This window comes from Zootoca vivipara, chromosome 3 (assembly GCF_963506605.1).
Source record: "Zootoca vivipara chromosome 3, rZooViv1.1, whole genome shotgun sequence".
Taxonomy (NCBI): Eukaryota; Metazoa; Chordata; class Lepidosauria; order Squamata; family Lacertidae; genus Zootoca; species Zootoca vivipara.
Window position 1 is genome coordinate 72,275,793 of NC_083278.1, and position 61,387 is coordinate 72,337,179.

General features: G+C 42.6%; 1 protein-coding gene and 1 non-coding gene across 11 annotated transcripts; both read right to left on the reverse strand.

Moving 5' to 3' along the window:
- Nucleotides 1-3,123: 3,123 nt before the first annotated feature.
- Nucleotides 3,124-3,192, reverse strand: TRNAA-UGC (transfer RNA alanine (anticodon UGC)). Its single transcript has one exon. It is a non-coding gene; the product is annotated as a tRNA-Ala (tRNA).
- A 5,556-nt stretch (nt 3,193-8,748) lies between these two features.
- On the reverse strand, nt 8,749-40,816 carry TRIM67 (tripartite motif containing 67). 10 transcript variants are annotated; one of them, XM_035108490.2, is made up of 11 exons: nt 40,698-40,816; nt 39,869-40,586; nt 32,902-32,997; nt 31,302-31,424; nt 30,448-30,558; nt 29,580-29,739; nt 22,616-22,761; nt 21,797-21,935; nt 18,158-18,461; nt 9,807-9,969; nt 8,749-9,491 (listed from the first exon to the last, which is right to left on the reverse strand). In XM_035108490.2, exons 1-11 carry the CDS (start codon nt 40,814-40,816, stop codon nt 9,426-9,428), a joined length of 2,145 nt encoding a protein of 714 aa, XP_034964381.1. In that variant the 3' UTR covers nt 8,749-9,425. The 10 variants fall into 10 exon arrangements, with proteins under 10 accessions (XP_034964381.1, XP_060128821.1, XP_060128822.1 ...); XM_060272838.1 differs by having other exon boundaries at nt 29,586-29,739; nt 39,869-40,055; nt 40,104-40,816; XM_060272839.1 differs by having other exon boundaries at nt 18,212-18,461; nt 22,616-22,773; nt 29,586-29,739; nt 39,869-40,055; nt 40,104-40,816.
- Between the last annotated feature and the right edge of the window lie 20,571 nt (nt 40,817-61,387).

The window sequence follows — 61,387 nt, forward strand, 5'->3', positions numbered from 1 at the left end:
TGCTCTGCTTTCTAGAAAAAAGAGGTGCCGGAACTCACCATGAATACTTCCCTTGTTCTCTTACAATGGCAATGGTGCCCACCTGAGAGGTGCTGGAACTGAGTTTCGGTGAATTCCGGTCGAAATAAAGCTCTGATTGTAACTGTTCTATAACCCTTTCTTTAAGGAAAAGTATGACTGTGTTTGTTACTCTGGGCTCCTTTGGGAGCCAGGGCAAAATATAAATTAAATAAATAAAGCTAGGGCCACATTTAAAATCTGTTGCCACTTGCTACATGCAAAATAAGATTCTCCCCCCAACCCCGCAGGGCAGGGCAGATTTTCAAGTACCCACAATTTCCCACAACGGGGAATATGTGCTGCGGGCATAGGTGTCATGGTCTATGGGTTCCCCCCCCCCCAAAAAAAGGAGTCCAGTACTGTATACGGAATGGAAGCTGGCCCATAGTCCTTAGTCTGGCTGAGAGAGTTCATTCAAGTGTTACCCATGCAGATGGAGACCAACAAAAGTACCTTCTTTAGACCCCTATGCAGAAGGTAACATTTGAAATGCAGTTGCCACATGGATGGCTTGGCTTGTGCAGAGAGCCTCTCTGCCAGAGTACTTAGCGTGCTGGAAGGAACAATTTGAGCCATACATGTAGATTGAGGGGTCTGATCGCGTTGGGTTTTTTCCCCTCATCAAATTGCCACTCTCTTTTCTGACAAGGGTGTGTGAATGGAACTGCTGGGGGTGGGTGGGGTTGTTGCTTTTAGAGAAATCTCCTGAATACGGTAGATTTATCCAGCCCTAGGTTACAAACCCACTGAAATCATTTAATTAGACTGTGTGAGGATGTAGATGTCACGGTGAATGTGGAATTCTAGAGAAGCCTGGCTATGCGCATTTCATTTTTAAATCAATTTGTGCTTGGTTTTGCTGCCCTGTTTGATTCTGAAATAAATATTGTCAATAAAAATAGGTAACTGCTCATTAAAAAGGAAAAAAGAAAGAGGTTAAACATTAGCAATAACAAGCCACCTCCACTATATTCTTGTATTGATTTGGTTTGATAATTTAAACTGTGGAAGGACTCGCTGAGGTTAAGAGGTGACTTTATGACTACACTCTACTGCACTTCCTACAATTAATGTTTCAATTTTTCTATTCAAGGATGCTGTAAAGGTAGTTCAAAACCCAGGGTTAGACTTTACAGAACTCCACCTTATCATCCTTGCATGCAAGCTGTGGGTAGGGGGGAAAATACAGAAGAATCCAACCGAGATTTCTTGTGCATTTTTGCCCGGTGTGAAGTCTAAGGGCCAGGCTAGAGCTGACATTAATTGTGTGAATGTAATTAATATCTGTTTCTGCTATGTAAATAGCAGCTGCAGGGAAGCCTGAGCAGCTTCAGTATTGCAGAAGTTGGGAAGGGAGAGTTCATCAAACATTGTCTCTCCAAAGCTGCTGCTTGCGTTTCAAGGGAAGCTTCCATGTACACCAATGGAGGCCTCCTTTAAGATTTCCATGTCTGTCTGTATGTATATGGAAGGACCATGACAGGAGCGAAAGAGAATCTTCTCCTGAGCTCACATGAACCCAAGGCTACACAGGCTTCCCAGCCCTCCCTGGGCTGCTAGTTGCACAGCAAACAACGTACACGCTGATTACATTCATGCAATACCGGGTATATAGTTTGGTCCCCGGTTTCAATGTACACCTCTCCCCTAAAACAAACCCATAACCTAAGAATCCCACACTCCTTGTGGAGGCTCAAGTTTTGTGATTCCAGCCACCTAAAAAGGGTGTGTGGGTGTGAAACAGGCTTCCATGCACATGGGACTCAGTCTGGAACACCTACCTCACATATTATGCTTCAAGTGTGGTGGAGGAGCGAGACATATCTCCACCACACAGAGAGGATTGCCGATCTGGTAGATGTATGGATCAGGCTTGAGCTGCAGGCAAAGCAGAGCTGGGGTTGTGTACATCTAGAATATGGATTGCACCGGATAGCAAACTGCAGTGCTTTGCATTGTGGTGGGTGGCGGAGCCATAATATCTTAAAAATTATTGTCCGTATTAAAAGAGGAGGATAAAAGTCAAAACAACACACTTTGTCTTTCTCTAAAACACCTAAAAAAAACTTGGAAACCAAGTGCCTCCCCCCCCTTTCATTTTGCGGAACAAGTCTTTTAAAAAATCTACAGCACTACAATGGAATGTGACCACGAATCAATACCTGACTACGCCAGTACATTACAATGCATTATATACACTAAGATGGATTGGTATGTATACATAATACATTACATTACATATTAATATCTCCTCTTAAAACTCTGATATAGCTTATTTCACCTTCCCCCCCCCTCCCCTCAGTCCAATATATTTTGGCTATAATCCAATGTAAATTAGACACTTTTAAGCCCATGGTAGGGACCCAGGTGGCGCTGTGGTTAAACCACTGAGCCTAGAGCTTGCTGATCAGAAGGTCGGCGGTTCGAATCCCTGTGACGGGGTGAGCTCCCGTTGCTTGGTCCCAGCTCCTGCCAACCTAGCAGTTCGAAAGCAAGTCAAAATGCAAGTAGATAAATAGGAACCGCTACAGCGGGAAGGTAAACGGCGTTTCCATGTGCTGCTCTGGTTTGCCAGAAGCGGCTTTGTCATGCTGGCCACATGACCAGGAAGCTATACGCCGGCTCCCTCAGCCAATAATGTGAGATGAGCGCGCAACCCCAGAGTCGGTCACGACTGGACCTAATGGTCAGGGGTCCCTTTACCTTTACGCCCATGGTGGCTTTAGGTACACCTCACTGTCGAACTGTGGCCTTTCTCTTTATACAGTACTTTGTTTTTTTCATTAATACAGTCAGGACTCAGGAGGGACATGCTCTCTGGCCTGCCTTCGAAATCTGAAAAAATCCAATATGCAAGTTGGACCTGGATAGGTCCACTCTACCCACTTACCTCGAAGTAAGCCTCACTGAACTCAATGGAACTTACTTCTGAGTAAACACCACTGTCCTTTCTGCAGTACATGGGAAGCTGCCTTAAACTGAGTGCATTCTCCAGCTCAGTATTGTCTACACCAAGTGACAGTGACTTTCCAGGGGAGATGGGGAATTATTCCCAGCCCTACCTGGAGATGCCAGCATTTGAACCTGGGACCTTCTGCATGCAAAGCAGATGCTCTACCACTGAGCTACGGCCCTTCAGCCAATGATTTCTTTTTCCTAAAGGGAAAACAATTTCCCACAAGGCGGGGAGATGGAATGAATGACATATAGAATGAAATCAGCAAAAGTAGGGTTTTTTATTTTAAAAATCTGTCAGTAGGAAGGAAACCATTGAGCAACTGCAGATCATTTTTTCTTCTGATTAGTTGCAGCACTATAAAATGGGGCCGTTTTGTCAGGGAAAGTAGCGAGGCGGAAGAATGGCTGGATAAGTCTCTACACTGCACAGTAAGAAAAAGGCTTTTCATCATTCCTAAAACATCTCTCTCTCTCTTCCTCCTCACCCCCACAATTGATAAAGACAACTGAATAATGTGGATTCATCATTTGAGGTCTTCAAAGGGGGTGGAGGTAAATTTGGGGGGGGGCACTTCTTCAAAGATTCAAAGTTATTACATAAAAAGAAACAGCTAGAGAAGCAGAAAGCTAATGGTGGCTCTGCAACGTCATAAAGTAGGGTTGCTAATTTTTGAAAAACACACACACTGTAGCCAGTTGCAAAAGCTTTGTAGCGGTTGTCTGAAATAATTCTATGAATAAAAGTCAGCAACAGCATTTTCCTTTAATGTAAATGCATGAATTCTGTAGTCCATGCTTGTATAATCAGATAGGTGGGCTGGGTTATTAGTGTATGTTTTCGTGCAGGGACCCTCTGTTGCAATTCATTCTAGATTATATGATTTATCATTGCCTTTTTTGTCCTTCTGTTGTTCTTGCTCCCACAGCTGCATAGCTGGGAAGAGGGCGAGGGAAGCCCAATTGTGCAAGCAGAAGTCCTTGTACATGGCTTCCACTGACAGTGCTTCTTGGGTAAATCCAGCCTAACATATTTTTAACAGCTCTTTTTAGTACTTCCTATGTTACATGCTTTTAGTGTGCACCAGAGGTATTTAAAGTGTACACCTAAAAATGCAAAAGCTGAAAACTCACTCCTATGAAATGGCCCTTAGTTTTGATAAAAGGGAGGTGGAGATTCTGTCTAGTTTATTTTTCCCGTTAGAATCTGAGAAAGAACAGAAATGGAGAGGACTATTCACTTCTCCACAGCAAGGAAGAATCCCCCTTCTAATTGCATGCATTGCCTTCAGTCTTCTAAGCTTGTGCTACACCTTTTTTTTTAGTCACAATCTACAAGAAAAGTCTAGTGCAAGTGCACCACACCAATATATGGTGCCATATCTATATATACACACAGAGAAAGAAATTATAAAAAAGAACTCTGCAACAGGTGTATAAAAATGATTTCAAGTCCCTTTAAAAATTGGATTGCAAGAATTTAAATTGCAAGGGCAGGGCCGTCTTAAGCATATCTGGTGCCCTGGTGCGAAGATCGCTCCGCCCCCCCCCCCGCCCCGTTTCCCACTGCGGCTGTCTGGTGGGCGCAGCGTGTAGGCACAGCTGCGTGGCACCCCCCCGGCGGCCCGGCACCCTGGCGCCTTGCGCCACCCAGCCTTGCCTTAGAGCCGGCCCTATGCAAGGGATCATTGAAAGTGAAGATAGAAGCTCATTCTAACACTTTAAACAAGCAGTGCTGCTTTACTGCTAATAAGAAAAAGCCCAATGTTTTTGGTATCAAGGTTGTATAACAAGGAATATATAACTGAAATGTGGCACTAACATTCAACTGCGATTCTGAAATATTTTACTAAATGGGACTAATACCAATGGGATTACTGGGTTTCTTGGGCCTAGCTGTTGGCTTTAGGCTGGATCAGAAACAGAACCCTCTTAGTCTTTTGCATCACCTTATTCCCAGCGCTCACCTCTGGCCCATAAAGCTGTTGTGATTCACAGGAGCAAAATGGTTGCCCAGCCATTTGGGAATCACGGCCGTATGATGTATTTCCAAAGAAGTACTGTGTATAATATGTCATTATTATCTGTACAAGTTCTAAATTCATACAAGGCTTAGATCACAGTGAGCAGGGTCCATAAGATGTTAGGTGAGGTAGGCTTGATGCTGACCCTGCTAAATTAAAAACAACAACACAACCCTGGACAAAATTTGATAACTTTTAAACAAGAAATTCAGTAAATAGAACAGCATTTGTTGCTACTTTCAGTATATCACAGTCATATAGAAGTATCTTAAAATTAAAGTAGTATAATAAAAAGAGCTACATCTTATCAGAAAGCACCTTTGCTTGCAGGCTTGAGAGGGGAAATTACACATTTTCACGGGGTTGGTTGGATCCAAATGCTTCCTTTCTCCAATGGAAAGAGCTTCCTGTAATGGAATGAGTTTTCCCCCCATCAGTGGAAGGAATCTTTCCAGACTATTCTGCCGGAGAAAGGGAACCTTTCTGTCCAACCCACTGGTATTCTTTCCTTGCCAGTCTTAGTGTCTGTTTGCTACTTGCATGACTGGAGGAAACAGGGATTGAAAGAAAAAAGTTGGAATTGTATGGAAATGTTTAACTGGTGGTGCCCTTAATTTCTTCACCATGAGATTCCCAATTCTCCCACTTCTGAATCCTTCCCCAATAACTCTCCACAGTTATAGCGCACTCTGCATATATGCATGGAAAGCTCATTTGAGTTGCACATGAAGTTCCACATTGAATCACAGAACCTATGATAGGGATGCATTTGGATCAATGCACATGAAATGCTTTTGTGTAGTAGTTCTAGGAATTGTGTGAAGCCCAGTCACTGAATCCTTGCAGCAGTATAAGCATGATAATCACAAATTCAGTTGCTGCATTAAATTCAGTTTCCATCTCAAACGCACACCCCTGTGCACCACAGATTTCCATGTAATATGAATAATGAATAATGACTAGAACTCCACATGTACGATGAGTGAAGGATGCCTACCATGAGTTTCTGAACAGTGAATATCTGCATGCAATGACATGCCTAGTCTCCATGGTTCTGAGGTGCGATCTGCAGGGCCACATTTGATTTCAGCAGAAGTGTCACAGCAATGTATTTTTACAATGCAATGAATGAGCTAGAATGTCATAGGCAACTCCCATTATCTCTGATGTTCAGAAATGTATGCTGGAGATAATGTGTTTTGCTAATTATTATATCCATGGACTCACATACTGCAGATGCAGATGCCGGAAAGATTCCTGGCCCAATTTAACATCTGAACTAGACAAGGTTTTCTTTAAAAAAACACAAATAAACCACATGCTACATATCAGTATGTCCCATATTTGAGGTGTCATACAAGGCAGAAAGCTGGATTTGGAATGTATAAAATTCTTATACAGTCGTACCTTGGAAGTCGAATGGAATCCATTCCAGAAGTCCGTTCAACTTCCAAAACATTCGAAAACCGAAGCGCGGCTTCTGATTGGAAGCTGTGGAAGCCCCATCGGACATTCAGCTTCCAAAATTAGTTCACAAACCGGAACATGTTTGCAACGTTCAGGAGCTAAAACGTTCGGGAACTAAGCTGTTCGACTTCCAAGGTACAACTGTATTAACTAAGGGCACACAAGTATATAGGTGTTAAAGCAGATGAGCAGAATCTTCTTGTGATATATCCATTTATGATGTCCATAATTTCAGACTGCCGGTCAGGGACTGGATGTGTTTCCTGCTTCCCGGCAAAACATATTCCCCAGGCATATAAAACTAGCATATCAGGGAGATGGTTCTAGGCAAGAGGTGGGGAAGGTGTGGTTCACCAGACATTGCTCAACTACATCCCCCATCATCCCTGACCATTGGCCATAGTAGCTAAGGCTAATGGGAGTTGGAGTCCAACAGCATTTAGAAGGTTACAGTTTCCCCACCCCTGTTCTAGGCTAGCATTTTACCTGGCTCTTTCTGTGGAAGACCATTTCAGCATTCCTCCCCAACTCCTGCAGCAACACCTGCATCACCTGGGACTTCTGTTGGCGTGTGTTGCTTTTTAACAGAAGGAGAGCATGCGTATTGGCCTAGATGCACATCTAAATGCACAAAGGGTGATAGCATCATTGGAAAGGTAAATAATTAGTAAAATAATACTATGAAAGAGCATATGGTGAAGTTACGTAAGAACTTGATTGAGCAAGGCCTCGTCTTCATCCAAGCTACAGTAATGGCTGCATGATGTTGATAATACTATATACTATCCATTTCATTACAGACTGGAACATTTGCTACCCTATAGCAGGATTTGAACAATATTTCCTTGCATCATAGATCATGGTTCATGAAGCATGGAACAAGCATCAGGACTGAGTGCTCCTTCCTCCACCTCTTGAAATCTGGCTTCAGTGCTTAGTTCATAGCTGCCAAGTTTTCCCTTTTCTCACGAGGAAGCCTATTCAGCATAAGGGATCCCTTAAAAAAAGGGATAACTTGGCAGCTATGGCTTAGTTCCTGGCTTGTATTAAACCAGAGTCCTCTACTATGTCTGGTCAGAGGAACTGTGACTTAGGACTCAGCTACATTAGTACAAAAAAAGGAGGGGGGGAGGAAAAGGGGGGGAAAGCATTATAAATGTGTTATAACACTGAGACACCAGATGGTGCTGTAGAGTTCGATTCTTTGGCAATGTGATTTTCCACTATGAGCTTTACAACACATTTTCCAGAAACGTTTTTTTGATGTGTCTAGATCCAGCCTTAACTAACCAGGTTTAGTATCCTAGTTAATTGAGAATAACCCAGATCTCCCTGGTCTGGACATAATGGGGAACTCTGGTTTAATGTCAAACCAATAATTAAGTGCTGAAGCTGGCATAAGGAGAGGAGGGGTAAAGAAAGAAGGAGTAGTCAACTTTGACCATGGTTTTTGAAGCCAAGAAAAATTGTCTGAACCTGGCCACTAGACCTCATACTAAATATGTATGTGCATTTAAGGTACATCAGGGATGGGTAACTACTGGGATCACAGAAGCAGGGTGGAGAGATTCATCCTTACTAAAATCATTCCTTTGAAGCTGCTATTTGAGCTGGGAGCGGCCCACCCACCCTGGCTGCCAATACATAGCACCACATCAGCTAATTTTATTATTTTTTAAGGGTGCTAAATGCACAGACACAGTTAATGTCACATCTAGTTTGGCCCTAAAAATGAAGTTGTTGCTACATGTTGAGAGATTGACTCAGCTGGCATCTCAGAAAGCCATGAAACAACTTCAAAAAGGGCTTTACAGTACTGCAATCCAACAAATACTTGTGGAAGAATATGTATGAGTGATAAGTTAAGCAAAGTCCATTTTGCTAGACTGGAAGAAGAAGGATATGAATGGTATATAGTTTAGCAGTTTTGTTAATTAAATCCTGTTAAATAATAGAATATTGACTAGAAAGGTGGAGTGCGGGACATAGGTAAAAGAAGAGGATCTAAAATCACATTAAGATGTTAAATATTTATTATTATTTTACTGAGTAGATATGGGATCTGTGCTTTGTTGTTCCACATGTCCTTATCTGTGTTTTAATGAGTGTATCTCTTCCAGAGATCTGCTCTGTTTGCAAATCATTTGATTATATTCTCAACCATTATATTAACACAAAGTCACAAATCATGAAGTTACATTAGTGCTCCATGAGCTTCAGTCAAGTGCTGCAAGCTGCTACAAGAGGTCTGGTAGCACTACTCTGCAGCAATCAGTTTGAGGCCTGCAGCATATATTGCTTTAAAAATTAAGTCCTTGCTCACAGTGGACTCACTGAGAATTATGCTACTGACCTCAGTGGGATCACAAACAATTTCATTCCTGTTTCATCCTGCCCAAATCTGGAGGATGCATCACTTAGTCCAAATCCCACCAGTGGGGGACTGGGTCCTTTTACCCAAACAGTACCTACAGTATTTGGACCTTTATCATGCACATCAGTACATCAAACTCAGAGACCAGAATGGAAAACAAGAACAACAATGAATTTAATCCCAGTCTAATCAATGGTGATAAAGTACTTTTCACTTTCTCTGGCGCGTGCCACATGAGTGGCTAAAGGAAAAATGGATGAAAAGGAAAATGAGGCAATTTTTTTATATTAAGAAAATCCATTGACTTTAGATGGGCAGACCAATCAGGTTTCACGCATTGCTAATGCACGGGAAATTTGGTGATGCAAGCACTCTCAGAAGGTTGTAACATTTTGAAATGCATGTAGACAAAAAACAGTGTTAGGTTACTTAACTCTAATAACCAATTCTGATTTTGATCTAAATTATGAATGCTTTGTATATATTTATGCCAAAATCTATTTAGAAAGATTATAAAATCCAGCTCAGATTTACGTAAGAGGAGCTCAGTTGCTCGGCAGCTTTGGTGGTCTGACAGTCTGAGGTACCTCAAGTCCTGTGTGCAGAGTCACCTGCGAGGAGAAAAAAACGAAAAAAGACTTAGAACGGAAACTTGGAAGATGAAGCAGGAAACCTTCAGCTACCATGAGTTTGATAGCATAGGAACCAGTCAACGTGGAAGGGCTTTTCATCAGTTTAAGAAGGCAGTTCTGACCTCTTGAAGTAGCCCTTTTGACAAATTAGAACTCACCCCCCCCCCACAAGTAGACAAGGGGATCCAGAATAATGGTTGGACTCCCAAATCCCATCAGCTCCAGACAGCACAGCCTCTGAGGAAAGGTGGGATACAAAAGCAAATAAATAAATCTGTGGGAAAATAATTTTACCTGCACATTTCGGTTGAGGCTTAATGCAGGCATGAAGACTCCCTCCACATTTTCAAATGCTGGAGGTCCCTGCTGTTTCCCATTTATGTAAAAGGTCAGGGTGTGCTTGTTGAGGTCCAGAAGAACTCCTACAGTTGCACCTTTTGAAACACCCCCTTCTGTTCTAAGGGTCGGAGACAAAAATGCTTATGTTAGCTACATTACCTTGATGTATCGTACTTAATGCAGGAATCTCTTACGAAACCACAAGAAAAGAAGAAAATAATCATTACTATTTTGTAGAGTTGAACCTGAAAGAAATATTGGCCCACACTTACCAAATTTCCTAAATCTGAAACTGCTGAACTACAATTTTACAATCAAATTTTCCAAATCTTGATTTGCGGTGTTGAATATGACCCCACGTAACGCTATTTGGGTTTGAGGTTTGCAAGGCCGTCTTTAGCATATGCGCCACAGGGGTGTAAAGATCTGCCCAGCGCCCCCAAATTTAGTTTAAACACCCCCAAATTAACTTTTATTGAGCTTTTTTGGGGAGGGGGGGAAACCAAAGTTGTTGGGGGGATCGCTCACCTGTAACAATGACACAGCAGAAAAAACTGCCCCGCACCCCTTGGACCCCCGGGTGAAGATGGCCCTGGTGGTTTGTAAAACACTGTTGGTGCTTCGATTTCAAACCTTCATTTAAATGCAATGCAAGAAACTTAAGTTCAAATGCCATGATTTCTAATTAAAGTTGATAAAAGTTTCCACGATCAACATTATCTGTATCAACGGGGTAAAAAGTATAACGTTTTGTGAAAAGAAAATTCTACGCAACTAAGTCATATGTATGCTTTGTAAAATTTCAAATTTGTCTGAAAACGTATGTAAGCAGCAGCGCTACAGAAACAGAAAAGGTAAATTTTAGGGCAACCACAGGTCACCGTTCCCTAGAACAGCCCTCAAACTGGGACAAGCAACAGCTGCTCTTTGCTTAATCCCTGCTAGACGAAGTTGTACCTGTGGCACATCTGCCTTCCTCAGAATTCTTAAAAAAGGAACCAAGGCCCCGTTCCCTTCTAAAAGAAGGTCACTCCAATTTTGTGTTATATTAAACTAATAGAGGTATTTGTCTTGTTTCTGTTGTGAAGAACTACATGCATATGTTTCCAACTGACCCTGCCATCATGAAAAGATGTTGCTTAAATGAAATAGGAACTCAAAGGCTATGAGACTAGCTCCTAGTAGATCTGTGTTTGTTACTAATAACTCTTGATAAGGTGATAGGAACAGCTGCTTAAACGGCAGGATCAAACTATGATTATGGATTCAGCCGACTACTGCATGCAAGACTGATTTGACATTAATGTGTTTTTCCTCAGGGAAGGTAGGCTAGCCCAACACTATGGCGTATAGAACCACTGAGCCAGAAATTCCCTGAATATGTGCATTGACCACACACACACTTATGCTTTGTTAATGTCACTGGAGTTTTGCAACAGAATTGCATCTTGACATGCAAGGCATAATTTTAGCATCAGTTTCAAGCAAATCTACAGCCAAAAGGGAAAATAAAACTCTTCTGGTTCTCTATGAAGTTGACTAACAATTTCTAACTCATATGAAGAATGTCATGAGTGACATAGTATTTGCTTAAATTCAACATCAATGGAAGTTTAACGTAAAAACATGTACCTCTGCAGAGAGAATAATTGTTATTAACCAGCTTTGAAAAGAAACTATATCAGTCTCCTTCTTTAGCAGAGTACATAGGGACATCAAAATATAATCTTAAATTTCAATTCAAAGTGTTGGTTGCTGAGCTTTAAAGTCCTAAATGGCCTCAGCCCAGTATACCTGAAGGAGCGTCTCCATCCCCATCGTTTTGCCAGGACACTGAGGTCCAGCTCCAAGGGCCTTCTGGTGGTTCCCTCCCTGTAAGAAGTGAGGTTACAGGGAACCAGGCAGAGGGCCTTCTGTGGCATCCGCCCTGTGGAACGCCCTTCTATCAGATGTCAAGGAAATAAAAAACTACACGACACCTGACCTGAAGGCAGCCCTGTTTAGGGACGTTTTTAATGTTTGATGTTTTATCATTTTAAGGGGGAGGGCTTATAGGGAACAGCCCCCCCTCATCAGGTCGAGTTCCTCTCAGAGCAGTAAATCCAGTAGCGGATCAGATTACAGGAGTCAGGAAGCAGAGAGGGAGGGACGATGCTCTAGCAGCATCGAAGAGCCTCGACACTGAGTAGAGAAGGAGGCAGCTGGGGAGGAAATGACGGGAGAGCAGTCAGAAGGACAGCCGTTCCCCCCCCCCCCACGCCTGAATTGAGGCGTACGGCACCCCATAGGACGAGAGGCAGGTGCTTTGGGGTTCCCAAGCTGTTATGAAACAGAAAGAAGCCATTGCGAGGTTCTGACTCAAACTAAGCAGACATGTTTTCCAGACTCTTTGCACTGTAAATGGAATGCACAATAAAAACGCCTTAAAGACAAGCAGGTGTGGAGCGTCGTTACTCAAGAGTAGCCGCAATAACCTCATGTTTTTAATATTCTGTTGGGAGCCACCCAGAGTTTATACCCAGATGGGCAGGGTATTATTATTATTATTATTATTATTATTATTATTATTATTATTATTATCCAAACTATTGGTCCATCCATCTCAGTATTGTCTACTCTAACTGGCAGCAGCTCTCCAGGATTTCAGACAGGGAATCTCTGCCAGCCCTACCTGTAGATCAGGCATGGCCAAACTTGACCGTCCAGATGTTTTGGGACTACAACTCCCATCATCCCTAGCTAACGGGACCAGTGCTCAGGGATGATGGGAATTGTAGTCCCAAAACATCTGGAGGGCCAAGTTTGGCCATGCCTGCTGTAGATGCTGGGGAATTAACCCAGGATCTTCCGCATGTAAAGCAGATGCTCTACTACTGAGGTATGGCTTTTCACTCTTCAATGGATACAGGAGAGTGAAGAAAACAACACACATACAGTAATTAAACAAGTTTGACTACTGTTGGAACAGTTATGCATAACATCATTATCAAAAGGGGAGAGGACCACAGTAAGAAACTAAGTAAACAATGGGTTGGAAAGGCATAGTTAAAGGGTTAAAGCGGGTAGTGCTGTGGTCTAAACTACAGAGCCTAGGGCGTGCCGATAAGAAGGTCAGCGGTTTGAATCCCTGCGATGGGGTGAGTTCCCATTGCTCGGTCCCTGCTCCTGCCCACCTAACAGTTTGAAAGCACGTCAAAGTGCAAGTAGATAAATAGGTACCGCTCCGGCAGGAGGGTAAACAGCGTTTCCGTGTGCTGCTCTGGTTCGCCAGAAGCGGCTTAGTCATGCTGGCCACATGACCTGGAAGCTGTACGCTGGCATTTTTTATTATTGTCTTTCTTGAAGGAATAAAGAAATTAGGAGAGGTGGGGGGAGGGGGGAGGGGAAAGTACCATTGCATAAGCAGGACTCCAGCCATGCTTCTCTGTCTCCAAGCCCTTATTTGTAACACTGAGTCTTAGGGGATTGTGCAATGTTTATGGTAAATCACTCTGATCACAAGGGAGGATGTTAAGACTACTTTCTATTAGCATGAGAGGGAATGTGAAGTAATAATTACATCAGGATTAAGAGAGGTTGTGAAACAAGTATTGTAAACTACTATAATTAACATTTGTGCATTAATCAGTGCGTCGTTCTTTTGCGAAATATCATTGTAGTAATATTCTTTGGTTGAAATATCAGGTGATAAAGTTTACCGATGTGATAAATGGTGAAACATTAATTTTAATGAGCACACATGTCAAATACATTTTGAGAATCTTCAGTGGTTTCAATTTTTTTCAATGAAGTGACAATAGTTTTGATCTTAAGTTAATTTAGTAAAGTTTACAGCGGGGAGTTTCCTGTCCCCTCTTGCCACCTGATGCTGTGGAAAAGCAACTTGGGAGAGCCTGGACCCTCCCTCAACAACATGGGATAGGACAGGGAGGTCTACTGGAAGCGGGGGGAATTCACCCAAAATTGGACAGAGCCTTGTTAAGGAAATCAACAAGATAAAAAAAATTATAACATATCCTACAGTTTTGCCATTTGTATTTATGTATGACATTGTACTGACAGCTCAGAATCCTTTGGTAATAGATTTATTAATAGCAGTAAAGAATGGAAGTAACAGAAACTGATTAATACCAAACAATCCCACCATAAAGTGTTGGCTGGCAAAGGTAGTACAAACCACTCAGCTGTCTAGATTGGGTGAAACTGTTGGACTGAAAGATCGTAAGCAAATAATGGGGGGGGGGAGGAATGCTAAGAGCATCCCATGGCTGCTAGAAGCAAAAATTATGGTCTTGACATTAATGTATTTAGTTACTTCTGTCTGATCACTGTTTTGTGATATTCTGTAATTTATCTTGAGTAAAGGCAATAGCACTCAATTTGTATATTTATTTATTTTATAATATAATATAATAATTTTAAAATGAATAATAATATGAGAAAAGTACCGTATTTCCCTTCTGTGTCCTCCACAGAATAGCTTTTTATTAAGCTTTGGTGATATTTCATAAAATAGATTGTGTGCCTATAATCCAGTATGCCTGAGAATACATTAATAAAGTAGGTTTCTAGGGCAATGAGTGAGTGCTGCCATTTTGTCGCAACACAACATGGCCTGAAAGCAGCACAGTGTTCTAAATTTAGTAGAGATTAACATTATTTCCTCTTTAAATCTAATCAGGGTTTTAAAGGGGCAGATATCCGAGCCTTGGATGTGTATTGTTTTTGGGGAAACATTACTCTCGGCAGGTTTAAAATTATTCTGAACAGAGAAAAGAAATGGAACCATGCTCGTTGTCTTTAGGAACTTTTGAGCAGATCTCAAGGCTATTTTTCCATCCTATAAACGGGTTGCAAACTGATTAGAAACCCTTCAACCCACTCATCCTACTTTCTCTCCAGTATTTGTGACCCTGCTATGGCAGTGTAATATGCAATATGCAGGTTGTCTAAAATAAATGCAATTAATCTATCTGTTCCTGAGCTGTGGGTCATAGGTCTTGGGCTCATGAAAGAAGGGACCATGATGGCATTTCATTTCCACCTCACACGTTAAACATATGTTGAAGCTCTGGATCTAGTGGAATTCAATCCCTGAAATATAGAATCAGCATTCCAGGGCTAGTAGAGGGGGCTGGAGTTAATCATAGCTAAGCTGCTTGGCTCAACAACGTTGAAATGGGTAATAGACAGGATTTGACAGAATGGTAAGGATCCTCAAGCAAGCTTTATTTATCTTTTTTGTGAGTACTGTGCAGCGGCATAGCGAGGTGCTGCGACACCCGGGGAGATGCTACACGACGACGCATGCGTGTTACGTAACGGCGCATGCGTCATTACGTGGCGGGGTATCACCGCCGCCCCACGCCTCCAAAGCCACGTGCCTCCAGCTACAAACTCCAGGTAAAATGCACACTCAGTGTGGGATTTTTTGTAGTTACAGGTAGGTAGCCGTGTTGGTCTGAGTCGAAGCAAAATAAAAATTTTTTAGGTATCTGAAGAAGTGTGCATGCACACGAAAGCTCATACCAAAATATAAACTTAGTTGGTCTTTAAGGTGCTACTGAAGGAAAAGGATTTTTTGTAGTTGGAGTTTTGTAACTGGAGGCGCGCAGCTTTGGAGGTGCGGCGATACCCCGCCACGTAACTGCGCATGCGCAGCGGGATGCTGGGCATGCGTCGTTACGTGGCGGGGTATCGCTGCCCCCCCTGGCGACTCCAATCCGCGCGCCTCCAGCTACAAACTCCAGGTAGAAAGCCCACTCGGTGCGGCAGGGGGGGGTGCCACTTGATGCCCCCACCCCCGCGACTCCCAAGCTGAGCCTCCAGCCTCCCGGTAAAAAGAAGCTGGACAAGGGCTCGGGTTTGGTGAATTCAAAGTCAAGTCTTTATCAGGCTGCGGGTGTAGCATAGTGTTCAGGAAAGTGAACTACAAGTCTAGGAGACCCTGGCTTGATTCTCATCTCTGCCATAAATTCACTAGATGGCCTTAGAAAAACCAATTTCCCGCAGTCTTAAGTACTACCATCTGCAATAGAGGGGGGTAATAGTACTAACCTTACAGGGTTGTAGTAAGGACTGCAGCTAGATAATCTATGTGACGGGCGTAGAATACTTGAAAGTGCCACATATAAGTGTTAAATATGAGCTGTTGTTCTTTTTGTTATTTAGCAGGGCTATCCTTATTTCCTCCCTTTACTTCAATTTTTCATTAAGTTCTCTAAGACAATGTTAAGTGATTCACAGTTTCTCCATTCAAATCTTAGGTGTCACATTATTTCCTCCGCATTTTAAAATGGGCATAGCAAAGATGGATAGAATCTCAGCATGCAGCAGGAAGGATAAAAAGAACCCTTATTGAGAAGAATTCCACAGGAAGTTTAAATTAGTGAAGCACCAATTCAGACACTGCCCTGAAAAGCTTCTCCTGTAGCAGGATCTAGCAATGCCATCTCTGATCCATCTGTGGCTGGGATGTTTTTAATGGATTTCTCTTTCTTCTTGGTTTTAATGTATCTACTCTACGTGGGGTTTATTGACTATTTGTTTGGTTGTAGGTCACTTTGGGTTGCCCTGGGCAAGATAAAGCAGCTGACAATTTTAATAAATAAACAAAGAAACAATGCCTGCTTCTCGCTGCAGATTTTACTACCACTGAGAGCCTTTCTTTGACTCTTTATAGCCAAAGCAGCACAAGCAAAATTAAATCTTGATCTATGTGCTGATAGTCATTCCACACATGGATGTATGTGCAGTATATGCATGTTCAGGAACACAGAAGTTGACCACACACCCTTGCCATGCTCAGTCTCCATGCACTGGGCAACCACTCTAATCGGGGGCTGGTTATGTGCATCCATGTCAACATGTGCAGGCTCTGAATTTATAGTTCATACCCTCAATTTGCCAAGGATACAAATTGTGTGTACATAGCCTATGCACTTTTATGCAAACATCATCTCCAACATAAGGGAGTCATGTGTATGAGGTGGGGAGGCCAACAGACATGTTTTTGCCACACACGCAAGGCTTCACTTGCACAGCTGCTTTCCCTGCTTAGGTATAACATGCAAACCAACATTTATTGTATAGAGAATAATATATAGCCTCTATAATGATCTTCAAATATCTGAAAGTTTCCAGAACTAAGATGGAGCAGTTTTTTTCCACTGGCACAGAAATTAGCAGCCAATTTTCACAAAGCCTCTAAATATGGGTTGACTCAGTCTATGTAGCAGTTCAGATTCTGAGGAAATCATCACCAGGTTGCTTCACCATGTGCCCTTTCCTCAGAGGGGAGTTGCTCCATCCCATTGATAAACCAGATAGCCATCTTTTGAACTTCATTACAATACAGTGGAACCTTAGTTCCCAAACTTAATCCATTCTGGGAGTCCGTCCGACTCCTGAAACGGTTCAGGAACCAAGGTGAGGCTTCCGATTGGCTGCAGGAGTTTCTTGCGGCCAATCAGAACCCACGGAAGCTGCACCAGATGTTCAGCTTCCAAAGAATGTTCAAAAACTGGAACAATCACTTCCGGTTTTTGATCATTTGGAAGCTGGAGCGTTTGTCTCCCAAGGGGTTTGGGAGCCAAGGTTCCGCTGTATCTTTTTTGTGGTGAGGTGAGGTGAAGTGACCAGAAATGTATTCAGTATTCCAAATGTATAATGCAATTTTCACTGTTATGCACATTTATACGTACATTTTACCCTGGTATGTGCATTTTTGTACACGTTGCTTTGCTGGAGAACTGCATTGGAAAATCTAGAGAAGTGCAGATTTCAAAGGATGACTGTGTTTCAGTTCATGTATTCTTTGGGAAACTGTGAATTAGGCAAGTTTGTGTTTAAGTGAGAAATGAATCAGATTTCTGCCCCATCCACACTTCCAAAATTAGAGCTAAGTTGAAGAGAAAAATGATTGGAGTAGAGGCTGTCTTGAGGTAATATTTTGGTGGGGAAGTTTAGTACACGCCACTTGGGTGTCATTATTGTCAATCTCCTCTCCATTCGCTGATTTTTATGTGATTGAAGCAGGCCCAGGTTTAAATTAAGTGGCTGCTCATAGTGCATCTAGCTTGGTCCATAGATGCCATAAAAATAATGAAATTATAATGTCAACAAATGTCAACAGAACTACACAGCAATAAGCTTCTGATTTATGGGGGAAGTTTGCAATGTCTAGAATTGATGAAGCATGCTCTTGAAATGCTGGAAGGGTTCCCAAAAGCCCTCTCTCTTGAGAAGTGACTTCCTGAGGGGGGAAAGTTCCACATGCACACGAGAAAATGTTCCTGGATGCTTACCGATTGGTGTGAGAATTGCAGTGCATGAACCAGCTGCGGTTGTTGTCAACGTACATAGCCCATGCCTTGTCATCCTTTCCTAGCATCATGTCCTTGACGACGTTGATTCTAGCAATTCCAAAGGCTGGATCTGGATGGTTATCGTAACGGTCTACATGCAGTTCCCAATAGTGGATTCCCTTTGAGAAAGCTGCTGTGCCCAGAATGACACGGTCATCATAGCTACTGCAAGTAGCAGTCTGGTTGTCATTGGAAAGGACTATGTCCCGATGGGCTGAAGAGGGATCAAATGTAAACCAGGCCACTATTGAGAAAGAAAGTGCAGACAGATTAGAAGGGTGCCACAAAAGGCACCGGTTTGTTACACCCTATCTTGGAAAAGGAGCACCGGATTAGCAGGTGAAGAAGACAGATTGTGACCTGGCTACCCTGAGTTCCATGATGGAAGACAGGTAGGATACAAATATACTAAGTCCAAGCGACTCTTTTCCTTCTGGGAAACCTTCCATGGCCACATGGCACTGGTAGTTTGAGTCAATGGCAAAAGAGGGCAGAGCAACAGAGCAGACGCCACAACTGTCCCACTTTAGGTGGGACATCCTGGAATTACAGAAACCATCCCAGCTTCTGACTGTATCCTAGGATGTCCACGAGAGTGCAGCCCCAAAAGATGCCCATTCTGGGGAGCTGTGTTCTCACACAAGTCACCTGGCTCCTGCGAGAGTGGGGCCCCCAAAAGATGTGTGTTTGGGGGGACTGCAGCCCCCAAAGTTGTGTGTTCCAATTTGTGGCACGTTGGACAGTATGGCAAAGTTCACTTTTGCACTGGCGTCTAGTTCTTAGACAGACCTCTCTTTATCTTCTATCCAGGCAAGCAAGAAGCAGTATCAAAATCCAATGACATTTTGCTGCCAGGCAAAAAGGAGGGGGTGCAAAGCAGGGGAGGGGAGAGGGGTGGTCTGGGGAGAAGGGCTGTGGCTGGGGGTGTCTTTGGGAGAGTCCCAAAGGCCAGGTAGACAGGTCCAGGAGGCACCTTTGGCTCCTAGGCCTGAGGATCCCTATCCCTGCAGTAAATAAATAAATCACATTTAAGTTCCAGTGATTTCAGTAACTGAGAGCTAAGGATGTTATGCTGAAGCCCATACAGACAACCAATCTATGCAACTATATACTTCTTTACCTCAACATAACTTGGTCTCTTTTATCACCTTCGTCAAGTATAAGGAGAATTTTTTATTACACATCATCTGCCAATGTATGGTAATATCCACGATAATATGTACAACAAAATGTATTTATTAATTTATTGCATTTATATCCCACCTCCCCCCCCCCAAGGAGCACATCTAGTGATGAAAATGTGTGGCATTACATGACATCATTGTGTAAAATTGCATGATATCATTGTGCTGCAGGTTTCCCTATTCTTACTCTGATTTCATTGGCTGGTTCTTGTGAAGCCACAGAAATTCACAATGTGGTAGCTTCATTCTGTATCACTACCAGAAAAAAACTAAGAGTTGGAGCTTCTGTTTCTGACAGCAGCCACACATCTGCTAGAATCTCTAATTCTAGCCTTAGCAACTAGATTTGTTGTATGACACTGAACATCCCAGTTGGGCTACATAAATAACAAATAGGCAAATCTTCATCTTCTCACAATCCAGAATTGTTCATCCTGGGAATTTAGCTGCAACTTATCCCTTCGTTCAGGCTTGCATATTTTGCTCTATCAGTGGCCAGGTTGATTACAAATTATGATCCTCTGAAGACTTTTTTCTTAAAAAAAAAGAAAAAAGAAAGAAAAGAGATCCTTGGGAACAAATCGTTTTTCCTGACATAGCTTGGCAACATGAATATGAAGAGAGAATGAGATTAACATGTGTTTTGTGATTCATGACAGTTAAGTATCATTAATCAATATTAATTTCTTCAGTTGCCCATATGGATAGCAAGTGTAATTACAGAGAACCGAAGCCTGAATTAACTTCCATATTTTATAAGACATTGCTAGGAAATTATTTCCACAGAGTGAAAATGTAATTAAGCTCTGGAATTCATCATTGATATATAATTAGGGAAAGGGGGCTGTAAAAATAAAGGACACCTCCATTTTCTGCAGAAGTAGCTTCTAGCTTTTAGGTGCCAATAGTTCAAGGGTCTCTCTACAGTTTTCAGTTCCATGAACTTCATCATCTTTCTAGTTTACACAGGACCACTTTTTCCCTCACCCTGCTTCAAATGTTGTTAAATAGTAAGAGTTTAAAGCATTAGTTAATAAGGTAGTGAGGTTAACTGATTTCCCACAATGAAACAGGGATTGTTTCTTTAAAAAAAAACCACACACACAATATTTTCTACAAACTATGTGTGTGCCACACAATACTCCTTTTCTCACTAACCCTGAGTGGGCCACTTTGACAGGTGGGTGGGGCTGCCACCTATCAATCGCATGGTGTCATATGACTTCACATGAGAATTTCAAAAGAAGAATCAGCAACACACTATGAAATTGAACAAAAATATTCATTTGTAGGTGCTGCTTGAACAAGCTGCATCTTGAAAATGAACAAAAGAAGAATCTACACTGTTCCTGACTTTTCCTTTCCAGCTCTAATTCAATGCTTTTTGAATTTGATGCTTTTTCTGTTGTTTAATGATGGTTAAAAAGTTCAAAGATTTACTGAGATTTAGTTTAATCAATACTTTGGTCTGGTCCTGGACATAATCAAAGCATTAACTGTGGGATAACCAACCTAATATACCCGATACGCTTAAATCTAATTAACACATGAAGGGGTTAATGCTATAGAGTAATCTGCCCTGCCAGGCTTTGCTTGGTCACTCTACCTCTCCTTGGGAGGAAGGTAATCAAGCCTATTGTTCTAATTCATTCTACCAGAGAAACGTGTACAGAGGTGTGAGCTGGTTGCTCCAAGCTCTGACTGCATTATTGTGTTCCTACTGTAACTTGGCCAAGTTTCACTGCCTGTGTTTTCTGAATGGTGTATGGAAAAGCAGATGCATTTGACCTTTGGAGAGTTTGTAAGTAAACCATTTTAAACTTATCAAACATGTGATCTTCTTCTATGCTGGGGAAAGTGGGGAACTTTGGAAGAGGGGAGTTTTAGAACTCACGAGGATATATTTTGAAGGTCTAACAGCCTATATTTCCACACTTTACTTTGCTGCATATTTTGTGATTTTAAATCCCTGCTGGGTTCTTTCACCAAAGAGTATTGGGCATCCAGGGAATTCTCCTTTTATACCTAGCTTTTCCTTGCCAACCAAAATTAATAGGTCTATCAAATGGTGGGACATTCTCAGTCCATGTTAGAGCAAAGTACAAAGTGCGAAAGCACCTACATAAATGCAGTGATGCTTATGGAGGCTGAGCAAACCCAATCTTCATTAGGTTTCACTGTAACCAAGTTTCCTGTCACCTAATTGCATGCCATTGACCCACACAACACACCAAAAGCTTCTATTCATACACAGCAAGGCCCAGCAGTTCATCTGGACTCTATAACCAAGCTGGAAACAGTTGTTCTGAAAACTACCAGAATCTCAAAGGTTCCATAGATTTTAGACAAAGAGAAATCTTTAGAAGTAACTTTACATATCTTTAAAGTTACTCACCATCAGAAGTCTGTAAAACAACCGTCTTGCTATAAGGGCCCACTCCTGATGAATTAAAGGCTTTGACTCTTGCATTGTATGTACTGTTGAAATGAAGGCCGTCAATAGTGCATAGGGTCTCCTTACCAACATACACTTCCTAGACAATGAGAAAGGCAGCAACTGAGTTCACCAAATTCTTTTTAACCTGGGATCTTTCCTAATAAGACCCTTCAAAGTAACTTGCGTGTGATTTCTTGTTGCAAAACAATTAATCTCAGCAACGTTGTGACCATGCAAGGAGAATTTGCAGTACTAGGGGGCTTGCACTACTTGCCAGTGCAACCTCCCTCCCTCCCTAAGCCCCACCCCCTTAGACCATACCAACCCCCACTCCCCTTAGATTAGGGTAGGGAATCTTTTTTTTAGTTTTGTGGACTCCATCATTATCTGGATTGGCTATCTAACTGGTGCCTAAAGACAGATTATAATCGCACCAGGCATGCCTCCCTGGCAAGACATTCCACAAACAGCAAGCCACCACTGAAAAACCTGATTCATATCATCACCCTCTGCTCTATAGTTTGTTAAGGGTGCTCTGTCGGGGGATCCCAGGATTGTTTGGAGGAAGTTGTGACTCTTAAAGTGGTATAATTGTCCTTTTAATATATGATGTGGATGTGACCTTATTCTTCTGCAATGGGGGAGGGAAGGGTCCTCTTCAGGGACAGGTTAAGACTGGATTGAAAACATTTTCAATTTGATACTAAACACCAATAGGCGATACAAGCAGTTGTTTAAGGATGCCAAACATAAATCAACGAGGAACAAAGGTCTCACTCGGAATTGGCCACCGTCTCCGTCATCGAGTTCCAAGATGTAACCCTCCACTGGGTTATGGCTAAAAGGTGGCATCCTCCAGGCGAGAGTCACACTGTTGTTTCGAGTGCAGCACTTCTCCAGCTGCAAGAGTGGGACTGGAGGCACTGAAACAGGAACTAAGCACCGGTTAGTGCAACTCTGCCCTTACCCGTGTGACAAGCAGCAAAATCCACACACATCGCAACTTGAATTGCAGTTGCAGCTCTCTTGGCACTTAACTCTCAGTGGAACATTTCTGGAGCAACAATCCTGAGGGCTGCAGTTTTATGACCAATTAACATTGCCTTGTGTTTGTTTTTAACCATAAGGAATATCCATATATGGGAAAGCAGTGAACAAGGAATCTTTGGCAAAGTCACCATCCTCTCAACTCATCTCTTGGCTTTCTTTTCTTTTCTTTATTTGGAAGCAGAATGGTTATCCATAGCCTGAATACAGAATAATGCAATTGGGCATTGGTGTGCATTCGGCACTCACTATTCACCCAGAAACCCGCATCTCTATAATTGAACCATACATTCTTCTACTAATGTTCTTGTGTTATTAACTTTTATTTTACTTTTACTCATAACTCCTGCAGCACTTTATCTCTGAAACCCTTGCTTTTACTGATTGGCTGAAGGGAAAATGTCACCTTGGTTGATATTAACTATGCTGGCATTTCGGTTGGTATAAATCAGATTTGTGTAACCCACATGCCACATATGCCCCCTGACTTCCCACATGGTGATATAGTGGAGCATTCTTTCTGCCCCAAGATAAAAGGTGCCGTGTCAAATGTGTATCATATGTCTATTGACAAAATTCTCACTACGAAAGTGTTTAGGGATTTAATGTGAATAGGTGACATTCCAGTTAAGCTTGCCGTCTACAGAGGACTCAGCTATACAGCTCCAAATAAAACATTTTAAGTGTGTTTAAGTGTGCAAAATACAATGTGACACTAGATGGCGTTTGTGAGCCTTATGGAAAATTCAATGTTTTGTTTTTTTATTAAAAAAAACACTTAAAAAAAAACATTTTCAGAACGGTTTTGTTGTGTGTCTAGATTCCACCAGACAGGGTTTCTATTCCTGCATGAATTCTGTGGCTGAAATTTTGAAGTTTAACCTTTGAAGCAGAGCCAGCAGAGCACAATGCATGAGGCAACAGATGGGCAGGAAAGCATCTGGTGACATATCAGTAGAGCCAATGAATGGGGAGCAATGTTTGGAATAGGGTGTGGCCGGCACAGAAGTCGGCACTGGGTGGGGTGCCATCAAAACTCAGCCAGGATGGAGACATGTTAGAAGTGATGCATTTGAAGATTTACAGCAGAGGGAATCTTTGTGACAGATGGCTGTTTGGACACCAATACAAAACTATTACTAGAAAGCAAAGTATGGGTACAAACATTAACAGTCCTAATTATAGAAGCTGGGGGAAGTGCTGAAATTTAAATGGTCTGAAAAGGATAGATATGGAATGTAGTTAATGTCATGTGTACTTCCTTCAAACACCAGCGGTGATAGCTCCTGGAGCTGGAGTAAACAGTAATATGTATAATAATAATAATAATTTTTAATAATTTTTATACACCTTTGGACTACACTTGCAAGGCCGAGGGGTGTGTGTGTCTACACTGGCTCCAAGGACCTTTCCAGGCACAACTCAAAGTGTTGGTGCTGACTGTTAAAGCCCTAAATGGCCTCAGCCCAGTATACCTAAAGGAGCGTCTCCACCCCCATCGTTCTGCCTGGACACTGAGGTCCAGTACCGAGGGCCTTCTGGCTGTTCCCTCACTGCAAGAAGCGAAATTACAAGGAACCAGGGCGAGGGCCTTCTAGGTAGTGGGGCCCTCCCTGTGGAACGCACTCCCATCAAATGTCAAAGGAATAAACAACTATCTGACTTTTAGAAGACATCTGAAGGCAGCCCTGTTTAGAGAAGGTTTTGATATTTGATGAATTATTATTGTATTTTAATATTTTGCGGGAAGCTGCTCAGAGTGGCTGGGGGAACACAGCCAGATGGGCAGGGTATAAATAGATATTATTATTATTATTATTATTATTATTATTATTATTATTATTATTATTATCTGGCAGCCCAGGACCTCCATATACACTGCCCAGACTTGCATCCAAGGGAAGCTCACTTCAGTGCTGTTACACAGTGGTTTGACTTCATCCACGGAGCTGCACTCCATTGTCTCACGAGGAAGATGGATGACAACAACAGTATATAGGTTCCGTTTGAAGAGCAGGCCCAGAGCATGAGGCTTAATAAGGACAGGCAGAACTACGTTATGCTGGCTCCCTTGGTCACGTGACAAGGTATAAGTCAGCTGGTGGGGGACATAATGCTGTCTAGACAGCACCTTTGGGTAAAAAAATTCAGCCTGCAAGCTCTTTAGCAGACGTGCTGCCTCAAGAGGTGCATGAAGTTATGGGTGGTGTTCAACTAAAGTTTACTCAGAGTTAGACCCACTGAAATTAATGAACATAGAAGTCAAAGAATCACAGAGGTAGAAGGGATTCCAAGGGTCATCTAGTCCAACCCCCTGCAATGCAGGAATCCTACTCACAGCCATCCCTGGGTGGGCTCGAACCACCAATTTTCTGGTTAACAGCCAGACACACTGAGCCATTATGCCACCTGATGAACATGACCACGTTAGAGCCATTAATATCAGTTGGTTTACTGTAATTTTTTTTTACTATCACCCAAGGTTTGGAAGCCTAGCCAATAAGAGTCCTAGTTTTGAAATCTTTGGTGCCTTACAGCTAGTGAAATACCTACTGCCTAGTCTATTGCTAAGAGGGTAGCAAATAGGCTGTGTATATCTAGCTGTTTTAAGTATTATGTTACTAATAGGTAATAATTCAAGATTTCTCTAACATAACATTACTAATTAATCTGTTCCTAGAGCAATGCTAAAGAAGCTGTTCCTTCCTGTATTACTGATGAACTTATACTTTTGGAGAGGAAAAGTTATTTCACCAATGGCAAGAAACGCATACACATTTTAATACAGTCTGATCCTCATTTTCCTTCTCCTTAGTATAAAACATGGCATAGCTAAGGGCAGACATTCATCTCTCAGTAAGGTTGAATAAGGACAGAAGCTTGTTAAAAGCATTTCATGACTTCATTCTGCCATTTATAATAATCCACCATTTAAGTATATATTATTCATTTAAGCTTAAAGTTGTCCTAGTACAAGATAGACATCCCTGGGCAGTTTAACTACTAGAAAACCACCACAGAACATCTGCACCCATTTCTGTCCCCTGGTTTCTTCATTCTAACTTCCCAGACACCTCACATTCCACCCAAGCTTTTTGTACAAATTGCATGTACAAAATTGCAACTGCCTTGCCATAGAAACCCAGCTCACTGCACCCATTATTACCACGCTCTCCCAGAGAGAATGATGAGAGGAGACAGACATATAAGAGCCCCTTTACCCCACTCCCTATGGAGCCTATTGGTATACTTAGTGTGGCCTTTTCAGAAAGCATCCACTAAACTCAGGAACTGCACGTATGGGTTTGCAAAAAAAGGAAAAACAGCCCATGCAGGCTGTTCCCAGAGCTTCCCAGAGCTGGAAGTGACAAATTTAACATTCTGCTGCTTTGGCCCTTAGAGGTAGCCAGCTCCAGATTGAGAAGGCAGCAGCACTGGGAGAGAGATGGACACACATCCCAACATAATATGGGACAAATTGGATATAGGTGGTTTGTCACTGAAGAAAGGAAGCACAGCATCCCTCCTTATGCCTGTTATCTGCCTAAACATACAAGAAGACACCTGCTATAATGGAAACATTACAGTCCAAATTCTTGCACTGGCAAATAGAAGCTATCAAATAATAATAAAATACATCCAAATTGACACCAGGTTCTTTTGCAAAGATACAATCTAAGAGAGACTTCACCTTAAATTCTCCTCATCTGCATATTCTTTTCTGGGTTTTTTAATTTTTGATGTTGCAACTCGCTGATGTTCTTTCAGTGGCTTCATTAATATAACCCATTTAGTTTAGGATACAATACCCTTTTGGGGAGCAGATTTTTGCCTTTAACTACTTTCCTAAATTCAAGCATTTTTCTGTTCTTCCTCAAGGATTTAGCTGTCAAAATAACTGACCTAATTGCTTTAGATTGAGCCTTTAGAGTTCAGAATTAAGCCAACTGAAATCAAATGAACTTTGGATGAACAAGGATAATAATTTACCAATGATTCTTGTAAAGATGAATAGTGCTGGTAACATCATTTACCTATGAACCATACAATTCCTTTCAGCAGAAATCTCCTAGCAGTCTTCTGTGTTACATCAAAGGAAATTGACCCATTGTTGTCTTTCATTTGATTTCATTTTTGTTTGACCCTCTTTGTTACTGTGCTGATCTTTGGGCACTTGCAATATGCACATTCCCATAAAAAACAGCTCAAATGAATCGTCAGGCTGGAGCAGCCACTCATGAGTACCTTTCATCCTAAGTAGGGGCTCCAGCATGCTCTTCCAAGCAGCAGAATTGCAAGAACAAGCTTTCTGTACGATGCCTGTTCAGAATGCCAAAAGGGATACTGAAGAGAAGCCAGTAGGTTTTGCTGAAGCATTCACTCTCTTTCGACAAAACACAAATGGAGTATCATATAACTGGGGGAGGGGTTTGCAAAAAGGTGCAAGCTGCACCAGCTGATCCGATGTCCTCCTGGGACATATTACCCCCAAAGGCCACAGCCCTTAGGGGTCTGAATTCACACCTTCATTGTTTTAGCATAGGTAAAGGTAAAGGGACCCCTGACCATTAGGTCCAGCCGCGGACAACTCTGGGGTTGCGGCGCTCATCTCGCTTTACTGGCCGAGGGAGCTGGCATACAGCTTCTGGGTCATGTGGCCAGCATGACTAGCTGCTTCTGGCAAACCAGAGCGGCGCACGGAAACACTGTTTACCTTACCTATTTATCTACTTGCACTTGACGTGCTTTCGAACTGCTAGGTTGGCAGGAGCTGGGACCGAGCAACGGGAGCTCACCCCATCACGGGGATTTGAACCGTCAACCTTCCAATCAGCAAGCCCTAGGCCCTGTGGTTTAAGCCACAGCGCCACCCGCGTCCCTTGTTTTAGCATATGCTGGCTCAAATGGGATAGAATCAGGGACAGTGGAATTTACCTATCAAATGATATTCCAGCTCAAAGAGCTGTTATTATTTATTTATTTCATAAAATTGATAAACCACTTGATTGTAAAAAAAACTTGTTGTTGTATTACCCACTCTTCATCCTAAGGTCCCAGTGCAGGTTACAACATTGCATATACAGCTATAACAGGCATCCCCAAACTCGGCCCTCCAGATGTTTGGGGACTACAGTTCCCACCATCCCCGACCACTGGTCCTGTTAGCTAGGGATGGTGGAAGTTGTAGTCCCAAAACATCTTGGGGGTGCCTGAGCTATAACGTGTCTATGTGTCTTTGACAAAGGAAAAGTTTCACCTGTGCCTCTGGAAAGTGCTTAATATGCCCTATGCTCATAATAAACAAGGCTGTGAGTTCACAAGGTTTCTCCCTTTCATATAGATTATCCTCAGAGCATTCATCACTTGCCATGTCCATATGGCGCTCTCCTCTTTCTCAAAATTTTACACTACAGGAGAAATGAAATTTAGGGATGGTGGGAATTATAGTCTCAAAACATCTGGAGTGCCAAGCTTGAGGAAGCCTGCTATAGGCTATCAACTACTGTCAGAATTTAGAAACATAGGAAGCTGCTTGAGTCAGACTTTTGGTCCATCTAGCTCACTTTTGTCTAAACTGACTGGCAGTAGCTCTCCGGGTTTCAAACTGGGAACATGCCCAATTCTATCTGGAGGTTCCAGGGACTGAATCTGGAACCTTCTGCAGGCAAGGCAGATGCTAAATCACCGAACTGCAGCATTTCCCCTGTTGTCAAATATTAAACCTTAACAATTTTCAAACATCAGGTCTTGTTGGATGACAGCTGCCAATTAAGGTGAAAAACCACAATACTATTTCACATCAGACAATACTATTGCATACTGAATACAATTTCACATCAGCTATCAATACAAATACTTATACCGACACATGATAACTGACCAAACTGTCAAATGGTAATGATCACTCCATATCATGCCGCGAATACATGAAAATGCTTTACGATTCCATGTGAGCTAGGGAATAATGAATTCAAATACTAAAGCAAAATGGCAAATATTGAAATCAGATATTATTAGATGTAAAACGCAGGCATCAATTATCAAAATGTACAGAGCATGCTGGAGAATATTTAGCACCCAAATATACACAGAAGAATTTTGGGGAACAAATTAATGTCAACTCTATATGAATATGGTTCTCTCACACATTTTAAGAATAATGCAGCCTACGAATGAGGGCAAGCATGATTGTATGGGTAACTGAAATTATTTCTGCTGTTGATCTGCAATGCTCCAAAATGGGGCAAGGCTATTTTTTTTATAAAGTTACAGTTATGTCGATAAACGTCTTCACTTAAGAAAAGAACAGATGGCCCAGTCTGAAGCTTTTCCTATTCTCAGATTTCTAACATTATCTTATACTACTGTCTGAGCTTGTTAGGGTCACAGGAAGAGGAAAGGGTTTTCTCATCACACAAATGCTTGGTTACATCTGGATAAGAAATTCCCATCTTTGAGGCCCATCGGAGGTGCCTCACTGTCACCCACTGCTTTTTGAAATCCTGGTGTAAAACAGAGAGAGAGAGAGAGAGAGAGAGAGAGAGAGAGAGAAGGAAGGAAGGAAGGAAGGAAGGAAGGAAGGAAGGAAGGAAGGAAAGAAAGAAAGAAAGAAAGAAAGAAAGAAAGAAAGAAAGAAAGAAAGAAAGAAAGAAAGAAAGAAAGAAAGAAAGAAAAGCAATCTACAAAAGCTCACCCCTACATTTCATCTGAATGAAGTCCAGCTGATGAATTGACTGCAGCAATGGCTCGCTATCCAGAGTGAGATCAAATTCAGCAGATACTTTGGGTTCCAGAGCTCCTTTGACCCACTGCTCCTGAGACACTTGAACACGTTTGATTAAAGCATCTGAAATCTGAAAGGGAAACATTTAATCCCCAAGCTATAGAATAATCATTTAAAATTTATCATGACTCAAGCAAATTGTGGGTACAGGTGCTCTATATAGGCCACTCTAGGGCTGGCCCAGAATTGTGTCCTCAGCATTTGTTGTAGCCACCAAGTCTTGAAACAGCGTGTGGCAATTCTTTTTGCCTGTGTACTCTGGATGGAACAATCCATTATGAGAAAAACATGGGAGAGATTAAACGAATGCATATGGACCAGTCTCAGAGGAGTCCACTTATCCCTGGCTTCTGCCATTAAAATGGATGGAGTATCCCATGTTTCAATGCGCAAGACCTGTGCATGTATCGGAGGGCACTTCCAGATTCTCTCTATCTTTGAGTGGGATTCAGTCACACATTGGAAAATTCCAGTTGCACAATTCCAGTTGATTGGGAGGTCTTGTGCAAGAAATCTGCTCCTGCAAGTTATGGAATTTTTGTGATAAGGAAAGTGGTTGGGGAAGATGCATTGGAAAGTTTGGGCTGACGCTTGATGCAACATTGTCTAACCTCTCTCTGAACAAATTAGGGTAAGTGCTCACTAAATTTTCAGCATCTTCTAACCTGCTTCCAAACAAATCAGGATGAATGCTTAATGAGTGAGCACACGTGGGGCTTCAGAAGTACAATACTTCATTATTTTTTCTCATTAATCACAACATTAAGAGGCAACATACCTGTAAAAATCCAGAAGGGTCATTTTCTTTGATTACTTCAAGACAATATTCCATAAGCCCTGTAGACTGGCGGAGTTTCATAGTACAGTGGTTTATCTGGTCCCAAACAACCTGGGGAGGGGGAAATTCCACATATAGTAGATAATCCTCTGGGCTTTCACTGAATTAAATAACTTATTTTGGAAGCAACAGCAGGAAAGCAAAGGCTCTTGCAGCCATATGGACACCACCTCATCTGCATCAGTGCCACTTAGTTGTCATTACTTAGCCCTAGTTCTTTATAAGAATTTCATCATAATTTTAATGGTGCTAAGTAATTTGGATAATTCATACTTAAGACAATCCATTAAAGAAATTAAAAATAAAATACATATAAAAAATGGAAGTTCTCTGCTTAGAGACAATATACCTCTGATTACCACAGACTGGAAACAAAGAGGGTGTGGCTATCTCTAGCATGCCCTAGTTGTAAGGTTTAAAGGGGCATTGACCAGCCACCATTGGATACGGATAAGCCAACTCGATGTATCTTTTCTTTATCTATCCTGGTGTAAGCCTGGTTGCAGTAGCAATGGGGAATGGCCAGGCAGCATTTTCAGGGAAGCATCAGCAGACACAGTAAAGGGTGAACACACTGGTTTTCTCCACAGCCACCAACCTTCTCCTATAATGTTCTGCATGTCCTTGACTTTATGTTATCACATAAATGTGGTTTTAGAGTTCATTTGCCATGATAACATACAGTTTGGCCCTCATTCAAATGGGGCTTGATCTTGGGGCAGTAGTATCTCCAAGATGGTATCTCAAATAAGCCTACGCATTTATGGGTGTTGTCAAATGAAACTTTCACTCACCTTTAACTTGTGTTCACGCTCTTTGGTAACTTTTGTGAGCAGTTTTGCCTTCTGACGAGTCAAAGCGTCAACCAAGGCATCACACTGAGCCACCAGACAGGCTTCATAGTCCAAGCCATTTTCCTTGAAGACAAAAAACAAAAACAAAAACCATTTCCTTCTACAACTGAAAGCCTGTTTTACTCAATGCATTGCCAGTGTTTCATCTTCCTGGGGATGTTTTTTTTTAAAAAAAATGAGGATTTGGCAGCATGCTGTTTGTGTAATTCATTACAAGTTGTGATGTTAATAGCAGCTTGTTGTAAAAGTTCTGTGGGGATGCTATCAAGATGGTTATGCTGGAACATTGAAAAAGTCTAAATCTTTAGCATATTTAATTTTTTGCAGTTCTGGGAAATGTTACTATAAAATGCTTCGGCATCATGGGGAGGATATGCACAACTCCCATTCATTTCAATGGGACTTGCTTCATAGAGAGTTTGTGGTAGACTGTCCCCACCATCTCCAAATTTGTTTTCAAAGGTGTCATTGCAATCTGAAATTCATTTGTAGCTGCACAGTGTACAAGCGGAAAATAATTCAGTTTGAAACAAAACAGCTGACAATAAATGTATTGTTTTAGTACATGGGCATGTGTATTACTGTAAAGTCATGGTGAAAGAAACACGTAGCTTCAATTCTACTGAGCCTGACTGAAGTCTTAGGGACTTATGCCTCAGTAAGTATGAACAGCATTCCAGCTTTGTAAAATCAAAATAATAGTTTCTTCTCCAGAGCTCTTCATTAGGTTAGATGGTAAACATAACAATTGTGTATGTGTTAGGTATGTGTGCCTGTGTGAACAGGATTTAAATTTTTTTATTTGGCTGATGTTATTGGATTAACATTTTACAAAGTTGACCAAATAAGCAACTTCTAAAAAGCAAAGTGGGGCAGGATTGGAACCAAAGGAACTTTTATAAACCAAACCAACACCCAGATTCTACACACAGTTACCTGGAAGCAAATGCCCATTGGTTTCAAAAGTGTTTACTTCTAAATAGGTGTGCATAGGAGTGCGCCCTAAAATAATGCAGTTTTATTTCTTTATTCTTTTTGCAAAAGAAGCCTATACCTCCAAGATTAATTCAAAAGATATATATGGCAACAAACAGCACAAAATCCACAATAAAATTACATTAATAACCTAGCACAAAATGCATCAATAATCAGTAGATCAGAATTATAGATACATAGATATAGTTGGATCACCATTCAGGAACTGCCTGGGTAAACACATGAGTATTAAGCAGGTACATAAATGCCAATACTGTAGGTGCTGTAGGATTGTCAGTACTGATGTTCATTGGAAGCTTGAATTGATTATCATTGCAATCTATTTAAACGGTGATCGCTATAATTTGTTCTTTCAATGCATTTGGGACACAACCTAGCACAGAGTTCCGTGTTGTGCTGGATCGTGACACATAGCATCTGTTTCAAGTTAGCCATATAATCCTATTAAAATAAAACAAAAACTACAAAGCATGCTTAATAACTGCCTGTTTGGTTACTACAGTTTGATATAAAATCCAAAAGAGCTAGAATTCGTAATTATTACCTGTATCTGCTGTAGTATATTTTTCAGCTGAACCAGAAATTCCTTTGCTTCCTTTGCTTTATCTGAAATGCCATTTAAAGCCTGAGACAGTTGTGCCTGTAAGGGGGGAAAAAGCCCAGTGACGCCAAGTGTAAAATAGATAATCTTTATTCTTTACAAGTTATGCCTAAAATAGTTACTATATATCTCAAGCATTTTAGTGCTTGCTATCATTGGGTTTTTATTGATAGGAGAGAGAAAATGAACCCCTTAAAGTAGTGGGCAAGTTATGTGTCTAATCAAGAAAGATTGCCTTTATGAACTCTCTTCCCTCTTTTCAACTCCTTTCATTATGAACTCTTTTGGTCCCCTAGCCACTATAAAGGGCTCTTTTTACATGCTTAGGCTGCGATCCTGTGCACATGTACCCGGGAAGCAGCTCTGCTGTACACAGTAGGATTTACTTCCAACTGCACAAAAATGTGTGTGCAGAGTCATTCTTAACAGAATTTTGCAAACTGTTGCTTTTCCTTTCAGGATTATAACATATGGGATTATTAATCTGTACTGACTTGCTTTCTCATGAGAAAAGCACTAATATAGACTCAGTAGTGGGGTGGGGTGGGGTGGAGCTGCTGAGCGGCCACCCTTCTGACACCCTTCAGGTGTTGCTGCTGCTTATCTAGATGTGGCTGGGGCAAGGCAGGGTGATGGCGAGGTTGGGACTGCAAAAGTCCCCTGGCAGAATAGTTGATATCAATCCAGCATGCCTGCTGGTGCAGCTGCATGACCCAAACCTCACTGCTGCCCTGCCCTAGTTTCTTCCCTCCTCTCCAAAGCCACCCCTTACTCACCATATTCACCGCTCCCCGCCTTACCCATCTCTAAAGACATCACACCCACTCACTGTATGCCTTGCCAAAGCTAAGCCTCCCTTTACAACTCGCCTAAGCGATTCCATCTCTAGACCTCGCCAAACTTTCCACTTGTTGACCAGGGCCACCTGCCTGCATGCTTCAGCTGCCCAGCCACTTGCTTGCATCCATCTCCGGGGGGGGGGGCAGTTAACAACAGCAACAACACGTGCAAACATCAAATCAATTCAAATCCAGGAGAGATACAAACTAGAATAAAGATTTTAAAAGGCGTGTTGCAAGAGGAAAGCCTTTGGCAGGCTACAAAAATGCAGTGGATATGACACCTGCCTTATGCACAGGGTAGATGCCCAAAGGGTAGATGCCTCCACACTAAAGGCTATCCAAACCCTTGTAAACTAACATGCAGCCCACAAGTTCCTTCACGATAATGGAAAGAAGCTAAATTGCCATGTTGTAAATGCCATTGACTAAAGCCATTAAGAATTCCTGACTCTGGCTATTTTCCCAAGATTTTTCTTAACCACTTGTCCCAGAATCTGTCAATAGCATAGCATACAAGGACAGGTTCCTTATTGATTTTACAAATAAGCATTAATCCTACTATTCCTTCTCAGATAAAAGTTCATTGTTTATTCTCTATGTAATAGCAGCAGCAGATTAATATTGATCTTCCCTCACCTGATCTGGTTGCTGACTGAAGCTTACAAATTGCTGAGAATGGGAAGTTTCAGGACTTTAGAGGCCCACATTCTAAAACAGAGAGATTAATTCCTAAGCCCACGGAGGGGCTGGTTCACAAACTGAAATGGGTAGCCTCACCCAAATGCAATTCCTCCCAGAACAGCTGCTTTGGATAAGCCCAGCCTACAACTAGCCCAGCATTCTTCTTCCAACAGAAGCTTCTAGGATGACAAGCAAGGCATGAAGTCGTGGCATCCCATTGTCTGTCCAGGGCAAATCCTGCCAATAACCAGTAACTACTTATTTCTATGACCTGGCAATTCCTCCCCCCAGTTATGTGCACATCCACTTCCCCTTAACCTGATACTCCTGGACTGAATTCTGGGTAAATCTACTCCTCCATTAACACTATTCAATGACTGAATATGATTTACTGGGTTAAGTTGTGGGTATGCAGCATTAGAAGTTTGCCGGGTGCCAGGCACATTTTGCTCCTGGCTATCAGTCACCTGTGACAAAGTGAAGATGCCTGGATGCCAGGATGGCGCCTGATGTCTCCACCATCTGGAGGTGCATGCCTGGGGATCCTGGGATCTTGACTGTTTTCACAAATTAGCAACACATCCTGTAGAATTCCACCCATTATATTGTATCTGCACAATCAGAATGAATTCCAGAAACTAAAAAGTTGTATTGATATAACTTTTGAGCCATCTGGCCCCAAAATTGGCAACTAGGTACATATTCCGTGTTGGTGACGGTAACCCTGGTTTAAGGAGACATTTGGGGCCTAGCTTACTGTATATATCTAAGGTTCTAACACTGCTTACTTCTCTCAAACTACTCAAGAACTCAAAAAGCATTGGGTTATAATTAAATTGGTATTTGCACTTTTATTTGACTTTTATTGGACCAACTTCATTTTTACTGGACCAGCTTCTTAACTTTTAATTAGATGCTGCCTTCTTGTTGTACAGTATAGCTAAATTAGAACTCAAGTGCTATGTTCTTCCTCTGTTGTGATATAATTATATTATATACATAAAGTATATGGGAAAACTGCACACACCCAGATGTGTTTGCTATTGTTTGGTATTTTCTGCTGTACAATGCTGTATCCCCATCCTCATCCATTTTTCTAGGGATAGCACTCCTTATTTCATGAGAGGAGGGGGGGAAAGTCCTAGTTTCCCCAGGTCTAAAAAGTAACATGAACAAATATATTTGTTCTCCACCAAACTGCACAAGGGACTGGAACAAAGAAAGCTGCCTTCTACTGTCTGCCCATCTAGTTAATTAATATATGCTACACTGACCTGGAGATGGCAATAAACTCAAAACAACCAGCACAAAACCCCAAGGTGGAATTCAACATTGTGTTATTACAACCATTCAATCAATGCAAGTATTTCTGCTTGCCCAACTAAACCATCTCCTCTTTCACTTCCCCTGTGCAATGTACTGGGAGTTCTCTCAACCTTCCCATAACCAACTGGGGGGCAAGGGAGCAGTGGGAGAAGAGGACAGAAAGCCCCAGTTGCCCTGGCAGGACTCCTTGCTTTGGCTCCTGCTGGTGCAACTGCTTAATTGAATCTGGTCCCTGTTATCAAAACCAGCACAATAAAATACTATATACAGCACAGAACTAAAACAGCCATCAAACCAACTCATCAAAGCTGCCAACCATAACACAGGAACTTAAAACCAAATCTTAAAAGGCCTGGATGAACAGACAAGTCTTAATCTGCCACCCAAAAGACAGCAATGTTGGTGTCTTGGCTAGCTGCAACATGGTACACACAATAAAAAGTAGCATTTGGGAGGAGTCACCAACAATTTAAATTACACCTTGAGTAGCAGTTGATAAGAACCAGTATTTTCAATGGTGTGGGGTGAAATGCTTTATTGATCGATGCACCGTTTCAAATAATCACTCAACTTAATTATAAAACTATGAGCAAGAAGACAGTGTAACTTGTAGGTAAAAGGTAAAGGTAAAGGGACCCCTGACCATTAGGTCCAGTTGTGACTGACTCTGGGGTTGCGGTGCTCATCTCGCGTTATTGGCCAAGGGAGCCGGCGTACAGCTTCCAGGTCATGTGGCCAGCATGACAAAGACGCTTCTGGCGAACCAGAGCAGCACACGGAAACGCCGGCCTTCTGATCGGCAAGCCCTAGGCTCTGTGGTTTAACCCACAGCGCCACCCGCGTCCCTGTACTTGTAGGTACAGTGCTTTTATTTCTCTTTGCGTCAAGTTTCCCCTAATGCTGTTTCATCCTTTTTGTTGTAAATACTGGAAAAGAAAATAAGTACACAATTAACTAATTTTTGTGATAATAGTGATTATCTTGTGCTCCTATAAGTGTTAATTATCGTAGTGCAATATCCTTGGCAGGATGTAAATGTGACGTCAGGGAGCCAACATCCTCACTGACTGTTCTCTTCCAAGCGAATAGCATGTTAAAGCCACATATTTAAAACTGGCTGCAGCAGGATATTTGCTTGCTGCAATTTTCCATAATTTACAGCCTCCTGAGCCCCATAATAGTGGCTAAATCATAAATCAAAGTGCCATGGGCTGAATTGGACTGCACATTTCATCAGGTTTTATGAGTTCCTGCATGGATAAGGCTGTGGGAGGAGGTGGAGAGGGTTCACCCATCATGAGCATATGCTACTTGCAACTATTTTGCAAACTGATTCCTCCTCCTGCCCATATGTCTAGGAAGCCAGCCTTTTTGTCATGCTTAAATCATCTTTTGAATAATCTGGGGAGCCATTTAGCAAGCAGAAATAGTGCAATGTCTCCACATGGCGCAGTTCAAAACAGCTCCAGTTTACCTATGATGATTTAAATAGTAGGTGGGCAGTCTAAATGATCAAGGGAAATTATTTTGACTCTTCCAATTTATTGAACAAATACCTTGCCCCACAGGCACCCTGGCTATGTAGCCTCCCACCCACTTTTGCACACTGTAGTCTGAATAATGTAGACTATGCAGTTAAGAGTTTTGGGGTAAAGTGGATTCTGACCAGGAAGACCAAGTCAGAGAAGATCATGGGTTCTTTAACTATGGCATGGGAACCCACAGTGCTCCATGGTGACCTTCCTGGTGGTGATCCCCAAGATCATACTAAAAATAACAGAGGCAAATGTTGAAAGGGCCAGATAAGTCCTTCAGTTTCTGAAGAGGAATAGTTCCAGTCTTAAAAATAAACTGAAAAGCAGCTGCTTCTGCTTCTTTAACAGTGCAAGTGGTTGCTGTAGAGAGGCCAACCAACTGGGTAGAAAAAAATAGTCAACGGGTGTTGTTAAGTATTGAGCTACATGAGGCAGAAATCTTCACTCACTACTGGAGTTCCTACTTAATTCATTTAAGAAATTGATTCAAACATTTGGGAAGGTCATATGCCACAATCCTCAGGGGACTGAATCACCTCAGAATATATGAAGCAGATGTATTTTTGAATGCGACTAAATAAAAATCTCCCTGCCCAATGTTACCACATGAGAGAAAAGAATAGAATAGCAGCATTCAAGCCATCCCACAGGAACATAAATGTCACAGTTCCCTGAGAGCTCTGATGTATAAATGTACAATGTATGCATTATTTAATAACAGAAAGCGCTTCACCCAAGTGCAATGTGAATAATCGATAAATACTTTGTAGGCCTTTATTTTCAGCAAGGATGAATGGACATAATTGGCTTTCAGTTCAATCTCAAGAGCTTCATGTTCTACTCAATAGTAAAGAAAATACAACTGTATTTAATAGAAATAATACAAATGCCATGCTCTATCTATGAGATCTATGTCCTGTGATATCAAAACTGAAATGAATTGGTATAAACCCTAAAACTTTATTGAATGGCTGATAGTTGAATGCATAGTAAATAGTAAATAAAAAGAAGGAAGCAGAAGGGAATACTTGATTACACATATTCACCTATCTAGGATTCTTTATTCCCATAATTTAAGAGCCAAGAAAATAGCATTTTATCCTGCAACTTTACTACAGCTTGGTTTTTCAACAGACTTGTAGAATGGAAATGAAATCCAGAGTAGTGGTGTGTCAACAAAAATTGCATTAATTTTTTTTTAAAAAAATGTTGCCGGAAACCTACAAGGAAAATTTCCATATTCTCCTCCCTCACTCTGAATAAACACCTATTGCTTTTCTTAGCAAACATCCCCCCAAAACCAAATTACAATGAATACATTCCTACTATAACACTTAGTTGTTTCAGGATGGTCACTCTGAACTATTCTGCTGCTGCAAAGTGGTTTATAAAGCTGTTAGTAGAAGTTTCCCGAGGGTGGAAAGCATAGGCAAGTTGCACAGCAGATTAGTAAGAGCTGTCTAGTCAGGTTGGTATAGCTAACATAATTTTATTTCTCTCTCACCAAGGTGGCCTTGAGGAAGTCACTATCCATTAGCCCCATCATAGGAAGGTGCTGGATTTCAACTCCCATTCTCTTCAACCAGGCCTTTGGCTGATTACATCTGATACCCTTTTAAATGTGTTGTGGGAGCGGATGGGGAGGGGACGAGGGTTATTGGTTTGTTTGTGTTCTTGTTTTTATTATTTATTTCGTGAGCTTTTTTTATTTTTCTTGTGAGAGATCCAAAAGAAGATACAGGGTAGTATACAAATTTAGTAAATAAATAAATCCCTGGCTTTTTGCTATGCTGACCAGAGCTGATGGGAATCCAACAACATCTGGTCATCTATAAGTTTCCTACCTTTTTTTGCCCATTGTTCTTCATCTTTAGAATGGGAGAAAGGGTTGTTAGAAAGGCAAACACAATGGAGATAGTACAGAACCTTGCAACTTTGAATATTTTTTCTACTGTAATGCTTGGGAAAGAACCTTGAAGGAGATCTTGGGATGCACTCGAAGTTCACTTCATGTAGTTCAGCTGACCCTCAATACACTTTAAAAACTGGTTCATACAGCAATTAGGACCATTATACAGAACAGCAGCAAATTTCTAAAAGGAGAAGTAGCTGAGCTCTATTCAGCCTGGATTCAAGACATGTTGTGCTGCAGTGACCCTGCTCCCTAGGGTTGGGTTTACTCAATGGTGGTGGGAAAGACGGGCACCCTGCTGTTTAAAACCTGTACATATACATTACTGGCATTCAAAAAAAAATATCCACCTGAGGGTGAAATAAATACCTGCTAAAAGTGATTTATAGGTTGGGCCTTCACCACTCTTTCAGTGCCAATTTATCTATAGCGTTGGGATTCTCATCTGCTGTAGCGATTGCCAGTTCAGTACTAGAGGGCGGTAATGGCTCCTTACGAAAGAACGGGGAGTCAATGGCCGGCTGTGATCTGGCGTGACACGCTCCAGCCTTTGCCAGCAGGCGGTGCAGGCGAGCGAGATGTGGAGCAAAGATCAGGACCTCTCCTTGCCTTACCTTGTGCTGCTTCCACATGGCCCCCAAAGCCTTCACCTCGTGCTTGGCGTGCTTGCCTTCTTCCAGGCACTGATAGCAGACGGGACTCCGGCACGTCGCGCAGTACATGCTGTAGTTCTCCAGCTCGTGATCCGCGCAGGTCGGGGGCTTGCGGGCAGCCCCGGGCGCTTTGCTGCCCCCGCCGCCACTAGCTGCTCCGCCGCTCGCTCCGCCCGGGGCTCCCTGCTGGCTGGGCGGAGGGACCAAGCGGTGCTTGGCAAAGGGCCCCCGGGACGGGTGGCACTTGACCTGGCAAGAGGCGCAGTAGAGCACCTCGCATTGCTCGCACATAACGGCGGCCGGCTCGGGGGGGCTGCGGTCGCACAGCTGGCACTTGGCGGCGGCCGAGGCGGCGACCCGGCCCTGCTGGTAGCGCTGCACGATGGCCTCCAGGAGCCGGTTGCGCTGGAAGCCGCGTAGGCCGCGATGGTCCAGCGAGGCGCTGCGATGGCATTGCGGGCAGGTCAGCGAGGAGCTGGTGCCTCCACCCCGAGAGGCTACCGCCGCCGAGGAGGAGCCCGGAGGAGGCGGCACCAGGGGCAGAACCCGCACCCCGTTGGGAGACTTAAGGCTCGGGGTGTAGGAGCCGTAGCCGCTGTCGGTCTCGCTGTGCAGGCTCAGCTTGTCCGCATGATCCACGCCGCCTCCGCCGCCCCCTCCACCTGCTCCGCTCCCCCCTCCGGCCCCGCAGTCGTAGTCGAGAGAGGCTGGTCCGGAGGCCCCGGCCCCGGCCCCCGGCGCTGCCGCAGGGCCCCGGGGGTGCAGCATGGCGGGCAGGTGCTGCTCGGTCTCTGGCGTCTGCACGGCGATGGTTCGGGCGCAAGGCAGGCAGACATTGTGCGAGCAGGGCAAGATGATGGGCTCCCGAAACAGCGAGCCGCACACGGGACATTTCAGCTCCTCTTCCATGGCTGCGGGTGGCTTTGTGTCAAAACAGCGGGAGCGGGCTGGGATGGAACCGATCAGCGCAAATACAGCGGGGTGCAGTCAGCCTTATTGCTGCTCTTCCGGGAGCCCTTTCCCTCCATGTTCCACAGTAGCCGCTGTCTCTTCCTGCTGCTGTTCTTGCAGCTGGAAAGATGTCGGAGAGGAGTCAGCTTTCAGCACCACGGCATAATGGACAGCTTCTTGCTGAGCTGATGTTGCTGAGTTCAGCACCGCGGCGCGGATAGACAGCTTTGCCAGCTGTGTTGCTCTAGCTCGATTCAGCACCACGATGGAGTTGGACAGCTCCTTTGGATTGAGTTCAATAGCACTGATGGGGTTGGCCGGCTCTTCCTGATGTACAGCTGCTGAGTTCTACACGCATAGTGGAGCTGGAGGCGGGGGTCTTTTCCAGTCGCTGTAGCTGCTGCCGCAGCGGGACTGACCTTGCCTAGTTGCAGCCAAAGGGGTGGAAGACAGCTATTGTTTATTGCAAAGGAATTTCCTTGCCCTTGGTATATGCAGTTAGCATAGTAGTCGGCTAGCTGGAATTCGTGTTGCATAGATTAAAGGGGAGACAGAAGGGAAAAGAACCGTAAAGGGGGCGGGAATAGCTTTTTCAGCAAATAGGTGATCGCTTGCTATGTGACTGAAAGGAGAGAACGAGTTTTATTTAAAGGGAGATGTCTTTATACGATAAAAATCCATTATTTATAGACAGGATTGAACATAGTGGGGGTTTCTTTATCTCTAATAGCGTGCTTTCCCCCTGAGGGAAGACGGGGATGTTCAAATGAGGAAGCTTGAAAGAAGAGAGCAAGCTGCAAATATGTTTTCCTTTCCAGATCCTTTATCATGCCACAAATTCCAACCACAAAATATTGCACACTGTTAACTAGAAGAATGAAAAAGATTTTATTATTTTTATTATAGATGGTACACAGGCTGAATTGTGATTGGATAGTGGCATTCCACACACACACACACAAAAGATGATGTTGGAAGTAGAAAAAACCCCTGCACCACTCCACTAGCAACCGAATCCAAATTTGCTTCAAAAATAAATCAGAGTTGACAGCTGAGTGTTTTGTGACTTGGAAATAACCATCATTACAAGGATGCACTAGCAGTGGGAAATCCCATCTGTTTTTTCTTTGCTCTACATATGTTTAGGATAATAGAAAGATGGAATGCTAGAATAAAACAGGGATGATAAAAAGCCATTATTTTATGACTTGGAAGAGATTATAGTGGTTTGTAACCCAAGTAGCAATGGTATAGAAAATAAACTAGGTAGCTTGCTCCAAGACCCTTTTTAGTAATAAATAGTCTTACACTTTGCTTACTTACGTGTGTATGGATGTTTTACTTGAAACCAAGGGGAACAAAAGGTGAAAGAGCAGTGGATTACCAAGAAACAGCATAAAACCAGATTTGGCTGGAATGCTGTTGTAAATGCAACACATATTATTTCCCCTTTAAATCTGTTCCTCTACTACCCAGATCTGAGCTAGTGGCATATATGGCCAAAGAGGAAGGGCCAAAAAAGAGAAAAGAAGCAATATATGTTATAGAGGTGGGTTAATCATTAGTGCCTCGAAATGCAAAATAAATTATTTCAGTCCTGGAATCCAGCCAAAATACTAACTACAGTTAGTTAGCATGGCTTTCTCAATACAGTGGTACCTCGGTTTATGAACACAATTGGTTCCGGAAGTCTGTTCATAAACTGAAGCGTTCATAAACTGAAGCGAACTTTCCCATTGAAAGTAATGGAAAGTGAATTAATCCGTTCCAGACGGTCCGCAGAGTAAGCGTTCATAAACTGAAGCGAACTTTCCCATTGAAAGTAATGGAAAGTGGATTAATCCATTCCAGACGGGTCTGCGGAGTACTCAACCTGAAGCGTACTTAACCCGAAGCATGGGTGTAATTGGTTCCGGAAGTCTGTTCATAAACTGAAGCGTTCATAAACTGAAGCGAACTTTCCCATTGAAAGTAATGGAAAGTGAATTAATCCGTTCCAGATGGGTCTGCGGTGTTCGTAAACCGAAAATTCATAAATCGAGGTGTTCATAAACCGAGGTTCCACTGTACTTGGCCATCTCTCCACTGTCTTATTGATATTTCACCATGAGTATGTTCATGAAAAAAAAAGGGAGATTCTGAAGCTTCTAAGATCCAAAGGTGTTTTGAAGGTGTTGAAGCACTTCAGAATGTCCCAGAGTTTTCTTACGTATATGTATTATTAACTACAATCATTGCCATCACCATCACTCTGATTCAAAATGTTTCATAAGTTTAAGAAACAGCTTGTTGCGTGGTGCAGGGGCTATAGTCAGAAGGGAATTTTTGTAATGTCCACAGCATGTGGAGATCCTGTCCTATGGACCACTTGTGGAGATCCTGTCCTATGGACTTCTGTCCGGGGTATATTTTGATAACTGATGGGCCAATTGCTGGTTGACACAGAAAATGTCAACTCTGTTCATCCTACAACTTTAGTACCAGTTTAAGAGACATACAAACAGCAGGTGCCTGCACAATTACCTGAGCATAATACATTTAGCATATTCTCCTGTGCATGAGATCACAGAAAGATCTCGCACATTAATTTTGACATAGATGACATGATAGAATTTCCAGGTGAATTGTGCCTACCTTGGTTGCAGGAGGTGCCTACTTCAGTTAATTAGGGATGTCTAGCAATGTTCTCGAAGCTACGAACATGAGTTTGACCAAACTGTGGGAGGCAGTGGAAGACAGGGGTGCCTGGCGTGCTATGGTCCATGGGGTCACGAAGAGTCGGACACGACTAAACGACTAAACAACAACAACAAAACAAAGCAAAGCAATGTGTGTCCCAAGCAGCTTACTCAACTGGAGCCGACCACACAGAATTATTACTGTATGTTTAACACTATTCACATTTTTAACAATTTCAGTAAAATCCTCAGATGGTTATTAGAGTGGTTTCCAACTGTTTCACAGTATAAACTTGCTTATATCATTGTATTAACGGACCTACAAGAAACATGCCATTATGCTTGTTCTTTAATCATATTCTCATACAGGATCTAAGCTGTAAACTCATTGTTACATATAAAAGTTCCTGCTGCAAAACAGAGTTTCTTTCTACCTACAATTGTGTGGAAAAGGCAAGGTCTAATGTCTCATTCTGAAAGTAGCTATATTCTCTTACTTCCTGTGCAAACTTGCACTGGCAAATGAATGTAGAAAGATGGTGCAAGAGAGGCAGAGGTGAACTGCTCTGCCAAATTTGCTACTCATATGATGTTTCTGCCAATAACATAACTGCTATAGCAGGGAGCAATGGGACTATAAATATGGAAAAGTTACAGCTAATTGCACTTAGGAGGTAGAAGAAAAAGAGTAGGGGGGAAAAACAGAAATAATTTCTCACTCAAAAGCAGACTACAAAAGCTTGGGATGCAAGGAGAGCACCACTTACCTCTCCTTGCATTGTCTGAAATACCACCTTCCTCCTTGGAGAGAGCAATAGCCAACCTTCTTGGCAACAAGATTCAGCCAACAACAACTGATTCTCCCATTTCACCAGTTCTTCTTCTGAGAAACTTCTCTGAACCAGTTAATAAATGTGCTCTCACTACAAATCCAAACTCTGCCTGGCAGATCCCACGCAGATAGGATAGTGCCTAGGGCTAGGTTAATGCTAAAGGCAGATTGTGGGCCCTATAAATTAATATGGGACATGAGAAAGTTGCAAGGGATCGGATGGTCTCACTAAACGCCCGTAGGTTCTCTGGTGTTGAATTATGCTTGTTTGCTGGCTAATATGGGTTGTCTAACTTGACAAGGAGAACTTGACAAGGAGAAGGGGACGACAGAGGATGAGATGGTTGGACAGTGTTCTCGAAGCTACCAACATGAGTTTGACCAGACTGCGGCAGGCAGTGGAAGACAGGAGTGCCTGGCATGCTATGGTCCATGGGGTCACAAAGAATCGGACACGACTAAACGACTAAACAACAAAAACAAACTTGACAGAAGGTGGTCATCTTTGAAGAAATACTTCTGTTTGATCTTAAAATGATAACCCACCTTTATAACCTAGTCTACAGCATAGTCTACACAATAAATACAATCAAACTGTATTTCTCTAAGCCTCTGCTTTATCTAATGAGACACATCTGTCTTTTGGCAAGCAATATAGCATTGCACACCACCCCAATCTCCAAGCAGTGAGAGATCCCAAGGGTTCCAATCATTTTAACCAGGGTTTGTGTTCCCTTTGGAATGAGGTAAAGTGGAGATGATGGTGTCTTTATGACATAACGGTTTATTTACACACACACATATACAACCTGAGCCTATGATGGAGGGGTTCACAGCACTAACAGCCCAAGAGGGTCTTCTTTCTTCCATAGTGACAGCCTTAAATTCAAACAGAAATCAAACATCACTCTTCTTCTATCTTCCCAGCTTGCTGATTTGCCTCTAGCTTACATCACCCCCAGCTCTGGATTTGTCCTTCTAACTATCCCCAAGTTGAGGAAGGGGCCCCCAACCATTTGCTGCGTCTCACAGAGCCCCTTCCTTTGTTCCCCTTAATGGCCCATCACCTCACTGGGAAGCTAGCTTGGCTATTCCAGGAATTAGAAGGAATTAGAAGGGATGCCCAAGCAATTGAAGAGTCTTGGCATACAGCCTAGTTTCTCCCACCAAAACTCATATAACATATGTTAATATGGAATGGAATGCAAGGTAGCTATTTTCAGGTCAAATGTATATTCTAGTTAAAGCAGATGTTACATTCAAACCAGGGGAACTTCCAAATTTTTACTTCATCCTGCAGTGAATCTGGCTATATCTATCCATATCTGCTTGTAGTTTATGGCCCTGCAAAGAGAACCTATGGCATAATGAACTTATTTTAAATAAACCAATCTCATGCTGTCAAGATTATTTTTCTCTATTTTTTGGCTGTGTTCTTCATTCAAGGTACTGTCCAGATTTTTAAAGGTCAGATGTTATACATTTAGGCCTTGGCATAATGACAGCTATGGTGGAACAACTTAGTATGTTGAACATTTTACTTGCTTTATTTATCTCTCTATAGCTTTTATTTCAAGGAATTCAAGAAACAACTAATTCTCAGTCAGCAAAATGGGTTGGCAATGGAAGTGTCATGACAGACTATGGAGCAAGAACTTTCCCGCACTTGGCAAGTAGATGCACAATTATCATTCCATTAGAAACACAGAGGTGAAGGATTACCATCCTGCTGTCATGTTTAATGCTCCGGGGCCAGAAGTGAAATTAATGAAGCCAAGGAGAAGGAATGCCCTTCTAGCCTTAGAAAATGCTGCCTGTAATCCCCAGAGAACCTCTCATACTCACTATGAGCCTTATAGTCATATTGAAGAGCCAGAAGTAGCTTTCTTGAAGCTAGGTTGCTTTGTAACCTAGATTGCTACCATGGAGGCACAGGTTCAATAATTTCTTCTAGCTACCCACACAAACCCAGAGAGAGCACTCAGGGCAGGTTCAAATAATCAAATCTGGTGTCATGAGGAGGGGATGCAACCTGCAAAGAGGGTATGTCCTTTAGGAAAAGGGCATTTCCATGCCATGTTTGCAGCTCTACATTTTACAAATTGGAAAGCTGAGTGGGAATGGCTTATCTTAGGCCAAGCAGAGAATTCAGGACTGAGAAAGGACATAAAGGCAGACCTTCTTTGTTCCAATCCAATACTATCCACTCTCCAAAGAACTCACAGTGGAAAAAATAAAGGGGTGTGTGAATAATTTTAACGGAAAGTGTTTAATACTTTCATTTCCAGTCCCTTATCCTAACCTTTCAGCTCTTGCCTAATGTTTCTTTCTCTAATATCTTTTTTACATATGTGAAATGTTTTTAGGTGACTTTATCAAATGTTTATCAAATGTGTCATAGCTTAGTTGGTTAGAGCTGGTCATGCCAAAGTTGCAAGTTCAATCCCTGCGTGGGACAGCTGCATATTCCTGCATTGCAGGGGGTTGGACTAGATGATCCTCAGGGTCCCTTCCAACTCTACAATTCTATGATTCAAAACTTAAGAACTTAAGAATAAATTTGCTGGATCAGAGCAAAAGGCACAAGTCCAGCATCCTCTTTTCAGAGTGCCCACCTTGATGTCTATGGACAGCCTTTGTGAATGCAACAGCATTCTCCCCATTTGACATACCCAGCAGCTGGCATTCAGAGGCATATGTACTCTGATGCTGTAGGTATAACATAGCCATCAAGGTGAGTGACCACTGATTGTACAAAGAATGCACAGAAAACACTAAGTGATTTATTGTATTTATACCCCACCTTTTTTCTAAGGAGCTCAAGGTGGTGTACATGGTTCTTCCCCTCATTTAATCCCCATAATAACCCTATGAGGTAGGTTAGGCTGACCCAAGATCCCTCAGTGAATTTCATGGCTGAGTGGGGATTTGAACTTTGGTATCCCAGGTCCTAGTCTAACACCCTAACCACTATGCCATACTGACTCTCGGTGACTATACCACACTGACTCTCAAGTTGTCAGTGAGTTTCCAAACCTATTTATTTCAGTGAACACAACTCTTCTTTTCCACACAATTCATGACCACTGTGTTTAACACCAATAGAATTACTTTTCACAGTTACAACCCAAAACCCATATTACTTCTCATCTTTCCCCATCCATTCCCTCTCTGGTTTAGCATTGCATTTCCTTATAAAATATAAAGGGTATAAAAAGAAGAGAAATATTTCACATTGGGTGTATTGCTTTACATCACATTGGGTGTATTGCTTTACTTATGAGAGTGTATATATGTCTCTTTTCTGTTTTAGAAAGGAACTTTGATCTGATACCTTGCCTGAAGTCCCCACTTCTGGTAGTCAAAGCTTTGAACCTGAATCTTTGCTTGAGAAATGCTTTTCTATTGTTAGATTACTGCCATCAGATGAAGTCATTCACACACACCAGGATAATGAAACTGAAGGAAAAGCCACAGGAAGGAGATAGAGATACAATTTGAACAAAGGATCAAGTATACAGCAGATAAGACACTCATACTCATGGTGCAACGACAGAATGACCCTAGGAACCCAGTTGTCTTGCTCAATGAATTTTGTCCTTTATGCTTCTTCTTTGAATCTGTCTCTTTTTCCTTCAGTCTTTTCCCATCATGTCTTGCTGGGTCTTCCTGTCGTCTTCTTCTTGACTTTTTTTCTGATCCATTTCTCTTCACTTTGCCCCCTCCCCAACATGGATTAACATGAATTTAAATTATTAATTACTGCAATCTTTGACAAAATCGTGAGTTCCAATATGCACGTCACTTTGCTTGGGCATGCTGGCTTAAATTTATCTTGGAAACTGATGAGCAAAACAGCATTTTTAAGGGCAATTCATACAATCGGTTTACAGGAATAGGACTTAACAGCTTTTTGCACAAGCAGCTATCATTTACGTGATGTCATGATCACAGATCCATTACCAAGGATTATTCTTATCATATCAACCCATCAAATAAAGCATTAGACTAGGACAAGATGAGAAAGATGGTCCTCGATAGTGGTTTGTGATAATGCGTTTTCTCCAAGGGCTTTTCTTTCTGAGAGTCAGAACTCCAAGGGAGCACTGATAAAAAAGGAGAAAATTGAGAACTCTTGCCCTTGAAGAAGAAACACTGCAGAAATGTTGGGGAAAATCTTAATTTCTCCACTCAGAGACTGTGGGTTGCCTCTCTGTCTTTTCTCTGTTGTTGCCTTCCTTGACATTTTTGGTGCTGCCCTCTCTTGCTGCACTGGGTGCACCGACTTTGACGGCCTTATGCAGAACACACAACGTTACATTGATTGTGAATGGCTTGTACAGTGCACATAACAGAGATTCAGGGAAGAAGCAGCAGTAGCTGTATATACCAGAACAGATGTGCCTGGCGTAGAACAGCTACAGAGATGTGAAGGCCCAGAAAAATAAAAGAAAGAAAAAATTCCCCCCCCCTCACCAGGGAGTCGTGTCTCTAGGAAGATGGAATTTTAAAATATTTTGCTGCTTTAAGCAAGTGCAATTTTCAAGGTCAGTCCTTTATAGGGCATTGGGTACTTCCATTGAGCAAGTACCAACAAATGAGAGTCATGCAGGAGCGCAAGGCATGCTCCTTGTACAATCTGTGGCAAATGCTGGTTTAGGGATAAGCAAATGTATACAGTAGGAGTAGGTACTGGACACAGGCTGCAAACACTCCATGCATTTAACACACATGACATCTACACCCACCCACAAGAATCCCAGGAACTTGCTCAGTAGACTGAAGCTGCACCAATAACCCCCTGACAGCAGCACTGTTGTTGTTTATTGGGAGGGTTGATGTGGTGAAGAGGTCAGGGCTGCCTGTCTGAACCTGCAGGAATGCTGGATTGGCTCTGCCAGTAAACCCATGCAATTCCTGCTGTCCTGCTGCTTCTTGGTAAACAGCAGTGGCACTGCTAACAGAAAGGTATTGGTGTGACTTCAGCCCACTGCTCCTGGACCAAACACTTTACCTTGGGTACAAATCAGAACTTCACATATATGAGACTTCCTATCTCCCTATTGACTGTAATGGATAAATACTGAATGGTCATAAATCCTTTACCTGTTCACAGATTTGGATGAAGTTTTCAAACATAGTAGCCCCTCCTGAGTGTATACATCCTTCCTAATTTCAGACAAACAGGTTCAGTCATTTTTGTGTTGGGCACATGTAATGCTTCATCTTTTTTTTTAAAGGCAGCAATCTATATTTTGTTTATTTTATGGCTGAATTGGATGAAATTTGTAGAAATTTGTGGAAGGCTCTTCCGAAGGGGTGAATACCATCAGTTTTATACAGGTTTTTTTTGGGGGGGGAGTTAGAAAAAAGGATTCCCCTTTTCCTCTTTTTGTTTTGTGGGCAATATATATGAAAACAGCATACATAACAGACACTATGAGGTACCCCTAGGTCAGAAACCTGCCCAATTTCAGAATGATAGGTAGTGAAGGTTTTATGCCAGATGCCTTTGAAGTTGACCAAGGGGTGGGGGACTAAAAAGGGATTTACTTACCTCCCTGATTATTATTTTTTGGGGGGGTGTATATTAAAATAAAAAACATCATAGAGTATGACAAGTCCTTAAACTGGTAACCTGTAAAATTTTGGAAGGATTTGGAGCAGGGGTTAAGAAGTTAAGATTAATTTTAAAAGTTTGCAGGCTGGGGGGGGGGGTTCCCCCAGTTGACAACAGTTAAGTTTCTTCCTTCTACACCAAAATACAGCAATCAAATGGAAAAAGGAGAGCCCTACAAAAAACTGTTACCGTAGTTGGTGGTAAGTTAGAGCTCTCAGTCAGAAACTTGCACTCCCCCCTTCCCCCCTATCCTTCTGTAGTAGGAATGGACAACCTGTGGCCTTCCAGATGTTGCTAAACTACAACACTAGTCATTCCTAGTCATGGATCATGCTGGCCACGGCTGACAGAAGTTGTCGTTTGGGAAAATGTAATGATTTTAAAGCAACAGACAGTCTCTGTCGGCCTGAGTTCCATAGGTTTTCCAAAGCAGCCCCAATGGGGCTTCAGAGGCAGCCAAATTTAGCTTGGAACATCTTGTGGGACACCTGTGTTAGAAGAGTCTCGAGTCTCTCCAAATCTGCTGAATTCAGCTCAGGATTCATTTGAACCAAAAATACATATAGACTAATGAAATATATTGTTAGGAGCCTTTGCTATTCATTTTGTTTTTCTGTCAAATATGTTGCAGTAGAAATTGTTGGATGAGGGGGGAAATCAAGTACTTGTGTATTAATTTGAGTCATGTTTCTAAAATTTCTTTGTGGTTTGGGTGTTTGATAGAGGAATCTCCCCTTTCCTGTTATTATACAGCTCCTGTAGCATCTGCTGTCATTGTACAGGACGAAGCATGTAATCCTCAGAGTTGGCTCAGATTAAGTAGTTGTTAGGGGACAAATAAGGATTTAGCCCTCCTCTTACTTCATTCATCATGCTCAAGTCTCTACCCTGATACATGTGCATAATGTATCATAGTCACCAGGTACCTTATTTAAACTTGCTTCAACACACACACACACACACACACACACACACACACACACACACTGTAGAATTCTCATAGATTAGGAAATGCTCATTTTTATGTTTTTATGTCATGCTTATTTCTAATAGTAATATGAATTTTATTTCATCCATTCTTTTACTCATGAGTGCCCCAAAATGTTGTGCGTTCTTACCAAATCTCATGTTATATGCAACATGCTGCAAAAGATACAGGCATGAAAATAGGAAAACATTCATACAATTTAAATACTACATAATATCATAATATACAAGTAACCAAGAAAGGTATAGTGTTGGCATCTGGAGGGTTTAATAATACAGTGCAGAAGGAGTAGCAGTGCAGATACAGTGGAACACATGTCAGAAAACTGCTGTATAAGGCTCCTAAAATAGAGCTGGAAATGGGATTTCTCCCGCAGATTGAGCACTAGCCATGGTGCAATTGACAATTTTTGCACTGAATAAACTTTGATTCCCATGGTTAGCCAAAAAGCAGCTCCCTGTCTCAGCCTCACTTACCATTGCTGGGGGGGGGCACTAGACTACCAACCTTGACCTTGGCCTGCTCTTTGCCTACAATGAGCACTTACCTAGCCTTGCACCTGAATTCCTGATACTGCTCTCAAAAAGAAAGCACTAAAATTCAGATCTTCTCTGCTGACATCTAATAATAATAATAATAATAATAATAATAATAATAATAATTTATTATTTATACCCCGCCCATCTGGCCGGGTTCCCCCAGCCACTCTGGGCGGCTTCCAACAAATCAGAAATTCTAAAATACAGAGATCCATCAAACATTAAAATACAGAAATCCATCAAACATTAAAAGCTTCCCTAAACAGGGCTGCCTTGAGATGCCTTCTAAAGGTCTGGTAATTGTTGTTCTCTTTGACCTCTAGTGGGAGGGCATTCCACAGGGTGGGTGCCACTACCGAGAAGGCCCTCTGCCTGGTTCCCTGTAACTTGGCTTCTCGTAGTGAGGGAACCGCCAGAAGGCCCTCGGAGCTGGACCTCAGTGTCCGGGCAGAACGATGGGGGTGGAGACGCTCCTTCAGGTATACCGGACCGAGGCCGTTTAGGGCTTTAAAGGTCAACACCAACACTTTGAATTGTGCTCGGAAACGTACTGGGAGCCAATGTAGGTCTTTCAGGACTGGTGTTATGTGGTCTCGGCGGCCGCTCCCAGTCACCAGTCTAGCTGCCGCATTCTGGATTAGTTGTAGTTTCCGGGTCACCTTCAAAGGTAGCCCCACGTAGAGCGCATTGCAGTAGTCCAAGCGAGAGATAACTAGAGCATGCACCACTCTGGAGAGACAGTCAGTGGGCAGGTAGGGACTCAGCCTGCGTACCAGATGGAGCTGATAAACAGCTGTCTTGGACACAGAGTTGACCTGTGCCTCCATGGACAGCTGTGAGTCTAAGATGACTCCCAGGCTGCGCACCTGGTCTTTCAGGGGCACAGTTACCCCATTCAGGACCAGGGAGTCCTCCACACCCGCCCGCCTCCTGTCCCCCACAAACAGTACTTCTGTCTTGTCAGGATTCAATCTCAATCTGTTAGCCGCCATCCATCCTCCAACTCCTTAGAGAGCATAAGGAAGCTGACTTATCTTCTTCTTCTTCTTTCTTACAATAACCCTGTGTCCCTTTAAACTGTTTTCGTATTTACTTTTTATGCCTGCCAGGAATGGGGGGGGGGAGAGAGAGAGAGAGAGAGAGAGAGAGAGAGAGAGAGAGAGAGAGAGAGAGAGAATGAAGAACTGCTGAAGGGACCAGATAAGAGATTTAATTGCCACCAGACACCGTTCTACCCCAAACTGCATTGGCTGGCAAGCTGCCCACAAATCCTTCAGACATCCCTGGATGCATAATTTCACTGAATGGAAGCTGTATTTTCAGAAAGGGTGGGTAAGCTGAAGAAATCGTGCTTTAAGTGTAGGAAATCCTGCCTGTGCAGGACTTGGAATTAGATAAGTCAGCTTCCTTATGCTCTCTAAGGAGTTTTTATTTCAGCTTTTAAAATCTTAGTGTTTATTCTACATGCAACAATGACTAGCCACCATGATCCAAGCCTTGAATGATACATACTGGAAGGGATAGAATACTAAACCTCCTTTGGGCTGACGGAGTACAACTCCATAGCAACTCTATAAAATGTAAAGAGATGGGATATCCAATCACAGATCTCTGTTGTCTCATCCAGTCAGGCCTTTATATTCTCCACTTTGCCTCACAAGGCTCCTTTTGATCCTATGCAAGGCGAGTGACCCTATGATTTAATTGGATGTTGAAGCTTTAGAGTTTTCTCAATATTTCTACCTACAACTTAACCTTTCTGGTCAGTCGGATGCTCATTTTCTCCTAATTTTTCTTCCCATTAGCCATCACTTTCATCCTGTTCTACATCTTGTCCCTTTGAACTTAGTCACCTATTTTTTTCTGCTTGGAAAAGGCAGTAGAGTAGAATGTTTTTTCTGCTGGTCTGACTACAGCAGACATGACTAGAGAACTAAATGACTACTCCCAGCTTGCCCAGTTGCATAGAAAATATTGACTACCCTAACAGAAAAGGGTATGATGAAATCCTGCATATACTTAGTGGGACTTGCATCAAAATATGGATACTTAGTATTGGATTGTAAGTATTCTAACAGTGCGATCCTATGCATGCCCACTCAGAAGCAAGCTATTGAATTTTGAGGCTTATAATGGCAGAACTCTGTCCCACCCCACCTTACTTCCATGTCCATTTCATGTATTAATATAAAGCATTTGGCCTATTCATATTTGTATGGCCATTTATTTAAATTGTTATATATTGTTATTGTTACTAGGATGGTCTTCAAAGCTTGCTATACTTTATCATGTAAACTTTCCTGAGGTTGCTGTGAGCTGCTTTGAGCATGGTTAACTGTGAGAAAAGTGACACACAAATAAACTAATGGTGGTGGATGAAGTGGATGAGCAACTGGAACCGAGAGAGGTGAGCCTAGTGGGTGCTGTGTGATTAGAGGGCACTGGGGTACTGGGTGAATGGCTAGTACATAAACAGCACTTCAGAGCATGAGGAGAGGGAGTGTTTGAAGTGCTTTATACTCCTTATTTTAGTACTTCTCACAACAGTCACTGCAAGATCTGTGGCATTCACAAACTGCAGATAGCTCATGGAGACACAGGCTAAGTAGAGAATGGCTTGCTTAAGACTAGGTACAGTACTGAACTCATGGCAGAATCATTTGAACTAGGTAGTTTTCCTGAGCACAATTCAAAGTGTTGGTGCTGACCTTTAAAGTCCTAAATGGCCTTGGCCCAGAATGCCTGAAGGAGCATCTCCTCCCCTATCGTTCAGCCTGGACCCTGAGGCCCTCCTCTGAGGGTCTTCTGCTGGTTCCCTCACTGTGATAAGCAAGGTTACAGGGAACCAGGCAAAGGGCCTTCTCAGTAGTGGCGCCCTCCCTGTGGAACACCCTCTCATCAGATATCAAGGAAATAAACAACTATCTGACTTTTAGAAGACATCTGAAGGCAACCCTGTTTACGGAAGTTTTTAATGTTTGATTTTTGTTTTGTTTTTAATATTCTGTTGGGAGCCACCCAGAGTGGCGGGGGAAACTCAGCCAGATTGGGGGGGGGTTAATAGTAGTAGTAGTAGTAGTAGTAGTAGTCACACCTCACCTCACTCAATATCCAGCACACTCCCACTGTTGGTTCGGGAAGTGGTGTACACACATCCACAATGACCGCTTCCCCAACATAAAAGGGAGGCGCATTTTGCGCAGTCGCGCGCAGCCCCCCTTGAGAACCCTAGGGCAGACCCGGAAGTTTGGAGGCTGGCACTGCCTACCTGAGGCTGGAGGCTGGAGTCACCGCCCACTCCATCAGCCGACCAATCCGGCCGAGGGGGCGTGCCAGGGGGATTGGCCAGGTAGGATCAGGTAGGCTTACCTGCACACAAAGAAGAGGAGCCATTCTTGGGAAGCAGCCGACGGATTCAGAGCTTTCCCACCCTCCACTCCCTAACCTTTTGCTTGCTTTACAGGTCCATAGAAAAATAAAATAAATAAATAAATAAAATAAATAAAATAAAATAAAAGTAAAAAAAAAATATTTACTTCCACAGGCTTCTTGCTTTTCAGGTTTTCTTCCACAGGCGTACACGCACGCAGGCGCTGCTACGACCGGTCGCTGTTAAAGGGCTGGAAAGGACTTTCCCTGCATTGGCAGGTTTCGCCTTTCCCGTAGCAATTCGTCACAACTTTGGCGGATGCAGGCCTTGGGCGGAATCCTTTAGTCATTTACATAAAGGGGAGGGGCGTGGGGGCGGTGACCCCCCGCCCTATTGCGGCGGCGATAACAGGGTTCCCGTAATCAGGCATCAAGGGGGGGCATTTGGCGATGCCACTTGGCTGGTTATTGCCCTCCCCTTCCAGCGGCGGCGATCGGGGGGGCGGGCTATCTGCTTGAACATATGTTCTCCAGAGTTAGCCCAACCCCCACTCATGCTGGACAACCCTGAAGATCACCCCACCCCCTGCTGGGGGCTGGGAGGGATATACGCCCAATGCCTGCGCCAAGGTCTTCCTACATCTGAATTTTAATAAAGTTGTGGCCAATTTTTAATCCCATAAATACGTGGTCCTGTGTCATTATTCCACTCGGGGCTGCCCTGGGGGGCTGGGGGGGACTCCGCCTGACTGCGCAATCCACATCTATCCTGTTATTGCTTATGAAATACTGCATTTTGATGCTGTTTTCCCACAAACCAACTTTGAATCAAACTGAGAAAAAGAACAACCTAGCTGTGTTTTAACTCAGTGTGTACATAGCCTATGAGTTAGCCCTAATGACAAAATAACATCTTGTGCTAAGAGCTAATTAAACATGAAATGGACTAAGTCTGAAATCCTACACATCAGGGGTCAGCAAACTTTTTTAGCAGGGGGCCAGTCCACTGTCCCTCAAACCTTGGGGGGGGTGGACTATATTTTTTTTGATGGCTGCTTACCTGTGTCTTGCGAGCGGCGGGGGCTGCCGGCGGGGGCGGGACAATGAGCGGCACGCGAAAGGGCTCCGGAGAGGGACTGCTTAAAATGGTGGCTGCTCAAGAGTTGCTGCTGCTGGCACCAACAAAGCCCAGACCCCTTCCTCCTCTAGGGCCAGGCAGGGCGGGGAGAAGCCAGGAGGAGGGAGGGAGGAGGCACTGCCGCCACCATGTGAGGGAGAGGGAGGGAGAGGGAAAGAACGCACATGCTGGCGATTCCCGGACCATACGCAAGCCAGATCCAGAAGGCAGTTGGGCCTGATCTGGCCCACAGGCCTTAGTTTGCCAACCCATGACATACATACTTACATGGGCGCAAGCACTGTTGAATTCAGTGGCTTACATCTGAGTAGACATATATAAGATTGCACTGCAAGTTACTTACTTAAACAGTAGTGTGTGTGGTGGCAGGAGGTAGAGGTACTCAGGCGCTGGATTGCAAATTTATCTTTATTTTTAAAGACCTCTTCTTCCATGCCTCACACTCCTGCTTTCAGTTTCTGCTGCGATCTGATTCTTCCTCTCATCGTCTCTATTGTGGTTGTCTGCACAGCATGCAGCATGCTGTTGGTGCTTATTAATGTTATATTAGACAGTCATTTCTGTATGCTGCTCTTCCAACCCCCAACCACCAGCTGTTGTGCCTTGGACAAGACTCCCCTTGTGCTGAGCTCTCTCATCACTGCTATCTGTGCTAGTCTCTACTCTGATTTTCTAGCTGCTTGCCAGCTCTTTTTTTACTGTCCATCTGTAGCTAGACTATTTTCTTAGTAGAGAGACAATAAAGGTAGGGGGCCAAATACATGTGAATAATGAAACAATGAAAACCCTCTCAGGCCTGCAGATGGGCTCCTGCCCCTTGGCTATAAATCCTTTTCACGGTGAATCCTGGGAGCTGCAGAACAAGAGCGGAGAAACCTTCAGGGCTTGCCCTAGCCAAAAAAGCAGCCCTCCCTGTTCCTCATGTTAAAAAGAACCCACATATACACTATACAAAGGAATATCAGCCTCGCCACCCCACCCCTCCTCTCCCCCTTCTTCTTCCCCAACCTTATACTGTACTCAACACTAATGTCACAACAAATGTAGCTGATTTGTAAGAATGACTGTACAACCTGAAAAAAGAGACAAGGCATGTACTTTTGTAAACCAAGAAAATCTTTAATAAAAATTAAATTTAAAAAAAGAAGAATAGCTATTTTAGAAATAGGAATCCAGCTTTCCTGTGTGATACAGGGAAGGAAGGAAGGTTTTGCGCAACAGAGTGATTCATGAGATAGGAATTGATTTTGTAAAACTGATTGAGATTGGGATTGATCTACAGCGATGGTAATATTATTTGCAAAGAGAAAATGGAATCTCTTATACATTAATGTATAGATACCTAAAAATGCTCAGTGTTGATTTTATTGAGCAAGGAGATTACTCCTTTGTGAATGTGATTGATTGAATAATGGTGGGGTGGAGATTGGAGGGGTGCAGAGATCTGAACAAGGAAAATATTTTGCTTAGTTGCAATAATTCCCCTACGTTCCTCTGGGATTTAGTATCAAGGTGTTCATAGTAACTTTATTGAAAAGGATTTCTTGGAGAGGGAGCTATATACTTTATTTAAAATAGTTCTATCCGCTTTTATGTCTGTTGAGGGCCAACAGTAGAAATCAAAACAACCTTTTAAACAACAAACAAACAAGTAGAGCCAGGAAATAAATAATTGAAAGTATCATCATTAGCAATAAAAAGTAGCATCCCCCACCCCAGAAACTGGCTGTGGCCAGTGTCACAGCTGTTTAATGCACATCATGAGGAATGCTTGAACCTGAAGAACAACGGTGAGGCTCAGCAACAGCCATACATGCATTATTCTTTGCCATTGTTTTATACTTTGTTATTATTCTGTATCTGGTTATTTATTTATGGAATCCTTCTTGAGATGTTGGCTACCAAAAAGTCAGGTGATAAATATTTTTAAGTAAGTAAGTAAAAATAAAATAAAATAAAATACCAGGGCCTTTTCCTTGGTGGTGCCCCATCTATGGCTTGCCCTCCCCAAGAAGGCTCACCTGGCACCTATGCTATTTTCTTTTTTGTACCAAGTAAAGACATTTCTGTTCTCAGAGTCTTTTAACTTCATTTTTTTGGATTTTGTAATAAGCTGGCCCTTTCGGCTTGTGTTTATGCAAACCTTTAAGCTACTGTTCCATACTGTTTGAATATATTTTATTGTTGGGGCTTTTATTATTTTTTTATTGGTTTTAGTTTGTTGTGAACTGCCTAGAGAGACACGATTGAATAGGTTGCATAAAAGTAGAAATGCTAAGGTTTAATTTACCGGTACCTGTTTTAATTTTAGATTCTTACACGTACAATACACACATATGATTCAATTATGCTACAATATTTAAATTTTTTGTATGATTTAAATCAAGCATTTACCAGAAATCCATTGTGAAAAATAATTTGACTCTTAGCTGAAGTTTATAGCTGCCACATTATTATACATAATAAATATTATTTTTAGTGTACTCTTTCTCTCTTTATATGCATTATTTCATTGACAAGATTGCAATTTAGCACTCTTTCCTCTGCTTAATCATTTGTTTCTCACTTATTGTTTTTGACATCAATAACAAAAGGCACAAAACGCTTCATTCTTGCTGGGTGAGTTAACACATGGGGCCTGGTCTAAAGCAATCAGTCCATAACGCCATTGCAAATTGAGATGAGAGGAGCTGCCTAAAGGGAATTGAAATTAGCTAAGACATGCTGTTGTTGCCATCTATGAAGATCAGGGGAGGGATGCAAGGGGAGAGGTGAACCAACACATTGGCAGAGATTCCAATGCGAACCAACACAGTCATTTGAAAAAGGTTGCCAGAGGACTAAAGGCTTTTCTGGCCCAAGCTGTCAGACCTCATGTCACAGTAATGCAGTTGGCTGAAAGAAAGTGGGTACTGGGAATGAAGAGGATATAAGAATAAAGTCCTCCATTAGCAGGTATATTTTGCTTTCCCCCCCTTCAGTTGCCATGTTACTAGAGTGGCTGAGAAAGAAACTTTCTATTCTGGAAGAAGAAGAAGAAGAAGAAGAAGAAGAAGAAGAAGAAGAAGAAGAAGAAGAAGAAGAAGAAGAAGAAGAAGAAGAAGAAGAAGAAGAAGAAGAAGAAGAAGAAGAAGAAGAAGAAGATGTTGATCCCTTAGCAGCTTTTGATACCATCAACAATGGCATTTGCCTGGATTGGCTCTGTGGGTTGGAAGCAAGAGGCACTGCATTATGATTATTCCACCCCTACCTGCAGGGCCAGTTCCAGAAAGCAGCATGTGCCATGTCACGACCCTTTCAGGAACCCAGGGGGAAGCTCGAGTTGGTTTGCATCGACGGGGCTCCCCCTATTGGTGGTTTACCCTACCAGACTTCCTGCACAGTGGGCAGGAGTCAGTTAAAGCCTGGTCTACTCAATGCCTAAGCCAATACCGCTCACATTCTGTAACCAATAAAGTTGTGGCCTAAATTTGCCCAATAACATTAACCTTATATCCTGGGTCTTTGTGTTTTTATTCCTCCTTGAGGGGGTGGTTATGGGGTCTCGACACACAACCAGGAGTATTTCTCTGTCTCATCTGAACCAGGTGTGGCTGTGCAAATCCAGCTAGATCTTGAAGCAGCATTGGGAGGGACAAGGGCCAATAAGCTGGAGCTAAATCCAGACAAGAATGGTGCTGTGGGTGGGCAGCTCCCAAGCTCAGGAATCAGAGTTTGCCTGTTCTGGTTGGGGTTGTAGTCTCCCTAAAGGATCAGATATGCCGTCTGGAGGTAGTCTTTCATTCATCACTGTTGCTGGAAGCTCTGGTGAGCTTAGCAGCCAGGAATACTTTTCATCAGTTTTGGCTGCTCCTGGATAGGGACAGGTTTACCACAATGATCCATGTATTGGTAGCCTGAAGACGGATTATTGCAATGTAGGGGATTCCCTTAAGTTTGACCCTGAAGATGGTGCAGAACTTGGGGTGGCCTGTGGACATTTACATTTTTGCTGTTCAAGGAGCTGCATTGGTAGCCAACTTGCTACTGAACCAGATTTAAGGTGTTGCTATTAACATATAAGGCCCAGTTACCTGAGAAAACACCCTCCTCCACATAGGCCTGAGCTCTGCAGATCTAAACTTCCAGGCTCCTTCACCACCTGTGAAGGTATGTACTGTAGCCACCAGGGGGCAGGCCTTTTCTACTGTGGTGCCCAGCCTTTAGATAGAATCACCTCCACCCTGAAGCAAGGCAGGCGCCATCTGAGCATCATTACCCATGTCTTGGTTGAACTTTCATTAACAGCCTTTCGTGAAGATTTTAATTGACTTGTTTATGCTACCAAGGGTGCTGTACTGTTGTAAATGGATTTTAATGTACTGTAAATTTGGGTTTTTGTTTTGGTATTCTTGTTGAACACTGTCCTGAGCTGTTGTTTCTAATGAAGTATATAAATGCTTTTAATCATAAATAATTGTGACAGAGAAGTCCAGGGCTGTTAAAATGATTTATCAGCTGGCTTTGTCCAAGGACAGTTGTGCTTAACACAGGTCTTATAGTTACTGCTGGTACATAAATAAGCAGGTAATGCATCAATAAAAGATACATGTCCCTTGTCCCATAGAAGTTGTATCAGAAATAATATTTCCACCAGCTGTATGCTTCTTCCATCATTCAAAGTTCCGGGGTAAATGCATAAGCTGCACCTGGTGGAATTTTTCCTTCCAGCTATATTCTTCTTCTTTCTTCTTCTTTGGCGATCACTCGTAGCCGAGTAAGATTGTCTTCCATAAACATGGTTTTAACAATGGGTCTGTAAGTGACTGTGGAGGCCAATTCTAGATCCACACATCCTTTCACAGTGGGGACATTGGTTTCCAGGCGGGAGTTGATCACGGTGTGTATTTGCCAAGCGTGCCTTCCTCTTAGCACATTTCTCCCTTGCATCCTGAGATAGAGTTTCTTCGAAGCCCATGACACCTTTGGTAAAGGCTGTTCTCCAACTGGAGTGCTCGCAGGCCAGTGTTTCCCAGTTGTCAGTGTTTATACTACATTTTTAAAGATTCGCCTTGAGGATGTAGACCAAATGTTTTAACGGGTTAGGCAAATCACATACTCTCTTGACCCTTGCCCAACATGGCTGGTAAGATCTAGCAAAGAGGAACTGAGTGGGTCCATAGAGTGATTAAATCCTTGTTACAGGAGAGAATCACACCACTCTGTTCTTCAGAGCAGTCAGCACGACTCCTCCTGAAAAGGCCCTCTCTGGACCCTGAGTTATTAGACAACTAATGCCCAGTGAAACACAACCATCACTCACACCTTGCCTAAGAAATGGATGTGACAGAACATGTCTGGATGAAGAGGACTACATGGACTCCTT

Bases quoted from the DNA above. Each gene is read 5' to 3' on its own strand.
- TRIM67 (XM_035108488.2), bottom strand. From the start codon at position 40,816: ATGGAAGAGGAGCTGAAATGTCCCGTGTGCGGCTCGCTGTTTCGGGAG. The intron at 29,740-30,447 runs GTATGTTGCCTC...TTTCCCTTTCAG, and splicing joins ACCCTTCTGGATTTTTACAG to ATTTCAGATGCTTTAATCAA. The intron at 21,936-22,615 runs GTGAGACCTTTG...CTCATTGTCTAG, and splicing joins GAGACGGTGGCCAATTCCGA to GAAGTGTATGTTGGTAAGGA.